This window comes from Lissotriton vulgaris, chromosome 5 (genome assembly GCF_964263255.1).
Source record: "Lissotriton vulgaris chromosome 5, aLisVul1.2, whole genome shotgun sequence".
Classification (NCBI taxonomy): Eukaryota; Metazoa; Chordata; class Amphibia; order Caudata; family Salamandridae; genus Lissotriton; species Lissotriton vulgaris.
In genome coordinates this window covers 1291408489-1291477490 of record NC_141693.1, presented here as the reverse complement: position 1 = coordinate 1291477490, position 69002 = coordinate 1291408489, and the positions used below count along the sequence as shown (strand labels likewise).

Below are 69002 nucleotides of genomic sequence, written 5' to 3'. Positions count from 1 at the left end.
CTTGATGATAGAGAGAGCTCCATGGGTAGGACATAATAGGAAAAATCTTCCAGGGGATTGTGTAGTGATTACTTTCGAGAATACTGAGGTCGTAGAATTTATTTGTAGCAGAAGGGCCCCGAGATACCAGGCGAGCACAGTAACCGCTAGACCTCTCTCCTATTTTTATCTCCCACACAATCAAGCCGACAATCGATGGAGTTGGCTTAAGGGTCCTCACGATCGTAAACCCAGACAGAGATCCAATCTTCCCTGGATGCCACAAACCCCTGGATGGGAGGAGGAATGGGGTGGGGGTTGGAACCTGGTTGGGAACAGAGGAGGCAGACCACCTCAAGGTGGCCCTTTCTTTGGTCCGCATTCTTCTCAACTACATCATTTCCCCCAACAGCGAAATGGACCTCCCAATGCTCTGTACTTCCCAATGGCGAATCGTTTTGAATGCCTCTCAAATACAGACTGGGTGGACTGACATATGCGGGGCTCTCCAAAGGGAAGGGGACCTCAGACCAATTTAATTCCTCCTCATAAGGAAGTGGCAACATCGGTCTTGATTACGGACAAACCCTCTTTTACTCCCTCTGATAGTTTGTTGGAGGCGCAGGAACGGGGCACACCATCTTTTCTCCCAGCCACACCTCCCCCACTTTGTAAATTCCTTACTTGGAATGTGGCGGGTCTAAATGCAAAGGCGCTGGACCCCATATGGCAAGAGTTTGTAAAACAATTCGACATAGTGGGTTTGCAAGAAACCTGGGACACCACAACTAATTTTGCACTAGATGGCTTTCGTAGCTTTTTTACCCCTGCAGCCTCTAGTGCAAGAGGTAGGGCAAAAGGTGGCTTACTTACACTGTGTTCCCTGGAGCTGGTAGGGGCATTCAAACAATTGGAATCTGCACCTGCAAACACGCTAGTCGTGGAGTGGACCTTACCTGGCTTCCAACCTTTTCTAGTGGTTAATTTTTATAATTCCAGGGAGTCTTTATTTGTGAATGAACATTTGACTTCCTTACTACAATTTTTGTCAGCCTATAGAAGCGACTGCACCTCTTCCCTAGAGATGATCATCTTGGGTGATTTTAATATTCATCCCTGTGAGGGTGATTGCCTTAATGATAGTTATGGGGGTTTACCGACGGAGGCCATCCCCCATTTTGTGCATACAATTGAGGGTGAGTGTCTTGAGTCTTTCCTGGCGACTTTAAATCTATTTGAATTTGCCCAAAGTAGGAACGATCCCAGAGCCCCAACCTTCGTGGGGAAAGACGCTAATACTATTATAGACTTCATTTTTGTTTCATCTGGGGTACTAGCTAAGGCACGCGAGTACATGGTGGTCACTGCTAGTTTCAGCGATCACAATCCTGTCCTCCTGATGCTGGACCTAGACTGTTTCCGGACCCATAATCCAACAGATGTGGCAGCCCCAAGGGACTTGATAACTAAAGACCAGGGAAGGCGCCTAAAATGGGAACAAATAGTACCTGAACACTTCTTCCATTCACTTGCCCAAGAGTCAGAGGCAGATATGGCAGTATGTCTGGACCCAACTGCTCGAGGCCCGGATGTAGTAGTCGCATACGAGGAGATATGCGGAAGGATTGCTAAGAATCTGGAGCTAAGGTCTACCGGGCAAAGGATTAAGAAACCCCATTCAATAAAGAATGTTCCCAGAAACATAGTGCTCTGATGAAAGCTCTAAAACAAAAACCTAGGGACAGGACGTTGGTGGCCAATTTAAGGAAGGATTACAAAACTGCAGTTCTTAAACGCAAATCTGGAATCAAGGAAGAAGCTTGGGAGAGACTTTTATCTACGGATGTATTGAGAGACAGCAAAAAGTTTTGGGCATTGTGAACCAGCCCTTCTTCTCCAATGAAGGGAAGACCGACATGGACTGTGTGATAGAAGATGATAGATGGGTAGCCCACTTCGAAAAGATCTACGAATCCACAGCACCTGGTCTAACCGATAATGTCCATAAATCCCCTAACCTGGTTATGGAATTTAGTAGTTCGGAGGTTGAAAGGGCGATTAGAGACACAAGTAAACACAAAGCCCCGGGACCGGACGGGGTTCCTGCAGACCTCTACATCCAATACCCCCAATTTTGGTCGAAGATATTAATGAACGTTTTTAACGCAATACCCTCAGCTGGTTTTCCTTCCTCTTGGTCCACCTCTATCATTGTGCCCATATTCAAGAAAGGGAACAGGGGGGACCTGGCTTGCTACAGGCCAATCTCCTTGCTGGACTCTGCCGTTAAGATCTTGGGCAGGGTCATTTTGCAGAGGCTTGAGGACTGGCTTGGAGAGAGCAGGATACTCTCGGAGTTACAGTATGGCTTCAGAGCACACAGAGGGACCATGGACCAATGTCTCAACCTCCACCTAATTATCAGCAAGTACACAGTGGCGAAGGGGGGACTCCTTTATTTGGGTTTTATGGACTTATCCGCTTTTGATTTGGTCAATCGTTCTAAACTGTGGACTATTTTGGGCAATATGGGTTTGGACACAACTCTGGTTAATTTTCTGCACGATCTTCATTTAAATTTATTTGCATCTGTTAGGGTGAACAGGGATGGAAGGTGCACAGCAAAGTTCAAGTCTGGAAGAGGTGTCAGACAAGGCTGCATTCTGGCACCTCTCCTTTTCACACTGTACATCAACTCCCTGGGTAATTCACTGAACTCAGTCACCCCAGACATTCCGCGTATGGGGGGGTACCTATTCCGGTCCTCCTATACGCGGACGACGCCGTCCTCTTAGCTCGGACTGGCACAGGCCTCCAAAAACTCTTAGATCACTTTGGCCTCTTTATGGAAGCTCTCGATCTTAAAATTAACTCGACCAAATCCCATGTTATGGTTACAGGTTCACGGAAAAAACACACGAAGATCAGATCTTTTAGCTGTAATAGTTCACCAATTTCCAGGGTCCCTTTCTTTTGCTATCTGGGCGTCACCTTCAATGAGAAAGGAACATGGGGCGCACAAATGAGATTAAAACAGAATGGAGTTACTAGATCCACTACAGCCCTTCTGCATTTCTCTAAAAAACTGGGATCAAAACCTATGGAAGCCATGACCCGTATCTATAAAGCTAAATGTTTGGCAATTGCCTCTTATGGGGCTGCCATATGGGGCTATGTCTCATGCCCAGGCATTCAGATTGCAGAAAATAATTTTTTACGAGCCTTACTATCACTACCTAAATCTTCCCCAATACACACAATTCATAATGAATTAGGCTTGGGTCACGTTACTGACCTCTTAAAAATGGCCCCAGTGATATATTGGGTTAAAACGTGGACAAACGAGGAAATCAGTTTAAATCATTGTATCCTCAAAGATTGTTTGTCTCTGGATAAAGCCAATAACATCCCGTGGCTGGCGTATGTTAGAGCGGCATGCGCGAGATGAGGGCGTCCAGAAATGTACTCTTTACCACACAAATTAAAAAAAGAGGATGTAAAGTGGGTCAAGCTGCATTTCCAAAACTTGTTGGAGTCTGAAAGGGAAACGGTTGAATTAGGTAAACCAATGGTACGATCACTTTTTCAACTCTCCTCAACTTTAGCCATGGAACCTTATTTGAAATATGTTACCAAGCCTTACCATCGCTTTCTACTCATAAGGTTCAGGTTTAATTTAATACACCTAGTGCTTGGCTCACAATCAAAGTGGGGCTTACCAGAGAACCTACCCCCCTGTACCTGCGACTGTTTTTCCATACAGGACACCCTCCACTTAGTTATGCTTTGTGAACATTATTTGGTGGCTCGCAAAAAATTTCTGGTACCTATTCTGAAAAAATTGAATTTTGTCCAGGTACGGCCAGCATTATTACATCTACAGATGCTGAACTCAGTACAGACAACATATGGGGTAGCCTGTTTTCTGGCAGCAGCTGCCAGACAAAATAAACTAAGAATGGCTGCTACTTCTAACAACCAAAATTTGACACTTGTATAACTTTTGTTGGACACCATGTAAACTTGCTCTTACAGTCACTTATTTTTAACAAAATTCGGTTCTTTGTACTTTTTATGAAGGTGTAGTAATGTCTTTTCATATATGTTTAATTGAATTTTAAACTTGTTTTGTATACCATGTCTTGCTTTTATGGTTTTAAATAACCGAATAAAGTTTCTTTGACTGACTGACTGACTGATAAAAATCTGGGTAGGGACATGTCAAACAAGGGCAGTTGTATCCAACCAAGTCAAAATGTTATTAGAATAAGTAGATATGCATGAAATATTAAAAAGTGCATTCAAGAAAAATGTAATGGAAAGCAACTTAAATTAGTGAAATGTTAGCAGTACACTGCAAGTGCAGATGTTTCTACCATAGTCAATTAGGACTGAGCAAGATAACAAGAACCAAAATATCGAAATAACAAACAAACTCAAGTCTGTGAAATTCGACAGATAAAGTATACTGATTCAAATCAATACACTTTTTTAATTTCTTGAAGACTAGTATATTTATTTACAAAATGTAAGATATGTTTGTGTGAGATTTGGGAAAAGTGAGAAAAGTAGACCAATCTATTTGAAATGTGATAAAAAAAAAGATTTAAAACAACATCTAGAATACATTTCCAATGTGCTTTTAAAGTAAGTGCACTAAACGCACAAGGGTGATACTTTTTTACTGTATGTCATACTTTTTTACTGTATGTGGCAAATACACTAACTGCAAAGGGTTTCTGGAACGCGTCATGCTAGGGTGTTAACTAGCTGGCTTACAGTAAAGGGTTGGAGTATTAAAGAAATTAACCTTCTGAATACTTGAACTCAATCTAATCATGAACCATTGTGGAAGGATGAAGGCCAAGAAAAATGCAATGACATTGGCATAACTGCTGCCTTAACCTATTGATTTGTTAGATGTAATGGCAGCACAAATCTATTTACAGTGGAGCCAATTGTCTAATAGTGGGATCATGTTGCAGATAATGGTTAGACAAGTTTGGAGTTCCACACATTGACTGAATGCTGGAAATTAGTTAACGTTTTCTGGCTGATTGCAAGACCAGCTGCACCACAATGATCTTCACTACGTCTGCACATTGGCCTTAGCTTGAACACTCAGGTTTTTCTTTGTAGGTGAATTTGGATCTGGGTTTCTTTCATAGAACCTTTATTTCTTTTTATATGGGAGGTAGACGAATACTTCTACGCTGCTGATCACCCTAAGATCTTTTAAAGCATTAAAATACTTAGAGAATGGGAAGAACGAGTTCATCTCAGAAATCCATATCAAAGTTTTCTCATTGACATTCTTTTACTGAGATTTTTCATTTATCTCGCTCTGTGCTCTCTTTCATGATTACTCGCACAAATTCAGCATACACTGTGTTTGGTTTCACCAAAATCAGCATACTGTTTTTTCAAAAAACACTTTATTGATAGTACACAAAAACAGGGCAAAGTATCTTGTACTTCAACCTAAAATGCTTATGGCATGGACGAAAGTATTTATTGTAACGTATATGTGAATGAATTTTCATATTTTTTCTTAATTTCACTAAAAATATTGTTGACATAGTGAGATCATCATCTCTGCATATAATGTGGATACACTGTGCTCCTCACTTTTATATATCTTCTAGAAATATTCTTCAGATGTATATCAATAAAGGGAATAAATGTAAAAACGTTTGTAAAAAAATTAAGTTTTGGAAAGAAGCTTTTTTTTGTATAAGGGATTATTTCTTGATTTTTGGTTTTAAAACTCATTTGACTTATTTTTAATACATTTTAAGGTTTAAGATTAGTAATGAAAATCACATGGAGAGTAATTGCTATGTAAATCTACAATGCAACATAATATTTAATGAATGGTACATTTATCTTTTCACCTAAATGCACTGCATGATGATGATGCAGCTGTACTTTCACACTACTTGGTGGAAAGTGCTCTTACATGTCAGCTTAATCTAATTCTACTTTTCTCTTTCTCCTTTTCTAATTCTGACATTTTAGACTTGTTTGAGTTTCTTTTGCTTGCCTGTTTTCTATTTCTAACCACCTACACCGAGCCGTCCATTTTTTTTAAGTGACTGCCATTTTTGTTTTATTGTTCATTGTTGAAGAAGTGTGCTCATCCTACCTTTCTAAAACACAATTCAATTTATCCAATATGGTTTTATTAGCCAATTTTCTGTAGGAAAGTTAAATACGATATTGGTCTATTTTGATTAATGTTGCCTTGTGCTATTTTGGGCCCTAGTTACTTTCACATTTGAAATATAATTATAAATACAGATCAGTAAGCCTTTATCGGGAAGTGTGGCAATTTCAAGGGCAATTACATTCAGCCATTGGGTAGGAAAGTTCTAATGATTTGGCACAGGTGGATCCTTAAAGCTATTAGACTATAGAGTTGAAAGATGAAACAAGGCACATTGAGTTCAATTATAGCACAGTTTTTAGTATTTGGACATCCAATCACAAAAATACCAAGCGTAGTAGAAGAGGCATAAGCACTTTTTGACCGGGATGACATCACAGGGCTAACCCGTTGTCAAACCCTTATACCTTGAACAGGGAAGAGCAAGGAGTGCAAACTACAGAGAGAAAACGGGTGACAAATACTTTCTGCTGCTGCATTCTTGATCCCTACAACCAGGAGTAGCAAGGGCCCTGACTTGCAAGCTAAGGATTGATAATGTTACCCCTGACTATCACAAATGGATGTTCTTGTATTTTCACAGTTATCCAGTGGTCATGTAAAGAAAGGGATGTAATATGATCTTGTTTCAGCAAAACAAACTGAAGACAAACATTGAATCAAATTAAACATTTATAATGCACACTTCACAAACTAAGGAGCAGATTTACTATTTTTTCAACAACCTGTTTTGCTGTGGTGCTTAGCACAATGGGGAAAACACAGAGCAGAGCCATATCCACCAAGATGTGTGTGCTGCTGCTATTATCCCCGGTGCTCCAAATGGGCTGCTTTGCACTACAAACTATTGCATTTGGTACTCCACAGTGCAGATGTACGTGTGTGTGGTCTGGCATTGGATTTGTAATGGAAGCATACCCTTCAAGTACAAATTCCTGTCTACACAAACATCGATGTATCCCACATATGACATGTTAGCTGTGTACTTTAGAACACATTGAATACACTGTGTTTCTTTTCGAGAAAAAAAAGCATTTCTTGTTAGCATCTGTTTCAAGGAGGCATTCGTTGTTGACGCAAAGTTCAGTCTGGCTAGCATGTCAAAACCGGATTGTTTATGTTGATCAGCCTAAGTATTATTACTGCAGTAACACCCATTTGACAAAAAAGGGATGGCAAACGCTTTTGGTGCTGAGAAAGGAGCACCCTGTTAACACTAATGTCATGTTGTCACTTTACGATGGTGCAAAGTCTAAGTGAATCGGAGTCTAAAAGGTGACGATGAAGATTGTGCATAGATGCCATGTGCCTATGCTTATCGCTCCATGAATAGCTTTAGTTTTAGGGAGTTACAGGTATATTTTCAATAGGAGGCCTTGGTGGAAAGTTCACAATATTTTCTCAGTGGCAGAGGAGTATGTGACGCATTTGCCTGCTTAGGCGGTCAACAAAACTGACAGTGAGTGTGTGCGGAGCAGTCCTGCAGTTGACGGGTGCATTTGCAGGATTTTAATTGAAAGTAGTAGGTCTGACTCATGATAAATGCTTCAAAGCAGACCAAGTCCCTGTACAAGTTATTTTCTGCCTTCTGAATGGGCTTAATCTGCAAGAAAAAAGTAGGTTGTATTTACATGCTCATCACTTCTGTCCCTAACATAAAAATCCCCACACACCCCAATAGGTCCTATGAATTCTCCGTTTCCAGCTTCAAATAGCACTGCCAGTGCCATGTTTCTTTAGGAAGCCAACCTCACAGAAGATCTCTTTATTTCTTATGATTTCTTCACCTTGGTCTTTGACTGAGATGTTCGACATGCCTGATGGATTAAATGTCAGAACTTATGCTTCATCCGCAACAGCTCTGCATGACTGTTTGGCCAGCCAGTGTGGTTTAGGCATTTTGGGGGATATACTTTCTATTCACAAGGTTACTGCCTGTAAGCCCTCCTTTCCCCTCCTATTTTCTTCAACTCTTGGAGAAAATCTTAGGGCTACATTAAGTACTTTGCAATCAAACAATACCACATGGAGCTGAAAACAATCGACCCCCAAGAAGAAATTATTTCCAGTTGTTGCACCATGGTGCCCCTTGGAGAAAAAGAGAGAATTGGTGAGCAATCAAAGTAAAAATCCTTCATCGGTGTAGATTTTTATTGTACTTTGATGTGTAAAAGAAAGTGTTTTCTTCTCTGTATGGTAGCTCAACAACAGATTTTAATGTACAGGCGGGATGTAAAGAGAAAGAAAGAAGATGCTGGTCAGTGCTATGGGGGTGTCTTCACAGCGATGTCTTTCATTGCATCAAATAGAATAAAAGCCTCCATCTTGCTTCCTGGAGTATCCGCTGTTGGTGGCCGCACTGTGGTGGCTCACTATGGGGAGAATACAAACAAAGTTTAATAGGCATGTACAAGGCACATCAACAGCTTTTAATCAACAGCTACGCTGCATTCAGCAGGAATCCTCACACAGGGAAGCAGTATCAACACTAAGGCCCAGATTTACAAGGGATTTGCGATGGGTTTGGTATTTACAAAGCAACAGTGCTGGCGTGCGTTACTTTGTGTCATGGAGGTGTTTGGTGGGTGGTGCATGGGCGCTTCCGTGCATCCACTAATACATTTTGATGCAAGCCCATACCTGCAGAAACTTGTAATGATTGATTTGCTCCAATATCCTGCACCTCCCCGAGGCTGGTGGGACTCGGGGAAAATGCTTTATGCACCCCATTCTAACTGCCTGAGGTTCCGCCAATTAGAATATCTGAAAAAGTATGAATATTTGTGATCAGTATCTTACAGATCGATCGCAAGCTGCTCGTAGCATCTGTTGCTCTCGTGTGATTTTGGCAGTAGGTGTCTCCCAGCTGCATGTTTCAACTCCTGCCCTGTGACGTAGAAGAAGGTGACTGTAGAAGCACACAGCCCACTCTGCTCTTGAATAAACAACCCTGTGCTGCTGTATGGAAAGATGCCTGATCATAAATAATTGTCACAGCACACGGTTTATAAACATTCACGCTGATAAATATTGCCTCTATGAACCTTTATTTCATTAAACTCATCAAACTTAATTTAAAATATTCTGAGGCTTGTTATGCTGTATTAAAGGTGAATTTTTCAAAGTTGCACTACACTGCCTTTGTTTCGTTTTTGTTGCTTTCTTCCTTTCATTCTTCATTTCTGCCTTTATATCTTTCTCTCTTCCTTTATTCCTTGTTGGCCCCTCCTGTTCTTCCTTTTCTCCTTTCTTCATCTCCTTCTTGCTGTTTATTTCCTTCCCTCCTTCTCTTCCATCATTTCATTTCTTCTCTTTTTTCTTTTTCCACTCTACTTACTTGCTCTTTTTGTTGCCTCTCATTTCCTTTATACCTTCTGCCCATTATTCCTTGCTTGCTTTCAAAATGTATTTTTCCTCTCTTATGTTCATTCTTTACTTCCTTTCTCTCGTGCTCCCCTTCCCTTGTGTCTCCATCTCACATTCTTTACTTTGCTTTTTCAGTCCTTCTTTCTTTTCATCCTTCTGCTTTACTTTTCATTTCCATCTTTCCCTCTCCTTCCTTAGTTCCTTTTCTCTTCTTACTTGTTCTTTCTTCCACTCTATTCTTCATTTATTTTTGCTCCTTCTCTTTGATTCCTTTGCCCCTTCTTTCTTCTCCTTCATCATTGCCATTCTTTCTCTCCTTTCTCTTCATCTTTTTCCTTTCCTACTTCCTTCCTCCATGCTCCCTTTTATTGTTCTGCCTCTCCTGTGTTCTTTGTATATTTTCTCACATTCTCATTTTCTTTCTTTCCTCCCTCCTTTCTCTAATTTTTTCCTTTCTCTTAATTTCCTTTTTCTTTCATTCTTCCTCTTGTTCTTTTTTATCTTTCTCTCATTTCTTCCTTTCTAAAGGAGGTCTTCACTTCCTAAAGTAATCTTTTCATTCATTTTTTTGTTTCATCTTTGCCTCAAATTGATCCACAATGGGCTTTGGGATGGCTGCAGAGATAGGTTTACTTGTAGATTACTGAAAAGTATGCATGAGTGGCTAGGATGCTAATGAAACTACCCAGATTTCATTTGGCCTCTCAAGCTCTGGTGAGTCTACACCTGCTCCCTGTTCAAACGAGAATAGTATTTAAAGCCCTCTGTATCATTCTCAAAGTGCTTCAAGGATAGGGCCCTGCTTTTCTTAAAAGAGAAACTCAGAAGGTATATGTTACCTTAGCGCCAGGACACCAGTTTGCGCTATATAAAAACCTAACTGAAATCAAATCTATATATTGATAGCGGTATCAGTTAAGGGTGAAATGTCGGAGTATTGTGATATTTTCCTCTACAGCGGCAAACTTTCTGGCTGGCCTTGCTTACAATTTGTGTACCATTCTATTCGCCAGCAAAGGTTATTATTAAACTTGAATGGTAAAGGCAGGGCCAGTTTCTGGTCATTAAGCAACACATTTTAGGGCAATTGGCAGGATATCGAAAGTCTTCCAGGCCCGAGCTCTCCTAATCAGCGCTGTCATTCCATGAACTTTATGACAAAGAGACAACAAACTCCAGGCAGACACTCACCTCTCACATAAACCAGAGTGAGAGAATAAAGCGGGTTCTTGGAGGGCCCTGCAGGTGATAGCGTCTGTGCCGCTAGTAGTGTCGGCTCAATGCAGCAGGGCTCTGTGCTCTAGAGGAAGTGCTTCAGTTGCATGGCCTTCATGTCCCGTGATCTAGTCCATATGAGACAGTAGATCAGGGAGGACTTCATTCATCAGACGAATGAGCTAGAGCTGGAACAGAACTCACTCTCTTGTAGCTGTACATCCTCCAGGCAGGCACTTGTGAATTTTGAGAAGAGATCTCTTGATGCATCTACCCCAAAACTTGAGTCATGGGTGCTATAAATGAACATCCTGCTGGAGTGCAGGGGCTACATCTGCACCTCTCCGACAATTCTGGCTGTCGCAGTGTAACATAGTACAGGTTGTAAACAGGATTGGTAACGAGAATACAAACGAAGAGGTTGGATATTCTGCACTTGAGAAAAAGGAGAGCGGCAGGGGCTATAAGCGATCAAGAGAGATCACTAATGTAGCCGGCAGGATTACCACTATGAACAGAACAACTGTTTCACATGAAAATCCTTATGAAATATTATTAATAAAAAATTGTGTCTCAGTTCAAGCATTGATAAATAAATATTGACAGCAAACAAGAGGCATGATGCCCTCTCTGCCTCACATATGCACCTCAATATCCATTTTTGCTCAACCTATGATTAATCAATTATATCTATCTCTGTATATAAGCATTTATTTTTACTATAGATATGTACCTATCTTTGTGTATTGCTTTGTTCAAACATGTAGAATAATTATTTTGTTAACAAATAAATAAAACACTTTTAAAAGTACAATAGCACTTAACTCGTGTATTTGTAAAGCGCACATTCACGCGTAGGTATCTTGGCGCTGAATAGCAGATGTTTATTGTTACCCGACTCAATGGTACTCATTTTATCGACCTTTGATGGATGAAAGGCTGAGTGGACCCGCCGGGATATGAACCTGTGACCATGAGGTCGAACACGGGCCCTTGCAGTGGATGCATTAATCCACTGAGTCACCAGACCCAACCTTGAAAACCAGAGTTTATCTAATGCATCTTTAATCTACATATGCCTACTTCCTTTATGCATCTATATACCTTCCATGTACTTGGATCTACATATTTATTACTTTTCTCTTAAAAAAGCATATCCAATGCACTACCCTAGTTCTCATCCTATACTTCTCTCCATATCTTTCATCTACATATACCTACCTCCTTTATGCATCCACATAGTTTCTATGTACTTATGGATCAGTATATTTATCACTTTCTTCAAATTCAGCATATCCAATGCACTACACTATTTCTCACCCTATACTTCACTCAATATATCTCCTACCCCCACTTTCTGACTCATCTCAAACTTCTTTCTACTACTCTTTACAATGCACTACCCTATTTCTCACCCAATACCTCTCTCAATACAGCCTCTACATCCATTCTCTCATTTATCCCAAACCCCATACCACTACTATGATCCCCAAAATAACCCTTTCTAGACTCTCCCATACTCTACCCCTCCTTGCATCATCTGACACCTCTTTTACTATACCAATCCCCCAAAACAAGCCTTTCTAAACTCTTCCCTCTGACTCTTCCCCTATACATCCCCAAGCCTCCTCCTACTGCTATGACCTCAAAAAAAATTCTAAATCCTTCACTCTTCTATCCTCAACTATCCTTTTCGATCCAAATAACAGATTAACATGTTCACTTCTCAAATTTCATAGTTCACTATATTAATTCATCACTAATCCTTTATGGGTTCCAGCGGAGTGTGCTACTCACTAAAAAAGTGCTTCAACACCTCATCAGAGGTAGCAAGCACTGCATAAATGCAAACCTTTTTAGGTCTCACCTGAGCCAGCGCATGCGCTGCCCAGCGAGACATTTTCTAAACTGGCTTTTAAAAGTGCTACCCCATAGGCTTTTTCTGGCCTCAAGCTTGCGTGCACACCGCCCCATCTGTGTTTCCTCCGTCACGGGTCATTAAGCATTAAGTGCATCGCGATCACTTTCACGGCTGCTTCACTTTCACGGCCATGCAGCCAATGCTTGTTTGCCATGGCATCAGCAGGGTGTTCCAAACAGTCACCGCTTACTGACAAAAGTAGACTTTTATTCCTTATGAGCACTCACAACTGTTGCCTTCTCCAGTCCTAACACATGTGACTGCTTGGACAGGAAGCAGTGCGACTCACACAACAATCCCCTGGAAAGAAAGGTTCTGGTTTCCATAAAGTAGTAACACCACAAAAAAAGTCCTTCATACACAGACACTACGTCCATGACTCGAACGTAGATGCACAGGTGGGACACTCTCAGCAAATCATTCCGAAAGCACTATTCAGAAGCCCGTGCCCTCGCGCTGTGACCGATTTAACTCTCAGGTCACAGCAGACAGTCTTGCCAAAGGGGGCCATCTTGGAACGGGCAGAGTTACCTTACTTAGAGATGGAAGTATTACAGTTCTTTAGTCTGAAGACATTTGCGGTAGCACTTCGTTCAAACAGGTTAAAAAAAAAAGGCCGCCATCTTGAATGAGGATATCAACAGCAGACGCAAATGACCGCTTGAAAAACACGCTAAAAAGCTCGATGGCATATCGCTCGACACGCATTTCCCTTTTGCAATGCTACCACGGTTCGCCTTGTTATGATTCACACCTGTTCTACAGCCTTTGCATTCCCTTCACTCTGCGAGGCTCAGAATGGGTTTATAGCCCATAGCTCTTTGCTTGGCCCAGCCGTAGCTAATCAGCCATAGCTAATTGAAAATACCCCGAGGCTAATCGAAGTGCTGCATGCTTTCACTGGCAGCGGATTATAATTGACAGAACACACTGCCTCAGCCCTTCCCACTCAGGCGTGCACCAGAGAAGCCGGAAGGTAGCTCAGCTCTTCGCTTTCAGGATGGCTAATGCGGTCCTGTACATGTAAGTGAGATTCCAGCCGCACTGTTTCTCCCTTGTAATTAGGGCTCCCGTTTTTATGGTATTTATTTTCTTAACATTTTCGTCTGTATTTATCCATATTTATTTTTTGGCCATTTTATCTGTATTATCCATGTTTATTTTGTATTTTTAGTATAAATAAATTTGCAAAACTGTACATTTCTATATTTATTTAACAAATAGGCGTGCACTCATTCTTTGATGTCTGTCGTGTTTTAGCTGTTTAAGCTGCCAAATATTACATAACAATACATCCACTAGTAAACACTAGCATTGTACCATAAATGTATATTGACACATGGCATTATTTAAAGAAAATTCACCCTGTTTTTTAATTTCCCATGCTGTCCATCTGCTCAGCTGTTGGGTGTCAATTCATGAAAGACAGCACGGAGAATCACTTAGAAGAAGCACCATTTTTTGTATTTATCCACTTTTAAAAATAAATACAGACAGAAGACACATTGTTTTTTTGTCTGTATTTATCTGTAAAAATCTGTTAAAACGGAATACCAGGAGCCTTACTTGTAATGCAGAGCGCCCACTGCCAGCCACATTTGCCTACTTAATTATTTTTTATATAGGTAAATTGACTATCGAAGATACCTACTTCGCATGGCACCATTGATATGCTGCACAAACTTGATTATTAAGTCCATATAGGATTTGTTGATGCCGGAGTGAGCGGCTCTCCCTCGCACAGCCCATAATAATTGGAACAAACACCCGCTCCTACATGCCGTCAGTGCCATACCAGTCAATTTCCATTGTTTTCCATTCCCAACTGCCTTACTAGTCCTAAACTATTGTTCCTCTTTCCTCAGTTAGCGCTATTAACTGGCAGCTGCCAGTCACAGCGGGAATTCTTATCCCTCCTTTTCCAAGTAACAGATTTCACGCCCCCTGCGGCCATCGGCCCCAATTTCATTATTTTCTTCCCGGCAATACCCGGTTCAGAGTAAGCTCCATGCTCTCCTCTTTCGCGCATCTTTCTGTCACTCGCGCCTCCACGGTCTTGTTGTATGTGTGTATGACTTCAATTCCACACAGCTCCTTCATGCTATCTTGGGTATATTCTGTGATACATTCCATTAAATTATAAATACTTGATTCTGTCAACTAATGGCAGGACTTCATCAATTGAGTTTTCTCCTATTCTTTTTGAGTCCTTCTCGCTTAGCTCCTTTCTCAGACAACTGTGTCACTCAGTTAATACTATTAAAACCAGGAATGGCAATAATCTCACAGCATGGAATAATAGGAAGCTCCACCTCTTTTTAAAACAAGCATTGGCATAGCCAATAGGTCTCGCATTTGGGACCTTATAAGTGTTTAGCCATGCAACAGTTGATGTTGTTGCACCAAGAATATTGTGCTGCATAACTAAATATTATAAGGTCCCAAAAGCGAGACCTTTCGCTATGCCAATGCTTGTTATCTCTGCTATCCCTCCCCTACCCAAATAACTGAATAACATATCCACCACTCAAATTACTTTCATATTTCACTGTACTAATTTCCAACACTAATCCTTTATGGGTTCCGGAGTAGCATGCTACTCACCAAAAAAACGCTTTAACACCCCATCATGGGTAACAAGTGCTATATGAATGCAAACCTTTTTTCTCTCTTCCATACCTCCACTATCCTTCTCACTCCAAATAACTGACTAATATCCACCATCCAAATTACTTTCAAATTTCACTATACTAATTCACCACTAATCCTTTAGGGGTTTCCGGAGTAGCGTGCTACTCGCCAAAAAAGGCGTTTCAACACCCCATCAAGCATAACAAGCGCTATATAAATACAAATCTTTTTTTTCCTCTTCTATCCTTCCGCTATCCTTCTGAATCCAAATAATTGACTAACATATCCACCCCTTAAATTACTTTCATATTTCACTACACTAATTAAACACTAATCCTTTATGGGTTCCGGTGTAGCGTTCCACATATGCTGAAAAAGCGCTTCAACGCCTCGTCAGGAGTAGTAAGCGATATATAAATGCAATTACAGTACTTTAAAATAGCAAAACCAAAGGGGATGATGGACGGAGTGCTTAACATTGAAAGCACTCACCCCAAGTCAACTGATCTAGGTTTAATCCATCATCATTCTTTAGCTCACTCCACCACCCCAGTTCAGAAATGGCCATATGCAAATCAGTCTGACCTTGTACCTCATGGGAGCTGTCCAGCCCGAACTGCCAAGCCATGTCTTCCCTGGACCGGAAACAAGCATCCTGGGACCTGTTTCTGGCTAATCAGCCATCATCAGCCAGGCTACCTTGAGTACTATAAAATACCGAAGCCTTTTGGAATTGTTACTGATTTTGCACACGACGGCCAGCGAAAGGCATTTCCATACTTGTAGTGCCTTCTTTACCTGTTTCTCCCCAAACACTCTTCTCTGGGAAATTCTAGGAAGGAAGGGCCAAGACCTGTGCAGTTGCTACAGAATGGGGGTGGTGTGGGCAGGGGGTGAGGATAACAAAATAAATAAAAGCACTTGCCTGAATACCAGGATGCCTTACAGCAGTGTTGTGATTGGTCTGAGTGCTGTGGTTCGGTGCTCAGAGAGGAACTGGTAGGCTGTGCATGTTCCGCAGACAGACTGTACAATACAGCCTGTGGAGAACATGCAAAGTGCACATGATGGTTTGGCCGGCCCTAGACGGCCGGCCAAAGCGTAATGAGCACTAAGGTGCAGCCGCCACTTCTCCTCCCTCGACGCCACAGGAGCCTTGCCCTGCCCTAACCTGGATTTAACTGCTAGCTCAGTACAAAAAATAAAATGATAATAACGGAATGTTTATCATTTTCTTTTTTGCATTGAGCTTGCAGTTTAAGCAGTGGGTTGACGCTCCTCCACCTTATCGGAGGAGCCCGCCCTGGACCTGTTATGACAATCTCTGCCACAATTTACACACTGATCTCACAGAATCTTTTATGTTTCATGTTGTATGCTTCTCTACCTATTTGGTCACACAGAGCTTGCCTGCAGAGTCTCACCGATGGCTCCGTCCACAGAGTCAATGGTCTCCTTTCGAGGGCTCACCCACTGCACCAGTGCTGACAGTTTGCGCTCCCCAGAAGGGGGTTCTTCCTTCACTCGATTCTTTAAGATTCTCCTGAAGAGGAAGAAGTAATAAAACCCTGATTATCAGTGCCAGGTTCGTGTCTAACTATTCACCAGAGCAACCATGGTGTTAGATATGTTTTTTGTAGACATGGAATCATGTTGTAAACAGAAAGGGACTTTTTTTTTTACATCTTTTTATTAACAAAATAACACAAAGAAAAGAAAAAAACATCAGGTGAGGTGTTAACTTCACAGTAAATGCACCAAATATTGCACATTACAGAACCGATAAAACAATATACGATTCAGGGGATCACAGGGATTCCAGCGCCTCCTCCGTTGCTCGCTGCGCCGGGGGTGTGCAGATCTCCCCACGGTGGCTATTCCAAGCCCCCAGACCTTTCCCCATTTCTCTGGACAACCCCTGGCCACATACACCGCCTTATCCCTAAACATGCACCAATCTAGGTCCTCCATCCATTTTGGAACCCGGGGAGGTTGGCAGGCTCCCCACAGCTGAGCAATATTCCGTTTGGCTATCATACATACCAGCGTCACCCATTAATTATGATACACATTCTAGTCTGTGTGTTCCCATACATTCAGTATACATCTCCGGGCTTCAACAGAAAGGGACTTTAAGGCACAAACCAATATACAAGAATGGACTGCGGTTTGGTCGAGTCAGCATAGCTCAGATGTCAGCATAAACTGGTACATGTCTTGCACAGCTGCAAGCCTTGGTGGGGTGCTCACTGAGGTGTCTGTGCTGGCTTTGTGCATAAGACATATCATTACCAGGCTTCCAGTGTGTCTATCTGTGCAGCTAAGCTACATGCCTAACCTAAACTTCAGATAGATATGGATAGTCTGGCCCCAGGAGGCCTGTCTCCACCTGAGTCCTAAGTGATGCCTGTTCCCCAGTCTCTTAGTTTCCCTAACCTGAGGACCATGCATAACGTGTTCACTCAAATCTTATTTACTCTACCTGTGCATAGGGTATCACGCACAAAGGACCTCAAGCAGCAGAACAGCTAAAGTGCAGAAATTTAGTCCAGATCCATGCTCAATTAACAATTCCTCATTTTATGGCCTCGGGCTAGTTTTGGGCACATTAATGCAGTCTGTCCTCTAAGCTACATTTGTGTTATTTCTTTACATATGAATGGATATGGAAATATTCACTTAGCCACACAGTTGAGTTTTGTTCCAGCAGCCCTGAACTGGAAAACCATGGCACATCAGAAAAAATAAACAACCAACACACGAACTCACGAAGCAGCCAAATTGTCAATGCAACATCATCTCATGTGACACCTTCAGGGATTATATGGTTTTGCAGTGTAAAAACAAAATACCTACTTGTTTGTCCAATTAAATTGTATCTATATACGAATCTCAGAATAGTTTAAATACCAGTTCCAACTCTCGGGCTCTCCAAGTTCATGAAGGTCTGGTGAGAAGGCCACCATGTTTAGGTTTCTCAAGAGACACAAGCTGCCAGCCTTCTATTCTTTAATCTTAGTACTAGAAGTTCATATTGTAGTGACTATGAGACTTGGTGTGGTAAATTCAGGAGCTTTGGAAAATACGTTTTACTGAATCAATGGTGAGTTTGTAAAACAAAGAATCTTCCAGCAAAGGGCCTGAGAGGAAGTAGACAAACACAGGGTCTGTCACAGGGGACGAGTAGTACTGAAAATGCCAAGATAATACCAAAGGCATTACAACAGTGTGGATGGGGGGGGTGGAGCTAGGAGCCCACGAAGAGGCGGTCTACCTATAGAGCTCTGCCGAAACCTGCATCCCCCTGGATAGCAACACACTACTGGGAGCGGAGGGAGAGCAGTAAAGCAGCTGAGAGCAGGCGGAATGGAAAAGAGCACCGGCGAGGCAGGAGCAGAGAACCGCATGATGTGAATACTATTTGCAATATTGTGGCACCTTAGCCTTCATGCTGCGATAGGAGATGACACAAACTCTAGTTACATGATGCATAACTGGTCCAGGGCATGTGCACCCAGCCCCTTTTATTTGCACGGTGACCTGACCGGTGATGCCTGTGTTGGATGGGTGAGGGGTAGGTGTTAGCACAGCGCCTAGGGAAGGGCTGCTGCATGACGTGACATGCAAGACACTACATTCTTTCCAAAACCCAAAAGAAAAGCAACAAGTCCAACCTGTGGAAACAAAACAATAATAAACTTGAGTCCATCAGTCTCTAGAGTCAATCAGCAGGACAGCAGTAGACGTATGTACTGATGAAGTGAGCTGTGACGGGACATCTCCGTTCGCATCCATAATTTAACCTGAGTGGTTCAGGACTCGAACACTGGTTCAGAGACATTAGGAACCTTCCAGCTGCATGCTGATTTGAGTTGTGTCCATTGAGTGGAGTTGGCCCACTCTACTACTGATCCTGATGATTTGTGTTTAGGGCCAACAGATCAAAACAAGGTCCATTAGGAGCGTTGTTGGAATCCACTGCGAACCATCCATCATGAAGCATACTTTGGTGATGTTGCATGGATCATTGAGCATGTCTGCAACCTGTTGAGGTACTCACTCCAAGGCCTTACCACCTCTTGATATCTGACGGTGAGGCAGTGTCCAGACCATCTCTCACACTTGTGGGGGCTCCTTAGATGGGTTGCCACAGGACTACGTGCGGTCTGTGCTGGGGCTACATCTGTGCCGGGCCTGAGCTGCTGAAAGACTGCAGAGGAGTCACTGGCTAGTCACTCGTGCAACCTCAGGGGTTGATGGGTCTGGTCAAAACTCCCTCTCGCCGTCAGGATCAGGGTGCAGGAAGGATATGCAGGTAGTCAGTCTCTGGATGACTGACTCTTTTGCCTAAATCCATCGTTTTTGTGTTGCTCACCATGCCATTCCAGTTTGGACCCAGCCATATGCCAATCAGTCTTGAACCTGCGCCCAATGGGAACAGTCCAGCGCGAACTGCCAGGCCAGGTCCGAAACCGGTCCTAGGATGCTTGTTTCCTGCCCAGGGAGGACCTGGCCGGGCAGTTTGGGCATTCTGTCCATCAATTGTTCTTTTTCCATTTTTGAATTAAGCAAGTAAGACTTCTGGTCGCTTGGGTCTCTTCTTCTGGGTGCAGCAGCATGCACTTTCTTCTGGGCTGGCAAGCAGGGCCTCTCAGTGGTGTTTGGCTGATGATCTAGTCGATGATCTGGTTCTCCTCTCTTTCTTGAATGCTGTGTGGCGTCTGGCCGTGTCCCCTCTTCAGGTACCTCCTTAGAGCTCCCACTCTGAAGGTGGATGTTTGTGGATGGTCCTCTGCCTCGAGGGCCTTCTAGCTGTTTGACACTCTTGTCCCCTGTGTCAGTGTGGCTTCATACCACATGTCGCCCATTCCTTCCTCAGGAGCTTCTGGTAGATCCTATTTAATGGTGTTTCCTTGTCTGGGACAGTCTTCCATTGGTAGCAGTGAGCTGTGATTCTGTCCCCTTTCTATGGGTGGCACAGGACTTGTGCCTTGGAGTAGCTCTGCCATCAGGCCGGGTTGGTGTGGTGTGGCACAGTGTGCTTTGAGGGTGTAGGAAGATGTGGAACTAGTGTTTGGACTACATTTGTGTTGTTGTGTGCTTCTGTCTACCTACTTTATTCAGATCTGTCTGGGGCTGTGTCCATCTGACAGGCTGGGTCAACGGTGTAGTGTCTTTGGGATTCCTATTCTCCTGAATGGGTGGCAGTGGTGAACTGCGCCTCGTGGTCCAGGTTCCTTCTCTGGGGCCGGCTGTCTGGTGGCGCCTACAGTGCAGTAGCGGCTTCCCCTTTGGGCCTGTACGACAGAACTTGGGTGTCTCTGAAGCCAATCACTGCTGTTGGCTGGGATGGCTCTATGGGCTTTGCCACTTTGATTCACTTGTGCTTCCTCTCTTTGGCTGTGTCACTACTTTTATTACTACTTTGGGCAGGTGATGAACTTGGTGCAGTAGCACTGCTCCGTAATAGGGGTAGTATTTGATACTGCAGTCATTCACTTAGAGGGATTGAGTAATACAGTCCGTTTGCGGGCCCTGGGGTGTTGGCAGTCTTCTGGGTGTCATCTGCCAAAGCTACGGACTGTGGGTACCATGCCTGCACGCTCTTCAGGCTACTGAGATGGCTTGCCATGTTTGACTAGTGCTGCCTCTTCTGTGTGGGCTCTAGTGCACCTTTGGTGACAAGGTCTCTTCTGTGTCTGTGCAGGGCCTCTTGGGAATGCCAGTAGCGGGGGTATGGTGTTGGTGGGTATCTGCCATTAGAGTTCCTCCCTCACCAATGTGGTGCAGTGCCCTGATTTTTGTTTTCTGATCACTTGTCGTTCTCCCCTGAGTTTGTGCTCTCAGGCTCTCTTTTCTTTAGCCAGGTGTGCCTGGTGAGCAGGTGAACCAGCAGTGGTGGAGCTCCTCACCTCTCCAGTCCTTCAAAGCAGCTTCCTTCTGCCACTGGCGCCCTCTTGTGGCTGGCATGTGCCTCAATCACACTGCTGGGGTTGTCTTGTGCCCAGATGCAGAAGTGCCCACAATACTGTTCGCTCACTTACGGAGGCAGCTGATGACCACTAGGGGGCATGCAGCTCTGACTGTGCCTATCCCAGCTGCAGTAGCTCAACTATGTTGGGATCACCTTCTGCCCTGCTGTTCCTCAGTATGGTGCTTTTGTGCTCTATGCATGTCTTCCCATCTCCTGCTTGAGGGCGGAGGAGGCACTGCTGCTGGGGCTGCTGCATTACTGTGGGAGGCAAAAACGGTCTTCTCTTCGGTGCTGGTGGTCGCTCTTGCACTTGGGATGGGTTGGTGAGCCCGGACCTGGTCATTGTGAGGGAGCAGAAGAGTCCTTTATTGCTAGATCTCCAGCCCTGTTCAGGGGTGGCAGGGCCGACCAGCTGCTTTCTTCTTGTATGGCCTCCTGCACTCAGGCCAATGCACGCCAAACTTTCCCAGGGAAAAAGGTTGGTCTGTTTCCCCTTTGGTTTCAGATGGCTATCTTGGCACGCAGTGCTGGTAGATGGCCACCAGGTGGCATGCAGCACTCCTCAGGCCCATACTTGCCTCCTTTCCTCACTGCAGACTTCGGTCCAATTGCTAGTTCTCTCTAGACTAGATTACTGTAATTCTCTTCTGACTGGCCTTCCCAAATCTCACCTCTTCCCCTCCCCCCTCAAATCTGTCCTCCATTCAGCAGCTCGCTTCTGGGTACAAACGAAGTGACCACATCACTCCTATCCTGTCTTCTCTCCGATGGCTTCCCATCGAGGCTAGAGCTATTTACAAAACGGCGTGGATCACCCACAAAGCTTTGCACTCTTCCTCCCCTCGCTATCTGGCGAATAAACTGAAATTGTCTGGAGGCTCAAGACCTTCTCGGAATGCGGAAAAGTTCCTACTTGAGCCCCCCTCCTTCAAAAGGGAAAATTTGATGGCTCAATCGTTCTCAGGGAATGCGGTGAGAATCTGGAACTCGCTTCCTCCTTTGCTCCGTGCCATCACCTCCATCCAGATCTTCAAAGCGGACCTCAAATCTCTTCTATTCCAAAGACACTTTCAGAACTAATTCCTTCCTTCTCAGAACCCGCCAGGAAGTTCTTTAGTCATAGTAAATTTGTCATATATATTTATATTTTTGTTTGTACATTCTGTGCTTGCTGTGTTTGATATTGTGTTCCTTTTGCCTGTGTTGTTTTGATTCTATGGCTTGCTATTTTTGCTTGTTTCCATTTTTGTAACATTTCTCTCATGTAACGTAACTGGTGCTCTGACACCTTCGGGTAAAGTCTGCACTATATAAAAATGCATTCAATAAATAAATAAATAAATAGAGCATGTCCGGCTCTATGCCGCCTGCTCATCTCATGCTGTAGGCGCTCGGGTCATGTGGGGAGAGCAGTGTAGCTGTGTCATGGTGGGCCCCTCAGCACGGGCACATCGGGTCTTTCTTTTCTTCTCGGGAAGGTATGGTGCCTTACCTCGCCAAGAGCTGCAGCTTTGCCCCTAGTATCCTACTGCAGGGCCCTTAGGGAAGGGGAGCGGAACATCTTTCACGCTCACCTTCCTCTTATGGTGCTGTCCTTGCCGCTGCAATGGGCATCCGCAGGGCGATCCTGGGCTGTAGGTGGGAAGCCAGGATGAACGGATGGTGTGAGGGCACGATAGGATCAACCACCTTCATCGCCATTGTAATATTGTGGCCCTCGTCTGCATGCTGCGATAAAGCATGACACAGACACCAGTTACATGATGCAAAACTGGTCCAGGGCACGTGCGCCTGGCCCCTTTTATTTTCAAGGTTACATGACCAGTGACGCCTGTGTTGTATGGGTGAGTGGTGGGTGTTAGCAGGGCCCCTATGGAGAAGCTACTGCATGACGTGTACTGCAGGACACTACACCATGGGTGCTGAGGGGAATAGAGCGAGGTAATTGAATACTGCCAACACACAAGAGCGACACCCGACAAACTCACCATAAATATCTACGGTCGGACTCCTAAAACATGCAAGAAACAGTAGCAACTGCTGGACCACAGCGAAGGGAAATGGCACACTGCCATGGCCATTTGACTGAACAAGATGAGTACACCAGCCATATAAAAGGAATATGGCACTAAATTGTTGGAATCAGGTACACATGAGATGCCATCGACTTTCCACAGACTACATTGAAAGACCAGACAGTAATTCTCGACAACTGAAGTACTGCAAACTGGGAGAAAACGATGTGATGATAAAACTGAAGGCTTGAGTGGGACCTATAGAAAGTTGAGCCTTATTACTCCATGGGATTGTGCTAAAACACTCAACAGGGGGCAAGGACACAAGATACAAGCGTAGAATAAGCCATCAATAGGGGCTGCTCTGAAGAAACTCAAGAGGTTTGTTGGCAAACAATAGCCCTATGATATTTACACAGGACAGAGCAGGCCAACTGGGATAAGCCCCAGGACTATATTCATCCCATATACAGGCATAAAATTTAAGACTGATTTAAACTACTGCATGAACTAATAACATTGTGGCATGCACAGATATAAGAACTATTCATGAGAACCAATAGCGGACTTTCTAATATCTTATCTATGATAATCAGTGCTTTAAATGGGCCGGTACTGAGTACCTGCACTTTTTTATATTAAGGGGGAGAGTACCAGCACTTCTCAAGAGAGACGTAATTCTTTTAATTGGAGAGTACCGACACTTCTCAGAAACAAGCAGGTACTCTGATACAGAGTATCAGCACTTTTATTTTTCCATTTCAAGCACTGATGATAATATGAAGAAAGTGCACCTGCCACACCTAGGCCCCTCACAAAGATGTTTCATCTCTATTTGGCCAGGGTACACCAAAAGACCTAAGGCTCAGAAAGGGACATCTACCTCCAGTTACAACAGCGAACACCCCACATCACTATATCCAAACAGGGAAAACACCCAAGATGACGTCTGAACAAACCACACCACTAGCGGAAGCCACCTTTAAAGAAATTACAACTTTAAGACTTTCTATGGCTATGGTCTGAGACACCAGAACAAATTTTTCAGCAGATATACTTTCCAACTGCTCCAACATTGCCTCTTTCAAGGCATATATACAGCAAACAGAGGACAGACTGCAGCAAGTGGAACAGAAGATAGAGGCCTCGAAGTGATTGGTAACAAGACCGCTGGTTCTTGGAAGTGAAAGCCACTGAATTAGAGGACAGAAGCTGCAGAGTTAACCTGAGCTTTTCTGAAATACCAGGAAAAAATGGAAGGCATGGATGTGTCCGCTTTTCTAATACAATTCATTCCATAATTCACCAAGCTCACAATTACACCTCCCCAGAAATACTAAGAGCACATAGACTATGAACAAGAAAGCATATGATCAAAGGAGGCATACTCCAGATCATTGCCTGCTTCATGTATCATCACCAAGTCTGATAAATCATCCATGAAGCAAAGAAACACAGGAATATACAGGTCACCGTCATGCAAGATTTTTCCCAGGATACCATCCAACACAGGAATAGATTCCTAGCACTCAAACCGAGACTTTAAAAGTTGGGTATTACATACAGCCTTTTGGATCCAACTACTATCCTGATCACATAAGATAACAAAACATTGGCAATTGGAAGGTCTACTAGACTCTATTGATGAAACGAACACCTATTGATGAAACGAACATGGACATAAATCAGACTAGAAACTGGGTGGACCACTAGAGACCCAGACAGAAGTAGAATGGGAGTTCTCACAGGCAGCTTAAAGAAGCAGATTGGAGGAAGAACTTGGCAGTGGTCCACGGGTCTAAAACACAAACAAGCAACAAAACAACAACTCAAGAGGGACAAATCCAAATTGTCGCTAAAAGCCCCTCTATAATAGGACTTTGAATTCCTGCCCAGATATGGTACCCTCTTTTTCTCACCTGAGTTACTCAATCTTAAGTGTTAAAAGTAGGTTTTCCTAATGTATACTTACTCACTATATGTTTTGAGTACAAAGCACATTATGTAATTAGGCTAGGTGAAAGGTTGTTGCGCCTCAGCTTAGGCGTATTTAGGAGTGTTGTATCCTTTGGACACCCTCCTACAGACATATATGACGTTGTACCAATCTGACAGCAACAAGAAATTACACCCATGCCAGCATGATTAGCCGAACATGTCAGAACTTGGGGGCAATGACTTCCCTTACAGAATGGCAACCCATGACTTGATGATTCCTACTGCTGGCAACAACGGACAAGGTTACCCCTAACATCCCTCATCCCTTCGTGTAGGTTTGTTCTGCCGGTGGCTGGGTCGTTGGTGAGGGAGAGGATCAGCTGGGTGTCGTCGGCGTAGGAGATGATGTTGAGGTTGTGTTGGCGTGCGATGGTTGCGAGTTGAAGAGGGTGGGGTTGAGTGATGATCCTTGTGGTATGTCGCAGATGACTTTGGTGGCCTCAGATCTGAACGGGGGGAGGCGGACTCTCTGGTTTCTCCCGGCGAGGAATGAGAGGATCCACTCCAGTGCCTTCTCTTTGATTCCGATGTTGCTGAGGCGTTGAACTAGGGTGCGGTGGCAGACAGTGTCGAACGCTGCGGAGAGATCCAGGAGGATGAGGGCCTCTGTTTCCCCGTTGTCGAGCAGGGCTCGGATGTCGTCAGTGGCTGCGATGAGGGCGGTCTCGGTGCTGTGGTTGGCTCGGAAGCCGGACTGCGAGTGGTCGAGGGATCCGTTCGTCTCGAGGAAGGCGGCAAGCTGACTGTTGGCGGTCTTCTCGATGACTTTGGCAGGAAACGGGAGGAGCGAGATGGGGCGGTAGTTCTTGAGGTCGGTGGGGTCTGCTGATGGTTTCTTCAGGAGGGCGCTGAGTTCGGCATGCTTCCAGCTTTCCGGGAAGGTGGCGGTGTTGAAGGAGCAGTTGATGATGTCTCGGAGTTGGGGTGCGATGGCGGAGTCGTCCTTGTTGAAGACGTGGTGGGGGCATGGGTCGGATGGTGATCCGGAGTGGATGGTGTTCATCGTGTGGATGGTGTCTTCGGTGCTGACCGGGGTCCAGGCGCGGAGGGTGGTGGGGGGGGAGTAGGTTCTGTGGTTGGGTGCATGGTTTGTGCTCCGAAGCTGTTGTGTATGTCTGCGATCTTGCTGTGGAAGAACGAGGCGAGTGCGTCGCAGAGGTCTTGTGAGGGAGTGATATCGTTGCTTCCGGCGCTGGGGTTGGAGAGCTCTTTGACGATGCTGAAGAGTTCCTTGCTGTTGTGTGCGTTCTTGTCTAGTCGATCCTTGAATGCTGTCTTCTTGGTGGTGTGGATCAGCTGGTGGTGTTTGCGAGTGGCGTGCTTGAGGGCGGTCATGTTGTCTGTAGTCGGGTTTTTTCGCTAGGTTTTCTCGAGGGTGCGGCAGTCCTTGGAGTTCTTGAGGTTGTCGTTGAACCAAGAGGCTTTCTTGCTTCCGGGCCTGCTGGGATGGTTTTTCAGGGGTGTGAGGTCGTCAGCGCAGTTGGTGATCCACTGTGTGAGGTCGTTGGCTGCTTGGTTGGGGTCCGTTGATCTGGCAGGGGGGTTCTGGTTCAGTGATGTGGTGAGCTGGTCGGTGGTGATCTTGTTCCACCCGGAGCCTGTTGCGGGTGGTGGTGAGTCGTGGTCCTTCTGAAGCTGAAGTGGACGCAGCTGTGGTCTGTCCAGTGGAGTCCGGTGGAGTGGCTGAAGGGGATGTACTTGCTGGAGGAGAAGACAGGGTCAAGAGTGTGGCCGGCGTAGTGGGTGGGGGTGTTCACCAGTTGCTTGAGTCCGAGGTTGGCGAGGTTGTTCAGCAGGGTGGTGGTGTTGTTGTCGTTGTTGTTCTCCAGGTGGAAGTTGAGGTCACCTAGAAGGATGTAGTCAGCGGAGGGGAGGGCGTGTGGGCTGATGAAGTCTGTGATGTCTTCGCTGAATTGTGTGCGGGGTCCTGGGGGTCTGTAGATGAGGGTGCCTCTGAGAGTGGTCTTGGGGTCGGTGTGTATCTGGAAGTGAAGATGTTCGGCGGCTGTGAGGGTGTCGTCGGAGTTGGTCGTGATGCGGATGGTGTTCTTGTGGACGATGGCGATGCCTCCTCCTGTCTGGTTGACGCGGTCCCTCCGGGTGATCTTGTATCCGTCTGGGATGGCGATGGCGATGTCGGGCGCTGAGGAGGCATTCATCTAAGTTTCCGTGAGGAAGGCGACGTCTGGAGATGTGGTGTCGAGTAGGTTCCAAAGTTCCACGGCGTGTCAGTGGACGGAGCGGGTGTTGAGCAGGATGCACTTCAGGTGGTTGCTGCTGGTGCTCGGCTTGGCGGGTGCGGTGCAGGTCCGGATGCAGGAGAACTTGCAGGATTGGCAGGTGAAGGGTCCGTGGGTGCGTCCTGGGGTGGCTCGGTGGCAGCCAGGGATGCGGCCGGTGTTGAGTGCGCTGGTGATGGCGGCGTCATACGTTCGGCGGGTTGGATGGCTTCTGCGGGGGCCAGGGGGTCTGGTACTGGGCGCGGTCCAGGCGCGGACGGGCGCAGACGGGCTTGCCTTTGGCGCACCATTGGCGCAACCGCTGCGCATGAACGCTGCGCATACGTGCGGACTCTGCCATAAATGGAGAGTGGGGGGGTGGAGCGAGGGAGGAGCAGCTGGGAGGCGGGAGCGGGGTGGCGAGTGGGGAGGGGAGCGATGCGATGTGTGAGGCTGAAGGAAACGGGGGTGGGGCCGCGGGGGAGCAGTGACGGGGAGCGGGGAGCGGGTGGAGCAGTGGGAGAACGGTGAGAGCAGAAAATACAATCAGGGGCACAACAGTGACAAACAGGGGCACAACAGCGGGAAACAAACGGCGCTAGCAGACAAACAGTCAGGGGCACAACAGTGACAATCAGGGAACAACAGCGGGAGAAAATACAGAATGCTGGCACAATACAAATAAGGCAGAAACAGTTACTGGCAGTGGCGGCAAACGGGAACTGGGCACACGCGGGTGGAGCGAACGGCACAGACCAGGTCAGGTCACGAGCCTTGATAACTCAATGGGCTCTCATAGCTAGGTCACTCAAGGAAGAATTTGGTAATGTGTATCCATGAACTATATGACAAACATCTTGGGGCACATAGGTCCATTAACCTGCCAGGATTCTCTTTTGCATGACAGCACAGACTACCCCACAATCACACGCCAGATGACGAGATGGTTTCAATGGCCCTAGCAATCGCCAAACTCTGTATACTCAGACAATGGAAAAACCCACATAGCGCCAACCTACAGATGTGACTACAAAAAATATTTTTACAACGGCTGCATACAAACTGGTCATCTACTATATAAATGACCAAATGGAATAATGTGATAGAAGCTGGGTGAATTCATGTTGAACACCATAAATTACGTTGAGGTGCCCTGTGCCACATCATGGCTCACTTAGACTACTACGTTAACGATAGTAGTGAATCTGAAGGTGGCAGAGCAGATTGGTACCAAATCTATCAGTAAATTAGTATTACAGCAAGGGAAAGGAGGAACACCAAAAAAGAACAGCTAGCTTGCTGGCCTTGAACAATCCAGATCAATTTTGTAGAACAAGTGATTGACTCAGGTTCCCAATACTCAAGTACCCAACACCAAGAGTAGGTCACCGCATCATAGGGGCCAACATCAACACTAACACCCTAAATAAGATTGGGAAGGAGACACGTAACAAATTACATAGGCAAATTAGCTGTTTCGTAGGGTTCTGGAATCGGACAAAAAACGTCCCCCGTTGACGGGATGTAATACATGCTCGCTAAGACCTCAACAAATAAGTGTTACATGGTCTCTCGAGACAGTAATACACGAACAGCACAGTCATCAGATGGTAGAAACAAGGGGACACATTCATGAATGAGGACCTAAAGATAGAAGTGCAGAACACCTTGAAATGGAGCGTGTAATGACACTGATAGATTAAAGACGATGCTTTGTTATGTTGTTTTATTTTATAACTAGCAGCCCGTCCCAACGTTGTCCGGGTATGAATTGCTGCTGGCCAGTAGTATATTGTTTTGTAGGATTTTGTTTTGATAGCATTTCTTATCTGTGACAGGCATGTGAACCGCTCCGATTCACAGTGCACTGCTGATGCACTTAAGAGTGCTCGTTCAGTAGTGTGTGAACTCGAGTTTCCCTACTTTATTTTTCCTTGCAATATTATATAGCGCGAACTCGACAACATGGCATGAGCACAATTTACATTACAGAACACATTAATTTGCGGTAGGCACGGGAAGACGAAGCGATTTGCCTGGAATCACAGGATGTTGAGCTGATGCAGAGATTCGAACGTAGCTCCCCAGCTCTAAAGTTCGCTTTTCTAGAACTTGTGGCGGGAGGTGTGTCTAAAAGTGTATGTCGGTGCTGGCCATCAATGAGAGAGACCTGTGCATTTTTCAAATGGGTGATGAAAAAATATGAGTATGTTGGTGGAGATGTGGGCCGCCCTGCCAACAATGTACTTACCGGGGGAGGGTAAACACCCATTATTCCGCAACTTTCTTTACCGCATACCATCACTCTGCATACTTTCATTAGAAAAGTACCATGACTCCGTAATGCCATTATAACGCATGGCATTACATTTTATATGCTTTTACCACGCATACATTTACAACTAAATTCGTTGTAAATGCATGAATGGTAAAAGCATGTTTTTTTTAATGTTTGGATAAGGTAAGTATGGGTATATGGGTATATGTTTTGGGGTACTGAGGTATATGTTTTGGGGTGTTTGTGTATTTTAAGGGTTCAAATATAGTTTTGGGTTATGGGGTACAGGGGTATTTTTAGGGTTCAGGGCTAGGTTTGGGTTTTGGAGTACAGGGGTATTTTAGGGTTCAGAGGTAGGTTTGGGTTTTGGGGTACAGGGTTATTTTTAGGGTTCAGGGCTAGGCTTGGGTCTTGGGGTACAGGGGTATTTTTAGGGTTCAGGGGTAGGTTTGGCTTTTGGGGTACAGGGGTATTTTAAGGGTTCAGGGCTAGGTTTGGGTTTTGGGATACAGGGGTATTTTACGGTTCAGGGGTAGGTTTGGGTTTTGGGGTACAGTGGTATTTTTATGGTTCAGGGCTAGGTTTGGGTTTTGGGGTACAGGGGTATTTTAGGGTTCAGGGGTAGATTTGGGTTTTGGGGTACAGTGGTATTTTTAGGGTTCAGAGCTAGGTTTGGGTTTTGGGGTACAGGGGTATTTTTAGGGTTGAGGGGTAGGTTTGGGTTTTGAGGTACAGGGGTATTTATAGGGTTCAGGGCTAGGTTTGGGTTTTGGGGTACAGGGGTATTTTTAGGGTTTAGGGATAGGTTTGGGTTTTGGGGTACAGGGTATTTTATAGGGTTAAGATGGGTTAGTGTTTAATGGTGTTGGGGTATTTTAAGGAGTAAGGGTGGGTTATGGTTATGGTTATGGGGTGCAGGGGTATTTAAAGGGAGCAGGATGGGATTAGCACACAATATGAGACATGGCATGAAGGGCGGAACGTACCACATGCCCCCAGCATTTGTCACGGCCCCAGTACACGCCCACAGCACAACGCAGACACGCCCACAAGGGACTACTTTGCTGGTGCGGTTCTTTTACCTTTTAAATGTGTATGGTGGGTTGCTGCATAGCCTATGTCCTTCTGCTGCAACTACCCTTTCCAACGCTGTATTGGGTGTTGTGATTGGTGCTGTGGTTCTTGAGATTACCCGCCTCAAAGGTTTGGGCTCTCTCTTTATTATACTAGTATGGATGGATTATTTTTGGTACTGCAGAGCTCACATTGCTGACTATAATTAAGCTTGAATATGTTCAAAATCTCAATAAAAAATTGTTAAGTATGAAAAAGAAACAGTATGGGCAGAGTTTGACGTATGCTAGTTGATGGCTGGGTTCTAATTGTAAATGCTATAGAGTGCTGCAGCTTCGCTAAGGTGTTTGGGCCAGCCTCAGGCACGTGGACCCCATTGCTGTTAAAGTTAAAAGCGCAATGAAGGTGAGGAATCACTTTATTAGCCTGGCCATGCTGCAGTCGATGCCTGAATGGCAGGAGGTGCTACAGGGCGCTGCAAGTCAAGAGTATGAGTGAAAGCCAAGTCTCAACACAGGAAGAGGATGGCTGCTGTGTGTGAGGGCTTTAATACTGTGGCACACAGAGGTAACGTGGAACAGAGATGAGTGGGTGCACTAGACAAGGTGTCAGGACACTAGAATACCAACGAGCTGTACCAGGCTGGATTGAGGCGAACATGCAGAACTGTGTGCAACAGGTGGAGTAGCCGGGGGCACCATACATCAAAACTATAATGAATTGACAACGTTGTGTTCATGGTGGTGGTATGGAAGTTGACATCATGTACTAAAAACACAAGAGGTGTTTCATTCCAGCAGTGATCTGCTTTGGCAGAAGATGATGAACATTTACTCAAGTCACAATGTGAAACCTTAAAGAACGCGTGTGGACCTTTAGCAACTGCAAAGGATGCTGCAGAGCCTGGTAGAGGTGCAGTGGCAGAGATATGTGTCTGAAGGGAGGGTAGCGCAGCAGCATATCTTACCCGTGATCCTCTGTGAAGGTCTCTCTTTGGAAGACAGTCTCATTCTTAGGAAGAAGCAAATCTTTCTGGTGATTGTACATTGACTTTAAATTGAGATCCAAGCTGTCACGTGGTGCCTATTATAGTAGAAAGTAAGAAAAAGAGGCTGTAAACAACATCAGTCATTAACTGCTCATGCAATTCTGGATTCAGAAAGACACAAGCCACGTGCTCTTGTTGCTGGCAAGACGTGGTGTGCGTTTCTGTGTGCAGTGCGGCTAAACAGGTGCTTCTGCAACAACTGGGAATACAGCTCATTGTAGGCAATGTTCATTTCGCCATCTGTGCCCTCTCTTCGAGTTTGCATGATGCTTCTTTTAATTAAGTGTTGTGAATTCATACATATTTCCACTAGTTGCAATACTCTTTAGGTCGACAAGCTCAAGAAGGCTCATTAGCCTCATGTTGTACTTGCTTTAAGGTGAGTTAAATAACACATCCTAGCTACTCGGAGCACAAATTAGCTGGTCAGTTGTAAAGGGGCAGCATGAATGTGTGAAAATTATCATTATTCAACCAATCCATGGTCTGATGGTAGGTTCTATGGGCCACTGGTAACCATACTAGTCATTTATGTTTGCAATTAATAGGGTCATTCTTCTTGAAGGCTCAACAGCATAAGAACAGCAAGAATCTGCACAGGCTGGCGTTGTTATTGAAATGTTCAAGCTCAACAGACAGTGATGAGGAATGTTTGACCTTACAACGCATACTTTTACAATGAATACCTTTACAAATCATTTTTTACAACGCAACATCCTTTAAAAGGCATTCCATTACAACGCATACTACCTTTACAACGCATAACATTACAACGCATACCATTACATTGCATGTATGGTAAGTATTGGATAGTGCAGGGGTAAAAATTACTATTCTAACTCCAGGGGGTGCAACAGTAGGCTAAGTGTTGGATAGTGTAGGGGTAAAAATTACTATTCTAACTCCAGGGAGTGCAACAGTAGGGTAAGTGTTGGATAGTGTAAGGGTACTATGTGTTGTGATGGTATGCGATGTAATGATATGCGTTGTAATGACTGCGTTGTAATGACATGCGTTGTAGTGGTATGCGTTGTAGTGGTATGCGTTGTAGTGTCATGCGTTGTAATGGATGTTGTGTTGTAAAAGTTTTGTTGTAATGGTAGTGCGTTGTAAAAGTTTCGTTGTAAAGGTTGTTTCCCGTGGTGAGTCGTGTTGACTCTTCAGCTATCTCACCTTTAACAAAGGATTTGGGGTTCTTGCATGTTGTATGTGATGTGGAGACACACTGGAAATACGGGCCAAATACTCGCTTCTGACTTTGCCACATTCAGATACAGAAGGATCTGTCCCATTCTGTTCTGAAAAGGTGGAAGACAGCTCTTGGCAGGACCTGGTCTCCAGGTAGAGCCGGGGTACAATGCTGTAAGAACTTTGTTTACTTTATGTCCTTTCCACTCCTCATCCATCACTAATCCACTCCTTAGCAATCACTGATCCCCTCAGCAGCATGTAGGAGTTTGCTGAGGGGCTTAAGGTGGGGCGGAGGTCAACCCCTCAATATTGTCGATGGTGAAAGAAGGCATGTTCTCACTGGCTATCCACAGCAGTCTGCTGAGCTTACATGTACAGCAGGAAGTCATGTCCCGCCACGTGAAAGCCGCCACAATTAATATTACAGCTGAGCCTCAATAGCTCTGAGATGCACTCATGTTTCAAAACCGGAAGAAAATGCATTTCCTGTAACCTAGTATGTCTGTCCTATAGTTTCTCGCCATACCACTCAGTATTCTTATTCTACAGTTGCTCTTTTCCTTCATTGTATTTCTTAGACATTGGTCTTGCTAGTAAAATATTTCTCTGTAAAGCACACCTATCCATCCTCCTACTACCTCCCCAAAGTCGAGGTAGTGTATATAAGCAACCATAAATAAATGTTTGGATCAAGATGACTGGAACTCTACCAATAATTTGGACGGAGTAGGACGTTGTTGCTAATTTACCATTCAGTACTACTTAAATGGGACTCACCCTTGAGGATTTTATCAAAAGTGCACCACATTTCTGGTATGTCTAATTCTAAGACGGCTGGCAAATTGTTACCGCATCTAATGACATCCTAGTCATGGTCATAGAATGTAAATGTTAAGAAAATGTGCGAAAAGTACAGTCTGTCAATCTAGTTAATATTAAGATTGTGCTAGCAAGACCCCAATATTTAAGAAATATTTGTTCTATAAATAGGTGCAGATTTGGGTTGGCCTGCTCAAGAATACCAACATTTGAGCACGCAGAGTAGTTCGTCGCTGGTACAAAATGTATTTTGCTTAGAATTCTCTTCAGCTACAACTTCAAGTCACTGAAGTTCCCATGTAGTTTAGCCCAGGAAATATGCCTATGGTTTTGTAGCAAGCTCACGGTGGTGTGAGATGTACACCCACAATGTAATTCCTACAAGTAGTAATACCAAATTGTGGTAAAATAGGCATGCTTGCCCTCTAATGAGTTTTCAAATACTTTGGTTAGCCATTTCCAGGGACATGAAGGATGTAGAGGTGTTGTAACTGTTGAGGCCTTAACCAAGCAAGGCTAAGATCATTACGGGATCAGGAGATAGATAAAGCAACGAAAAGATGCCAGGAATAAACCTGGCCCAGCTTTAGAAGTGTGAAAAAATACAGTAGGGGGGTCAAAAAGGGCATCTTTAGCGACCAGGACAACTTAGGCCCCTATAACAGCTAACAGAACAAAAAGAAAGTAGCCTGGTCCCAAATTAGTGTTTGTGTGCCATGTTGAGCCTAGAACCTAGAATCCATTAATAACACTAAAGTGATTGCACTGGGCTAGAAAAAATTCCCATCAGCCCACCCATTTGGTGGAGTATCGTCACGTGGGAGATGTATCATGAATCCAGATCTTAATCAAGGCACCCGATATTGATGCAAAGATGGATTCTGTAGATATAATCTTAGACCACAGTGCTTCACTGGTGATGCTAATGGAGTGCAGTGCAAATGAAAAGTGAAAGTGAATGTAAAATTGACTCGAAGGACCAAAAATAAGTTTATTAGGTATGGTGCTAGGGTCATGATTAAAACAACAAAGCCCAATAGTTTTAAATAATAACTATGTCAGGGCGTGGTGTGGTGGGGTCGACATGTTTCAGCTAGATGGACAATTGGTCCTAGCTTTCTTCAGGACCTAGTGAATACTGCGACTGCAAATGGTAAACAAATTACAAAAGTGATGAACTTGTACACTTTTAATGGATAAATCCTACCAGTTACTCTGAGCCCAGATGTATACTAGTGGCAATCCGATCATGCGGTCTTTCCCAGCGTTCTGTGGGAGTAAGCCTCACCTCACCCGGCACCCACTCGGGAAGAAGGAGGCCCCGCTCTCTCCGTCGGTACCTCAACACCTACATCCGAGTGGGAGTAGAGGTGTAGGTGTTGAGGTACCGACGGAGAGAGCGGGCCTCCTTCTTCCCGAGTGGGTGCCGGGTGAGGTAGGTCCTGAAGAAAGCTAGGACCAATTGTCCATCTAGCTGAAACATGTCGACCCCACCACACCACGCCCTGACATAGTTATTATTTAAAACTATTGGGCTTTGTTGTTTTAATCTTGACTCTAGCACCATACCTAATAAACTTATTTTTGGTCCTTCGAGTCAATTTTACATTCACTTTCACTTTTCATTTGCACTGCACCCCATTAGCATCACCAGTGAAGCACTGTGGTCTAAGATTATATCTACAGAATCCATCTTTGCATCAATATTGGGTGCCTTGATTAAGATCTGGATTCATGATACATCTCCCACGTGACGATACTCCACCAAATGGGTGGGCTGATGGGAATTTTTTCTAGCCCAGTGCTATCACTTTAGTGTTATTAATGGATTCTAGGTTCTAGGCTCAACATGGCACACAAACACTAATTTGGGACCAGGCTACTTTCTTTTTGTACTGCCAGCTTTAGAAGTGCCACAGCAAAATCATAGCGTTTTAATAACATAACTGTCCAAAGAAAAGAGAAAAGACTTGCCTACCAAGAGTTGGCACTGGTAACTATTCGCTAGAATATTTGTTGGCAGAAGATTAGGGCTTTTGGGCACCCAGCAGTGCAGGCGGCCCCATGAAGCACAGGTTGCATGCATCCTACAACGAAATCCTTACTTTATTAAGCTCTTATATTACTCAGTAGACATACCTTTCAGGAGGGGTCAGCTGAAGGTAGCATGTAAAAGAGTTGCAGATTGAAAAGGGAATACAAAGAAAATATGTATTTGCATGTTATAAATAAGTAGCAAATGCTTCAGACAACTTACCTTGGGGTCGAAATAACAAACATCTTTTCTTGCACTGGAGAGAGTGGCAGTGGCGTTGAGCCGGTTCCAGGGATCCTCATTCTGAGCTAGGTGTGTTGGTGTGGAATAATACCTCTACAAAATGTACAGAATTATCATGTGCATGGGTTTATGTACAAATCAAAAAAGTTTCACCTTCTGAATAGAAACATCTACTGCAAAACTCTCAATGCAAACTCAGTAGGGCAAGGGTGTGTTTGCAAGTAGCAGCGGATGAAACGGCAGTCGGAGAAGGGGAGAAAGGGGACAGGCAATAAATGTAGACTATAGGCAAAGCCACTGGAATCCAACCTTTGCAAAGGGCACTCCATGGGGCGGCAATAAAAAACGGAGGACAGACAGAGAAAGGTGGTCTGGAGCGGAAGCAGGCTGAGAAATTGACGATGGCGCATCTCAAACAAATCTTACAGCCAAATAGAGGATGTCGAGGGACGACCGAGTGGTAAGAGCAGAGGTGATATTCTATGATTTGAGATGAACGATGTTACTTGCGTTTCTTTGTGGAGCTGTTCGTTCCCATACCGTTATACACGTCTGCACACGGTGAATGCCATTCTAGGGAGCATAGGAGATTACAGAGACGCAGCAACGAAGTGGGAAGAGTTTAGGGTAAACAGAATTCAAAAGGGGTACAGCGAAAACTCGGCAAGGATCCTCATTAAAAGACCGCACTTTGGGTAATGACTGAAGTGAGTAAAACAATGCAGAGAGAGTTCGCACAGAAAGGCAAAGAAGACGGAATGGTTCAGAAACTTATTTCCTAGAGAAATAGAATTGCACAAGGTGAGATGAGAAGGGGGGGGGGGGAGGCGGGCACTTCGCAAAGGTGGCTTTTAATGCACAATACCTGTTCTACTGGGCCGAAGCCGCAGTAAGTGCCGTCGTTCTCGTACTTGGGGTACGGAAGTGGGTCTCGGATGGTCGGCATGGCTAGATCCGAACAGTACTCCCAGTCCCAGTCCCTATTCGGGTAACCAGCGCTCAGACCAACCTCTCTTGCACTCGGAGGCGACTCGAAGCCCGCGGGTGGTTGCTAGGAAACGGTACACTGTGACGTATGAAAGCTAGTTCTAGAGAGGACCGTAAATGAGAAAAAGAGAAAGGACAAGCATAATTGTCTGACTCAACGTGGCGCCATCTCGGATCTGGAAGCGCTTTCCTCAGGAGTATACAACAAAATAGAACTACCTATAGCCAGAAAGGAAGTCAACTTCGAGTTCTGAATTACCGTTGCGTGTTTGAGGAAAGTTGTAGGCGTGCAGAATTTCACCATAGTAATTGTGGCCATGGATTTAAGTGGAACGAAAAAACTACCAGGAGGTCTCTCAAAGGGGCGTGGCCGATGTAATTAGGGCGTGGCTTAAAAATAGGCAAGGTAAAATCTGTATGGCAAATTCATATAGAGGTCGTGTTGTATATATGTTAATATATGACTAGAACACGTTAAGAGTTTTAAGGGTTTATTTTCCAGAGTGCCGGGAAACGCGACCTGCCGCTTGCGCTGATCGCGGCATAACCTCAAAATGGCCGCCGCACGTTCAATGACGCACTGGCGCACGCTCTGGGAAACTACAGCGCATCGCCACATATCTCCCCCCTTTAATATTACACACACAACATTAACGGAACAATGGAAAGCGCTTCCTCCGCCCCAGACATCACCATTGCCATCCCTGAAGACTATAAAATCACACGCAAGGACCGTCCAGGCCACACAGGAGGAGGAATCGCCATCGTCCATAAGAAATCAATCCGCATCTCAACCAGTTCTGACGCCAACCTCGCCAACTCCGAACACCTCCACTTCCAAATCCACATCGACCCCAAGACCACACTCAGAGGCACCCTCCTCTACAGACCACCAGGTCCCCGCGCAAAATTCAGTGAGGACATCACGGACTTCATCACTCCACACGCGCTCCCCTCCAAAGACTACATCCTTCTGGGAGACCTCAACTTTCACCTTGAAAAGATCAACGACCGCAACACCACCACCCTCTTGGACAACCTCGCCAACCTCGGACTTAAACAACTAGTCACTTCCCCCACCCACATCGCAGGTCACACACTCGACCCCATCTTCACCTCCAGCAATCATGTCTCCTTCAGCCACACTACGAATCTCCTCTGGACTGACCACAGCTGCGTTCACTTCACCTACAACAAGCCGAAACCCACCAACCACCTCCAACCAACTCTGCAAAGATACTGGAACAAAATCACCATCGACCAGATCTACTCATCGCTCCTTCTCAACACCCCAGCTCAGTCTTCTAACCCAAACCAAGCCGCCGCCAACCTCACCCGATGGTTATCCAACACCGCCGACACCTTAGCACCACTGAAAATACGTCAAAGCAAACCGGGCAGCAAGAAGGCCTCATGGTTCAACGAGGATCTTAAGAAGTCCAAGAAACTCTGCCGCTCCCTTGAAAAGGCCTGGAAAAAAGACCCAACCACTAGCACCAAGGACGCCTTAAAAAGCGCCACCCGCATACACCACCAACTAATCCGAAAGGCCAAGAAAGCAGCATTCAAGGATCGACTTGACAACAACGCCCACAACAGCAAGGAACTTTTCAACATCGTCAAGGAATTTTCCAACCCCTCGGCCAACTCCAACGACATCACCCCCTCTCAAGCCCTCTGCGACTCCCTAGCCTCTTTCTTCCACAACAAGATTGCAGACATCCACAACAGCTTCGACAACCAACCCGGAGACCAACCCACCCAACCATTTGCTGAACATTCTCCCCCCGTGAACACCCTCAACGACTGGAACCCAATCTCCACTGAGGACACAATCCGCCTGATGAATTCCATCCACTCAGGATCCCCCACAGACCCATGTCCTCACCACATCTTCAACAAAGCAGACTCCGTCATAGCACCGCACCTCCGAGACGTCATCAACTGCTCCTTCAACTCCGCCACCTTCCCGGAAGACTGGAAACACGCCGAACTCACCGCCCTTCTAAAAAAAACCACAGCGGACCCCACCGAACTCAAAAATTACCGCCCCATTTCACTCCTTCCATTCCCGGCCAAAGTCATCGAGAAAGCTGTCAACAACCAACTCGCCGCTTTCCTCGAAGCCAACAAATCACTCGACTCCTCACAATCTGACTTCCGAGCAAAACACAGCACTGAGACCGCCCTCATCGCAGCAACAGACGACATTCGAACTCTACTGGACAATGGAGACACAGTCGCCCTCATCCTCCTCGACCTCTCTGCAGCTTTCGACACAGTCTGCCACAGCACCCTTTTACAACGCCTCAATAACATCGGAATACAAGGAAAAGCACTTGAATGGATCACCTCGTTCCTTACCGGAAGAACCCAGAGAGTCCGCCTTCCACCATTCAAGTCCGAGGCCACTGAAGTCATTTGTGGAGTTCCACAAGGATCCTCACTCAGCCCCACCCTCTTCAACGTATACATGAGCCCCCTCGCGGCCATTGCCCGCCAACACAACCTCAACATCATATCTTACGCGGATGACACTCAACTAATCCCTTCCCTCACCAATGACCCCAGCACCGCCAAAACTAACCTACACGAAGGAATGAAAGAAGTTGCCGAATGGATGAAACAAAGCCGTCTGAAACTGAACTCAGACAAAACAGAAGTCCTCATCTTAGGTACATCCCCTCTGCATGGGACGACTCTTGGTGGCCGGAAGCCCTTGGAAAAGCACCCATCCCGACAGACCACGCACGGAACCTAGGCGTCATCCTGGACTCTTCACTCTCAATGAACAGACAAGTCAACGCCGTCTCCTCATCCTGCTTCAACGTTCTTCGCATGCTCAAAAAAACATTTAGCTGGATCCCCACCGAAACCAGAAAAACAGTCACCCACGCCCTGGTCACGAGCCGACTGGACTATAAAAACACCCTCTACGCAGGTACTACCGCTAAACTCCAGAAAAAACTCCAACGGATCCAAAACGCCTCAGCCAGGATCATATTAGACATCCCGCGCAACGAACATATCTCTGGTCACCTGAAAGACCTCCACTGGCTACCCGTCAATAAGAGAATCACTTTCCGACTGCTTACCCACGCACACAAATCACTCTACGACATCGGACCAGAATGCCTCAACTCACGACTGTCCTTCTACACCCCCCCCGCCAACTACGCTCTTCCAGCCAAGCCCTCGCCACTGTACCTCGCATCAATAAGACCACCATGGGAGGCAGATCCATCTCATACCTGGCTGCCAAAACATGGAACTCACTCCCCGCTGACCTTCGCCTTACCCAGAACCACCTAGCATTCAGAAAGCAACTCAAAACATGGATATTCGACAAGTAATCCTCCTCCCCTTCCTAAGCGCCTTGAAACCCTCCGGGTATGTAGTGCGCTATATACATTTTCTGACTTGACTTGTCTTGACTTGAATAGTCTGTGTAATACCGTGGTAGCCTGTGTAAAGGTACATCATAGTCTTACTTGGTCTCCATGTCATAGTCTTCAAACCTCTTGGGCGCCTTGATTAGCCTGCCCAGCCTGGTGCGTGTTTTTATCGGGCTCCTCCAGTTCGCTGGTCGCTGACAGGCGAGCTGGCACCCCCCTCACTTTTATACTCTGCTCTCCATCGTTCTTCTCCGCCCTTGGGCCTCGAGGCGTGACTGGGGAGGCTGATCCTTCCCTCTCACTCTCCGCCGGATCGTACAGTTCTTCGTTACTCTGCCCCGCAATGATGGTATCTTGCATACTTCCTTCCGATTCTTGTGTTCTTCCAGGTTCTTGTCTTCCCTCCAGGTCGGGTGGACTCCCAGGTACTGAGCCTTCCCATTTCATGACTTTGTTGCATCGTGCCATTCTATCTTGCGACCACACTATGCCATCGCTTAGCAAAGCCGACCTCGCATACGGCTCTACTACTTGTAACGGAGGACTAAACTTACTGTCGCCTTTCTTCTTCAGCACCGCCTGCTTCACTCTCACCCTCTCCCCCTTCTCTAAGGTCACTTCCTTTACGTTGTGACGTTTGTTATAGTATTCTGTGTACAAGTCTTGTGCTCTGTCCATGTTGCGACGTACCGCAGCTGGGGACCATTTGCTTTGGACCACCAGTTGTTTCCAAGCTAGACTGTCCTCTGTGAAGGGGTCTCGTCCTCTGATTAATTTGAATGGGCTGTATCCAGTGTTGGCTGGGGTGATGCGGTATGCCCAGAGCATCCTTTGTAGTTCTTCCAGTCTTTTCCTGCACTTATTGCTGCTTGAACGGAGCCCATTATCACCCTGTTAAACCTCTCCGCTAGACCATTTCCCGCAGGATGATACACAGGGGTGTGTGTGACTTCTATTCCGTTGCGGTCCACAAACGCGTTCCACTTGGCTGAAATGAATTGTGGCCCATTGTTACACGTGATTACCTTGGGAATTCCTTCCCTCAAGAATGTGACGGTGAAGAAGGAAAGTACAGCTTCTGTATCGGCTTCCTCACAAATGTCCACTTCCTGCCACTTGGTGTATCTATCTATCAGGACACTCGTATATTTAGGTACACCATTGGTGTCCAGTATGGGGCCCAAGATGTCCACATAGAGCATTTCCCACGGGCTTGTGGGGCAAGCAAACTTCCCTAGGGGTTGACGTAGTAGAACTTGCGCCCTGTCCGCCCTGCTGCAACTCTCGCACATCCTTACATGTTTCTCTATTTGATTGTCCATTGCCGGCCACCAATACACCTGCTTTGCCCTGGCTTTTGTCTTCATTATTCTGAGATGTCCCTCGTGTAGGATAGCTAGGAGATGATCTATTAGCGGTTGTGGAGGTACTACCTTGTCCGCTCGGAGCAGGAACACTGGATTGTCTCCAATGGACAATTCCTCACGGACTTCCCAGTATTTCCTCAACTGGCTGTCCAGGTGCTTTTTGTCCGGACATCCTTGCGTCACGTAGCTCTTCACTACCATCAAGGTTTCATCGTTGTAGTACGCTTCCTCCCATTCCTGACTGCTAATCACTCCTTCATGGTCTTGCGTGAGTGCCACTACGTAATCCTCCCACTCTGAGGGTTTTTGTCCCGCAGCAGGTTCCATAGCAGCTGCTTGGCTCAAGAAATCAGCTACCTTGTTCCTAATCCTGGGGATATATTCCACTTCGTAGACATAATCGAGTAGTCTTAAGGTCATCTTCGTTATCCGTGGCGTCGCATGTGCATGTCCACTCCAGGTCAGGACCAGCGACTTGTGATCGGTGCGGAGTAAGAACTTTGAACCCCACAAGAATTGCCTAAACCGTTCCGTGGCCCACACATTTCCTTTTCTATAACACTGAATTTCTCCTCATTGGGCGCTAAGGACCTGGAGGCAAAGCTGACGGTGTTACTCTCTCCTTTTTGGGATGTCTACATTAGAACCGCCCCTAGTCCCTTGTCGCTGGCATCAGTGGTCAATATAGATAGAGCTTCTTGATCAAATCCCTTGAGGGGAATGGCCGCACAGATGTCCTGCTTTAGTAGTTCAAATTCTGCCTGTTCTTTGTTTGTCCATTTGAAGGTGTTCTTCTCCTTCAGGAGTTGTCTTAAGTGATGCGTTTTGGATGCAAAGTGGGGAACGAACTTGCTATAAAATTCAGCCATGCCCAGGAAAGAGCGGACGTCTTCTTTCTTTTTTGGGGTAGGTGCTTCTTTAATAGCGGTCACATTGGCTTGTTTCGGTTCGATTTCTCTTTCGCTGATCTCGTGGTTTAAGTATGTCACTGACCCCGCTCCGAACTTGCATTTTCCCCATTCTGCAATGAGACCGTTTTGTGCTAGGATGGTCAGGACCGCGTGCAGTTTGGCATTGTGATCACTCTTTGATTTGCCCATGATGAGGATGTCGCCTTGGAAGTACTGCACGCCTTCCACTTTTTGAAATAATCTGTGCATCAGTTTTTAGAATACCGCAGCGGCGGATGCCAACCCAAACGGCATTCTTAGGAATTTAAAGCATCCAAAGGGTGTGATGAACGATGTTAGGTGATTGCATGAAGGATGTAGGGCGATTTGGGGGTACGCGGGTGTGAGATCCACCGTGGAGAACCATTTTACTCCATTTATCCGGGGCAGCGGGAACTTATCCACTATGATGGTCTTATTGAGTTCCCTCAAATCCACGCACAAACACACCTTCCCATTGGGTTTCTGTGCGATTACCAACGGCACAAGCCATTCAGCGCTTTCAATTGCTTCGATGACTCCGTTTTTTTCCAATCGTTGGAGCTCGTCCTGCAGCGCCTCCCTGCTACTGTAGGGAATGTTGCGGACCTTGTGGCTCACTGGTCGTGCTCCCGCCTTTAAGCGTATTTTATGTGTGAATTTCGTCATCCGACCAATCGTTCCTTTGAAGACTTCCGGGTACTCCTTCTTCCACGCCTCTTCTTCACATGCCTGTACTGTGTCTGTCATCATCACTTGTATCTGCCCTCCTGGGTTGAGTTGGAGCCCTAGAGCGCCTTGGTCTATCCATTCTAGGACCGACGGTCCTTTCTCAGCCACATAGAACTTCTCTTCCGCTGCTCTTCCTTTGAACTCAAACTTGAGGATGCAATAACCCACCATGGGTATGGGTTCGCCGGTGTACGTGACTGGGTGTATGTCCATTGGGAGTAAGTCCCTGTTCACCCGTGGTTCAAAGTCCCTCTCCCATACTGTTCGTTGGACAACGGTATATGGGAAGCCAGAGTCTGCCACTATGTTGATCGGCACTCCTCCTATTTCCATTTGTAGCACGGGTTTACTGGACCTCGCGCAGTTTACTCCTAGCACCTGGTCGTCAACACATAAGACTTCGTCTTCTTCTTCTCCTTCAGATGCCTCTTCCTCTCTGTCCGTCTCTTGGGCTACGTACTTCACTTCTGATCTCCTGAGTTTCCGCCTGCATACTTTTTCGTAGTGCCCCATTATACCACAGAAGGAGCATTTAGCTCTGAACGCTGGGCATCCTTTGTCGTGGCTGGCATGTGTTTGGCTACCGCATCTGTAGCAGTTGTTTCTGCTCTCTCCTTGCGGCCTTTGTGTTCTTGTGGGTCTCTGAGGGTATTTCTTCTGAAACTTGGTATTCGACTGTGTAGGCTGCTGGGTTCCTACTTGTTTGTTCCTGTCCGTCACTTTGCATACCGGAATTTTGTTGAGGCTCTCCCTTTTCGCTGCTTCTGCACACCTCTTCGATAGTTCCGCCTTCTTCACGAGTGCCACGACTTCCTTGAGAGTGGCGTCTCCATTTATCCATAGTTTTTCTTGTATCGCTGTATTTGCAGTGTGCATAATGATCTGATCTCTGATAAGTTTGACGTGCAGTGTGCCAAATTTGCACGTCACCGCCAGTTTCTGGAGAGTAGCTACGTACTCATCAGTTGATTCGCTGCCGCTTTGTTTTCTTTGGAAAAAGTTGCACCTGTCTATCGCTATGCACACCACCGGGCAGTAATGTGAGTCTAAATCCTCTAGCGCGTGTTGGAACTCATCTGTGTCGTTCGGGAGCCGGGTTTTCTTTACTAAGTTGTCGTATACCCTGATGCCTTCGGGTCTGAGGATATGCAGCAGTATCCTTTTTCTCCTCGCACTGGAGAACTCGCCTTCTCCCTCGTCTTCTAAGGCCGACAGGTAGTTCAGAAAATATTGCTTCCAGTCCTCCCATGGCATCGCTGGCTCTCCCCTTTTTGGCAAGAACGGGACCAGGTTGGTGAGGGATGACGTTTGCGCGCACATCCTCCCCCTTTCGCACTTGGTTGGAACTTATTGTGCGGCGACTCCTGGTGGGCTCCCCGGGGCTTGCCTCTCTTCTGTTCTGCTTGCCTGCGCGTGTACCCGCCCCGGGATGAGCCTTGGAGCTCCAGCGCTGTGCCCTGTCAGAGTGGGGCTTGGGTGCCAAGATTCCCGCTGCCTGGTCCGCGTGGGTGCTCGTTGGCCAATTCGCACCTTCAGTGGCCTCGTACTCACTGTGGGAGGTAGTATCTGCCGCTGGCGTGGGATGACGCTTTGTGTGTCTCTTTGAGGGCCCAGTTCCTATGCAGCTGGGCAGTGCCCGGTTGGTGGCTGGTGGTGTGCCAGTCAATCTTGTTCCTGGGTCTGTGATTGTTCTCTTGGTGTCTGTAGTCCACTCACTTTGCTGTAGTGGTCCCTACCAGCACCTGCAGCTAGTTTGCACTCTCCTGGGGAAGTCACCACTGCTGTGCCGTGTCCGGGTACGTCTGGAGCTGTCCCTTCCTCCTCGTGGCAGTGCACGTTCCTCTGCCGTGCTCTGAGTCACATTGTGGAGCTGGGTACGGGTGCGAGCACAGGATCTGCAGCCTCGTTGCCAAATGTATAGAGGTTGCGTTGTATATATGTAAATATATGACTCGAACACGTTAGGAGTTTTAAGGGTTTATTTTCCCGAGCGCCGCGAAACGCGACTTGCCGCTTGCGCTGATCGCGGCATAACCGCAAAATGGCTGGCGCACGTTCAATGACGCACTGGCGCACGCTCTGGGAAACTAGAGCGCATCGCCACAATTCAGAGACAAGCAGTACTGGAAGAAGTTAGACAACATGTCCCACAACCCCCCAACCTCACCTGCCTGGATGCGCTACTCACACCTGACAAGCACCGGACAACCTGTCCAGTAAAACAGCGATTCCGCTGGACATCTATCCCAAAGGTCTACAAACATATGTAAAATAGAATGGTATATCATTTAATATAGATGTGCCAGGACTTCATATCCCAGAATGTACCATACCTCCCTCACAGACCGTAAATATATCTAAAAGACTGGTTTATTATCCTACACAATGATTTGAAAGAACAATGAATGTATGCAGAACTGCATGTTTGATGGTTTTGTAACTTGCACTATGACAAAATACGTTCCCCTTCGTGCAGTGCACAAAAACTCCTTTTTGTCCCAGATCCCACCTTCGGACCTCTCCATATATCACTATCTACTGGGTAATGTAATTGTTGTAGAATGAAATGAACACACACGTAGAGACTGTGAGCATAGATGGAACTGTATTCTAAAGTTACATATAAATGAAATGTCCCATAATTTAGCTACAGACACAGGCTTGCGCTCTCCGTGGTCCGCCTTGTATTTCTTATTACAAAGGCATCATCAATCAGAGGCCTTCCTAAAAAGACATATTAGCTGTGGAAAGCCCACTGGGGGGTTCTTCCAGTCCAGGCACAGACATGCTAAACTTATGTCATGGCTGGAAGAAGGAACAAGGAACCCGCAGAATCAGCTTAAACAAACACAGACAAAGCAATCATTTGTTGTGCTGGAGTTTTGCATAGCTGTGTACACTGTTTTTTTTTTTTTGTTTGTTTTTTGACCTCATAACCACCATATAGACAAAGTGCCAAAAGGAATCAACGGAGAAAAACTGACTCAGTTTAACTAAAAAAACTGGAGGGGACACATATCTTATGGAGGCCAACTATCCCACAGTCTTCCACCGTGATCCAAAGAAGCACCAAGTCTTTAATGTGCCAACCCGCAGCAAATCTTGGGGTAGTTTTAGCAGCCAAATGGGAGCCGGGCATGACCGTATAACGGCTGTTCCAATGTTGCAGAATAACAGAGCACCTAAGGAGATCAATCATTGGACTCAGGGAGGGGGGGGAAAAAAAACCAAATACGTCACTGGGGCCACGTCAGTAGGTGCCAAAATGCCCTTTTTCTGCGATTACCGGCTCGGGCCATATCTGTGACAGAGGTCTGCAGTACAGAATTTTGCCAATCTCTAAAGGTAGGTGGTGAGGAGTCTTTCCATTTCATGCAGATCTCTCTTCTTGCGAGCAAGATGGAATAAAAAACTAAACATCTGGGTAGGTGTTGTACTCCTTCCAAGACTCCAAAAATAATCAGGGGCAGATCCATTGTGACAGGTCTTCCTAAAGACTCAGGAAGGCACTTGCTGATATCCTGCCAAAATACTGTTAGTTCCTGGCAATCCAAAAACATATGAGTATCCGAAGCTGCAATCAAGCCACATTGTGCGCAGGACACTGGCTGTCCTCCTACAAATTTAGAAAGTCTTGAGGGGGAGTAATACGCCCTATAAAGGGTGAAGATGTGATTTCTTCGAAGCCATGATGGCTTGACACTGCTCCACAGAAGCTCGAAAGAAGACTTCCAAAGAATTTGTAAATTCAGATCCACCAGAACAGAACCCCATACTGACTCTGGCAAGACAAAGTCCCCATCTGCCTCCTCCATGATAAAGTTATACCATCTAGATATTTCTTTTTTTTCTGGACCTCTGTTTAGTAAGTCAGAGATAAATGGACTATGTCCACCAAGTTTAAACTTATTTTTATTGGCAATGGATGCTTTGTAGGCTGCAGCCCAACTATAAATCTGGATATATTTGAAGCGTGAAAAATTATGGCCAACCTTGGCTTGTAAATGTTCCCATGATAATAGATCACCCTCATAGAAAAGGTCACCCCAAACCTCCATGCCTGCCTCTCTCAGAGGAATTGCCAAGATGTCATCAAGCCAAGCAGGACTTTCAGGCAAGTCCCACAACAGAGTTTTTTCACAAAGGTAATTTATTTTTATTGATTTCATGATTTCAGCCCATGTTCGAGCAAGACCCTGTAGAGTCTTCAGTTTAATTTTTTTTAAAAACTTAGGATTTCCAAACTTAAAAAGAAAACTAGAATGATTAATATTTTCCCCCTCCAACATAGCTGCATACATCATGCCCACCCCCGAGGCGTCGAGATTCTTCAACAACATCCTTGAGTGGGACAATTGAAAGGCCCAAGCATAGAATTTTAAATCTGGAGCCGCCAACCCACCCTTTTCACGTCGCCGTCTTAGTTTTTTCCAAGCGATACGTGGCAGATGGTTGTGCCAAATAAAAGATGAAACATTTGATTGAAATCTGGCTAAAATATTTTGATCAAAGTATAAGGGAATGGTATTAAATAAAAAAGATATTTTTGGCAGAATAGACATTTTGATAAGATTGACCCTACCAATTAATGAGAGAGGGAGATGTGACCAAGATTGGAGAAGCTTACGGCAGTGTTTAAGTACTGTGGACAAATTAACTTGGACTATTTTGTTTATATCTTTTACAATTGTTAAACCTAAGCAACGCATTGAGGTGCCAGGATGGAGTTCCATGGGAGGATTTTCATCTATCCAGATAAGCATTTCAGTTTTGGCTGCGTTTATCTCATACCCCAACACCTGTCCAAAAGCGTGAGCCAATTTCACTATAGCCAGGAATGCCGTAACGGCCTCTGATGTTAATATAAGTACGTCGTCGGCATATAGTGCCACCTTCCTCGACCAGCCTTGATAGTTAAATGGTTTGATGGAGATCTCCTCCCTTAGGTACTGCGCAAAAGGCTCGATGTAAAAATCAAAAAGTAAGGGGGAGAGCGGGCACCCCTGTCAGGTTCCCCTAGTGATAGAAAAGGGGCTTGATAAATCTCCATTGACGAGAAGAGATGCAGAAGGATTGCTATACAACAGGCTAATCGCCCTCCGAAAACTTTCTCCCACACCAAACTTGGCCAAGGCCTCCGACAGGTACACCCAATTTACCCTGTCGAAAGCCTTGGTTGCGTCCAGTGTTATCGCCGCCAATGGGAGCCTATTGGATGTTGCTATATCTATGGCACCAATTAAATCAAAGGTCAGTTCATACAATTGTCTACCCTTTAAGAACCCCTTTTGATCTAGATGAAGGATAGATGAAGTGGTGTCGGCCAATCTTGATGATAAAACTGTGGTAAAGATTTTATAATCCTCATTCAGAATGGATATTGGCCTGTACGACCCACATTCTTCCTTAGGTTTGCCTGGTTTTAAAATGAGGGTAATAGAGGCATTATTCCAAGATGCTGGGGGAGACATTCCTTCTAAAAGTATGCGATTGAACAACTTTGTAAGGAAAGGAGCTATCTCTGAGTCTAAGATCTTGTATAACTCAGCTGGAAGGCCCGGTGTGTACACTGTTTTGTCTGCATACCGGCAGAATGGAGTGGAAGAGCAGTAATAATTAAATCTTAGTTTTGCCCGCTACAGTAATTGTTGAACATACTTAATGCAGTAAGATATGGAACAGTTTTTATTGCATTTAAATATTTCAAGGCTATACGTTCACAATTCCTTTATGAACCACTCGCTTTCTCAAATTTCTTCTGCCCATTTTTTCAACATTTTCTTGGGGGAGAACATTCCCAAAACTCTGTAGCCCATTGGGCTTTGCTCACTCGCGACATAATTCTCATCCACAACTTTTATGCCCCACCATTTCCAAACTGTATCATAGATAGCAAATCACATGACTCAACAGACATGGCACAAATATTCACTGGCATGGTTTTCCAAAAATGAGTGGATGCATTGAATATATAGATAATAAAGCAAGGCAAAAAAGAACGCACTTGAATTCATGAAAGGTCATTCAAAAAATATTTACAGTGAACAACTGTAATGTAACCATGTATATAAAACCCCAATAGGCTTGATCCTCTCACACTGTGTGATTCTTTTTTTTGCTGTGTAATTCTTTATTAAAGTTTTGCGTAGAATTTCATCATAAACACACTGTGTGATTGTAAAGCGCCATTAAAGACTATTATGTAAAGAATAACAATCATAAGAAATGTTAAAAGATTCCCTACATAGCATCCATAAATCATCCTAATTGCATTACAGAGAAGCTCTAGTGAGAACATAGATGCGGGGGATCTAGATATCAGAAAAATATACACGAGTTCTAAAGTAATACAAAATAATCAATTCCTTCTGAGTATAAACTTTAATTCCGATTATCCATATTGGAGCTACTGAGTATATTATGCATCACCGATTGATGAAAGGTCCCTCTAAAGACATGATTGAATATATCCAGCTTATTCAGGAGAATAACATGATGAAACTGACAGCCACTTCCTCATTCTGTGGCTCCGAATCATAGGACAGGTAATCCTGAGTGACCACGAGCACAGCCACTTTATTAGGTCTCGCCTAGCAGTGCTTGCGCTGTCTCTTCGAGACATGCTGTATTCAGGATATGGGCATTCAACACGCCCAACGCTTCTGGTTAGTTAGTTGGCCTGCCTTTCTAAATTCCTTTACTCTGGTTGGTCAATACTGTCCATCTGTGTGCTTGGTTTCCTCCCAGCGGACATCACCAATTGTTTTGTTTTGGTTGGCCATATCAGGCCATCTGTTGCCTTCTTGCTCGCTCCCCCTCCCCCTCCTGTCATTGCTGCAGCCCTTCCTGCGCTGCTGCTGATGTAATACATTGTATTTTGGTAAATTATGACTGTAACGCATTGTATTTATTGTTCACCCTTGCACGCCTCACCTCACCTGCAGGACACTGCAATGACTTTTGTGGCAATGTCATTGTATTTTGGTAACTTTACCAACCATAACATGTATTTATTGTTTGCTCAGTTATGCCCCACCTCCTTGTATGGCACTGCATTGACTTTTGTGGCAATGTCATTGTATTTTGGTAACTTTACCAACCGTAACACGTATTTATTGTTTGCTCACGTATGCCCCACCCCCACCTGCACGACCCTGTATTGACTTTTGTGGCAATGGCGGCACTCCACACTTAAGCTTTACACATCTAACGCTAAAGCGCAGAGTGCCACCAATGGTACAAAAGTTAATGAATAAAAAACAAGGCAGTCGGATGTCACATTTCTTTTCCATTTGCAAAGCCAATTGCTCGACATTTAACTAATGCAAGACCTATTGCATTGCAAATGCTTGTTTTCCTTGCATTTGAGGGCGCCTGGCTCAAGACCCCCCACTTATGCATTTAGCCTTGTTGTTAAGACACGAGTACCGCTTATAATCTTTTTATGGTTTTTGTTTCTCATTTTTATTTTACCGTCTTTCCAGTAGCTTACGATGCTTGGGGAGCTGCAGCAGGAGCAGCAGTGGGCTCCAGTTCCGATTTTTCCTTATCACCCATCTCCCACCCCCTGATTTAGCGCTCTACAATGTCCGGTTCACAACCCCTGATCTCATGCGAATATTGATGAACAGGGCAGCACTTTTACCGCCTTTCCAGCTACTACAGCCACTCGAGGAGTGGGGTTGCTGCAGCAGGAGCAGCTGGGCTCCAGTTCTGATTTTTCTTTACCACTCCCTTCAGGTTTTAGTGTGCCTTCACGGTCCAGTCATACCTGCTGGTCTCCAGGGAACATTGATAAACACCGCAGCTGACCCTACGTTTGGAATCTGACAGCTACTTCCTCACACCCACCCCAGGTGGGTAAGCGACCACTCAGGGACCCTAGCCATCCACTTTTTACCCCTCCCATTCCTTTAAGTAATGGGGACACAAAGCTAGCTGGTGAATAAATGGCAGCAGTTTATTAAACACTATAGATAAACGATCATTAATATGAGCCATACCTCTTGCATCACTTTAAACATTCAACTTGATAACAGCGTCTCCATCAGAAGTCATAAATCACTTGCAGTCCGTCCCCTGATCGTGTTGTTCCAATGCCACAAGTCCTTTAGATCATAGCACTGACAGCCCTTCCAGCTCAGCCCTTTGCTCGGAGGCCCCTTGTTGTAAAGCGCTACGGAGTCAAGGTTTCCTTTGCTATTGATGGCCTGCGTAAGCGGCCCTCTGGTCTTACCTAGGTTGCAAATGCCATGTCTGCCTGACGCTGTCCCTTTGTTGGCCATTCGCTTGCCCTCCAGTGTCCCTGCTGTGAGGCATCCCAAGGACCCTGTTGGAGCAGCTCTTTGCCTTGCCCTACTGTGCTATGATTTACAGTTTTGGGTGCTATCTGCACCTCGCCTTGTCACCCAGTCGGCCTTCCATAGATTTGATGACTGCGATTCCAGTGCGGGTGGGTGGGACAACGTTTCCTGCAACAATGATTTCAGGGCTGCTGCCGGCTGCCATTTTGGGCCCATGCTTCCCCAATGGAGATTCAAACCACGTCGGCCAATGTCGTGCCTACTTTTTGTTTGTTGCAGGGTTTGTGGCCACCCACCCCTGACTGTTCCCACACCTGGAAGTGCGTTAGTCACGGCCCCCCACTGGTCCGACTGCGTTTCCCCAGCCTGCAATGCCTCTGTGGCTCTGTATCCTGGGACATGTAGTCCTATGCAACCTAGAGTTCAGCCACTTTATTTTCTTTGTATTTGAAGGTGCCAGGCTCCAAACACCCCCACCTAGGCCTCCTGCCTTGTTGTTGATGCACAAATATCACTTTTAATATTTTTATGGTTTCTGTTTCTCACTTTCATTAGGGCTCGCCTGCTGTGCGCATGCGCATAGCTGGCAAGCTCTATAGGGCCTTAAACAGAGTTTAACTACTGGCGATTCCTTGCAGTGCATGTGCTTTTTAACTCATTGCGCAAGCGCAATGATTTAAAATGCGCGTGCACAGCATCAAATCGTCAGCTTGGTGCCGCCAGCAGCTCTTCCCGCTCCGCCCCCTGCTGCATCAAAGGCTTTTTCACGGCCGGCTGGCCGTGACTCTTGTTTCTGCCGTGCTTGGGCGTTTTGTGATCCCACAGCCTTTAAACCTCGCACAACTCTGTTTCACACATATCTGTTACCTGGCTTTTTCACGGCCGGCTGTCCGTGACTCTTGTTTCTGCCGTGCTTGGGCGTTTTGTGATCCCACAGCCTTTAAACCTCGCACAACTCTGTTTCACAGTTATCTGTTACCTGTGTGGGCAAAACACCTATTGCAATAATTGTAGCTGCAGTGTGAGGCGCTATATCACAACCCGCTGCTGTGTATGAGCTTCATCATCTCTTGCCGCACCCTGCTCTTCTCCTTGCCAATCGCCGTATGGGGGTTTGTTCAGATTCCTTTAAGAAACAAACACAATTTGAGCTTGTGGTCTCAGCTCTGGAGTTCCTCTATTAGCTGCTTTGTCTTTTAAATGATGTACACATCAAAGAGAGTCATCTATCGGTGGTGTAACAGACTGAGCTGAAAGTGCCTTTGGTGATGAACAGGAGGAAAGGGACAAGTGGCTTTAATAGTGTGGCGTAAACAACAGCACCAGGACGTTACTTGTAAACAAAAGAGCCTAATTCAAACACGGAGGAAAAGAGTAGCCGGAAAGTAAAGGTTAAGTTGGAGTCAGTGTTGGGTCTGTGTGTTTAGAGTTGATAAAATAGCTGGGCCGGAACTGATAGTTTGCTATCAAAGTCTGTTTCTCTGCAATGCAGTTATATCAGACATCAACTATGCAAGCACTCTGACCTAAATACAGTTTCAACTATGTACATGCTTCTCTGCATGCCTTATTCCTCACTGTACGCACACATGCACCTCCGGAATATTCTGTGATTTGTGTTTTTTAGGGCAAAGAACTTTCGGTATTCTGCAGGGGAGAACGAGGTTCAGGTAAAATTTGTAATCTTCCACCAACTTATCTTACTTCAGAGGTAGGACATTCAAGCAATATTCCTATGGGTTCTACTGAGGCAGATCAGAAGAGAACGAGCAACTAAGGCTCCTCCGTTGAAAATGTGTCGTGGTGGAAGCACATGGTCAAATGCAGAATTTTTCTTGTAGAATGTTACTATTGTTCTTGTGATGTGCAAAATGAATATGCAGTCAGTTAATGCTTAATTTCGGTGTATGGTGCCCACTGCAGCAGAACAGATGTTAGTTTCCTAAAGCATGGGGCGTGATCATGCAGGTATTCGATGGAGAGGCAAAGTCTTCCATTTTAATACACTGTAAATTACAGCAAATCATTGTCAGCTGTAGGTAAATGTTGTATGAAAGAGATTGCAATTTCTCACCCCTCTAAGAAGTGGCGGGGATGCCTTCTACTCCATACCAAAGGTTTCCCTTTCGGACGTTCTACTTGCAGCTGTCATTTCAAAGCATTTGGGGAGCATAGCTCAGGTTTTATCTGTATGTACTCATCCCCTTAATGTTCTGTCTAAACGAGCAATAATAACATAATTTGAGACCAGCTTTGCAACCGACATGTTATTATCCTTCCTTGGAAGAGACTAGCGCTGTTCTTTAGGGTGTTGACACTCTTTTCCACACCCTCCCCCAGGCGTCACCGTTAAATTAAAGTTGTGTGGTAGTCAGCTGTGGCATTTTGTGAACCCGCTCGTGCCCCCAGTGGACAAATACACTTTTGATGTGAAAATATGCACTTTTATAAATGCATATACATTTACTATATGGAACTACTACACTGCCATGGACACCTGACACTCTACCATCAAAACATAGTTGAGATGACCCATCCAAGGTAGCCAATTATTTCTCACGCCTGATGGCTCTACCTTATTTGTTCGGCAGCATCAAGAAAAAAAATGGACCTGGGGATCAACCAATTCATTAAAAAAAGGTTTTTTCAAGGGCCCCAACCCAGTTGAAATTGAAGGGGTTAACTTGTTGAAATGGCATCCACCAGGAATAGAAATAACTAAAGCAGGTGTGTGCCACTACTGTGGATGCGTTGATAAGCAGTTGCACGCCTGAGCCCTCCACACACAGGCCCACATGCACGCTCTCTTGCACTCACACACACACACACACACGCATACTCACACATGCAGGCTCTGCTCTCTGTCTCTCCCCCTCTCACACACATGCACACTCTCTCTCTCTCTCTCACACACAGGCATGCACACATGCACATTCTCTCTCTCTCTCACACACACACACACACACGCACAAACACATGCACTCTCTCTCTTTCACACACACCCACGCATGGACACATGCGCGCTCTCGCTTTCTCACATGCATGCACGCACACATGCACGCTCTCTCTCCCTCTCTCACACACAGGCATACACACACCCACCCACACTGCCAGGCCTCCAGAACTGGTGGCGTGGTGGGGGTAGTGCGTGGTGTGCAGTGCTGAAGCACCATTGACTCCTGCTGTTTACACTAAGACCTTCACTGGTTCTTTTAGCTTGACTGTGGCATGATACAAGGACCCCTTTTCTCCCTTTCAGGCCTCCAGCACTGGTGGTGTGGTGGTGGCAGTGTGCAATGCCAAAGCACTATTGACTTCTGCTATTCATGGTAAGGCATTCGCGAGCGTGGCAGTGCCTAATCTGAACTCCTTCACTGCTCTCTCTTGGAGCACCGAAACACTGCTGTGAATTGTCAAAATATGTTCGTGAGTACAACCACACACACAACCAAACACACAACACCACACACAACACCACACACATAACCACACACATAACCACACACATAACCACACACATAACCACACACATAACCACACACACACAACCACACACATAACCACACACACACAACCACACACACACAACCACACATTTACACACACACCCACAACTGCACCCACAACTGCACCCACACACACAACCACACACACAACCACACACACAACCACACACACAACCACACACACACACACAACCACACACACAACCACACACAACCACACATCCACACACACAACCACACCCGAACCCACAACCGCACCCACAACCACACATACAACCACACACAACCACACACACAACCACAACTCCACACACAACCACACACATGCAACCACAACCACACACATGCAACCACAACCACACACAAAACCACACACACAACCACACAGTCGTCAGTGCACGCTTTCACCGGGCACAAACACCAGCCGCCATCAGTGCACGCTTTCACCGGGCACAAAAAACAACAGCTGTCAGTGCATGCTTCCACCAGGCACACACCACCAGACGTTAGTGCACGCTTTCACCAGCTACACACACCACCAGCAGTCAGTGCACACACCCTGTCACCCTCACACCCTCACCCTCACACCCCCTCACCCTCACCACCCTCACCCCCTCACCCTCACACCCCTCACTCACCCTCACACCCCCTCACTCACCCTCACACCCCTCACCCCCCTCACCCACCTTCACACCCAGAGCTGCCATCTAAGTCACATAAATACAAAACATGTTGCATTCCAAATGCTATAGGTGTCACATTCGCAAAAGTTATAACTATTGGCATTGTAAATGACAAAGCTATCAATTTAGCAATTTTAAAAACCAACAAATAAATAAAATATTTATCATTTACAAGACCAATAGCTCCAACTTTTCTAATGCGAGACCTATTGCATTTCCAATGCTTGTTTTCATTTTTACCTCCTTTCCAGTAGCTACTGCCACTCAGGGAGATAGGCTGGTTACAGCAGGAGCAGCTGGGGGCTGCAGTTTAAACTTTTCCTTACTCCCTCACAACCGGCTTTAGTGCCTTGCAAACTCTGGGTTATGCCCCCTGCTCTCATGGGAACATTAATTAACAGTGCTGTAGTGCGTGGCTCAGTGTGTGTGCAGGGACCTGCCATTGGCACATCCATTTGCACCAAAGACGAGCCCGTCTGCACCTGGACCATGCTGTGCACTGCAAACTCTGGCTCTTTTACCTCTCATATATGCTATTCTGGAACTCAACTTGTGGACCTTAATCCCACAGATAAGTCTTCTACGTTTAATTTTCCCCTTCTATTTAGGAAGGTACTGCATCATGCCGAAACTGCTATTACAATTCTTTGCCCACTCACTCTAAGTACAGGATAATCCTAACCTGCCCAATGACCCTTTTTCCAATTGCTTTTTAATCAATTATAGATCTCTTCCCAGACATCAGCTTGACCTCCTCGCCTTCCTACCTTCACACACACCTCAGGTGCTCTTCTTTAATGAAACATGGCTCTGCGGCTCCGCTACCCTGGATATTGCAGCTACTGGGAAACTCCACCACAAATGTAGATGGCCTTGGTGGCCTGTCCATAATTCATGATTGCTACCTCTCTCGCATTACGCATAGCTTCCTTTTTTTCACTCTAGCTGAGAGCATGGTTTTTTTCATAGAGTCTAACTTCTTGCTTCACTGTCTCTGGAGCATTAGTAAACGACCCTCCGGGCCTGACCTCCAATTTTGCAGCCCATGTTTGCTGTTAAAGTTTCATTACAAGAACGGAGGCTACATTATGCATAATCTTTTAATGCAGTCTCCAAGCAGCCGCATACATCACAATACCAAAGGTTCCAGAATAGAATATAACAACTACATAAATACCATGAGCTGACAACAATCTGCCTCTTTTAAATGCGGCTCCGAGCAGATAAGTAAGTCCTTTCTTATCATTTCATTACTCTTATTAGCCTTGTTTAATCCTTATTTATCTATTGGCTTTACAGCAGTGGACTAACCCCCACCCCCTCACCTACCCCTCCACACCAATCTCCAATTTACGGAGATCCCCCTCCCCTTTTTTTTCTTCCTTTTCTGGTAAGGTAAGATCATTAAAATTACACTGTTTCGCACCTTTTTCATGTTTTACTAACTTTTCCTTGCAACTTTCACCTGAGTATTATTTTACTTTCTTTCCCGTTTGTAGCGCCTTCTCCCACTCACGCCTTCCCATAATCTCGCTCTCCGTGCTCCCGCATTTAACCCTGAGCCCTCAGAGATGCCCTCCGATTTCAGAACACCCTCACTATGCTTCCCGATGCAAGCCGCGACTCCAAACGTCACATCCCTCCATCGCGGTAGGAATTAAAGAAGATACCTTGGCAGCCGGGACATTGCGTCCTACGGTTGCCTAGGTCCTTTCCTCTCCCTGCCTTTAACTCGGGCTCCAGGCGATTGCATGCGCTTGCGATCATCCCCATGACAACAAGCCCTTGCGATCGTCAGTTGACGATCAGCTGTTCACCGAAACCAGGCTAAATATACTTTCTTAACGCTCTCTCTCAGAAGTAAGTATTTATTATTCTAAATGCTCTGCTTACATTTTTTTCAAAAAAAGGGGGAATTTCACTTGACTAAATACATACTTGGGGCATTTAAGCAGTTTGATCCTACCTTGCTCTTTCTCCCTCTGGCCAAATTATAACCCTCATGGGCCATACTCCTATATTTGGCCTAATGTCCCGCGACAGGACAGTCTTGACTAACGGAGCGCGTTATAAATCAATATATAACATAACATAAATGGCAACCCTCCACTTTTATAAACATTAAAGAGCGCAATGTCTGATTTTGATTCAGACAATGCTCTTGCCCCTACCCCCAACATCAATAAAGAATCCTTTGGAAAAATGCTCCAAAGAGAAAGGAGGTCATGCATGTTTGAAACCTTAAAACAGGTCCTTCCACCCAAGAGACCACTCCCTTCTCAGGACAACGAGTCTACCGAAATCCTCATTGACGAGAGCTGTGAGGCAAGGGGTAGAAGAATTTTAAAAAGTAAGAATATTGAGCAAACTACCCCTAGGAGCACTCTAGGAGGTCCTAGCACCTCATCCAAACTGGGAGGTCTTAGCACCTCAAAACTGAATGGAGGTCCTCGCACCTCGAACTCCCTGGGTGTCCCTGGCTGCACAACCTATTTGGGTGTCCACCGGGGCCCAAATTATCTGGGTGTCCCTAGCTGCACAAATCATCATAGTGCTCAGAATTACACGGGAGATAACCTTTTTAACAACATTGAATCATCTGATATCCCCAAAGAGTATATTTTAGATTTAGATGAAGAGGATGACGTCTTCTACAATATTGAGGAAGAGCCTCCTACATCCTCTAAGGACAACATCCTTGACCCCCTGGGGGAAGAAATGTTCTCCCCTCTAGACCTCAAGCATCCTAGATCCTCAGAGTGATGGCCCCAAGACAATGTTGCCAAATTCATAAAGAAATGGCTACGCAACCTACCAGAGAGGGATACCAGGAACATTCTCAGAGCAGAATGCTCGAGACCTTCCATCGAAGATAAAACTTGCCAAACTCCCAACCTTGACCCTAGATCATAAAATTTCTTTTTAAGCTAGGTCGGGACCCCAGAAAGGGGATGGAGAGATCCTTGAAAGGTTGCCAGGACCATCTTCTCGACGGACTGGGACCCCTTGCAAGAATAATTGATTCCGCCAAGGAAAGCCACATCCGTGGTACACCTCTCAATACTGAACTAATCAGAGGCTGGAGCCAGAGAGTCCTAATACTTTTAGGGGTAAGGCAAAAGCTAGCCTTAATGTCAAAAGGCGCAGAGTTGTCCTTACTAAAATTAATCAGAAGCTTAGCGATATGGCGGATAAAGAACCCTCTATTGATGGCCTGAGTAAGCGGCCCTCTGGTCTTACCCAGGTTGCAAATGCCATGTTTGCCTGACGCTGACCCTTTGTTGGCCATTTGCTTGCCCTCCAGTGTCCCTGCTGTGAGGCATTCCAAGGACCCTGTTGGAGTAGCTCTTCGCCTTGCCCTTCTGTGCTATGATTTACAGTTTTGGGTGCTATCTCCACCTCGCCTTGTCACCCAGTCAGCATTCCGTCGATTTGATGACTGCGATTCCAGTGCGGGTGGGTGGGATGACGATTCATGCAACAATGATTTCAGGGCTGCTGCCTCCTGCCCTTTTGGGTGCATGCTTCCCCCAATGGAGATTCAAACGACGTCAGCAAATGTCGTGCCTACTTTTTTTTTTTTTGCAGGGGTTATGGCCACTCAACCCTGACTGCTCCCTCACCTGGGTGTGCGTTAGTCATGGGCCCGCCACTGGTTCGGCTGCTTTTCCCCAGCCTGCAATGCATCTGTGGCTCTGTATCCTGGGACATGTAGTCCTATGCAACCTAGAGTTCAGCCACTTTGTTTTCTTTGTATTTGAAGGTGCCAGGCTCTAGACACCCCACCTAGGCCTCCTGCCGTGTTGTTGGTGGACAAATACGGGACACCAGAAAGGGGATGGAGAGATCCCTGAAAGGTTGCCAGGACCGTCTTCTCGACGTCCTGGGACTCCTTGCAAGAATAATTGATTCCACTGAGGAAAGCCACATCCGTGGTACACCTCTCGATACTGAACTAATCAGAGGCTGGAGCCAGAGAGCCCTAATACTTTCAGTTAACGCAAACGTTAGCCTTAATGCCGAAAGGCGCAGAGTTGTCCTTACTAAAATAATCCGAAGCATAGCGATACGGCGGATAAAGAACCCTCTAACAACTCAAAAGGGCTACTCTTTTGGGAAGACCTTATCAAATCCCTTGGTAATTACGTATCAACTTTCACTGCCTTAGATAAGGCTCAACAAAATATGAGAAAGGCCTGTAACAACAACCTTTTTGTGCGGGCCAGAAGAAGGGGCCCCTCTTCCAGCCGGTTCAATCAAAGGCCCTATCCAAGATTCTGTGGCTTCGGTCATGGATACCAACAATACTACGCTCCTGCTTTCTACCCCCAGAGAAGTAGAGCCCCCGTTCAAGAGGATTCAGATCTCGTGGCTCCTCCATCGGCACAAACCCACCAAGTGAGTACTCTTCCTCTGCCACCCTCCCCTTCTTCTCCCCTAAAGGTGGGAGGCAGACTCAAACATTTTTACCAAAATTGGAAGTTAATAACACAAGATCCCTGGGTCCTACTCACAGTAAAGGGCTTTGTGATAGATGTGGGAAGTTGGCCTGGCATATGCTGTCTACTATACAAGTGGGCACCTTGCACCAGCCCAAATGACCCCTTATTGATGGTAGGTTAAAGACAACCTTATAGAAATCTATCCTAGTGGTAGCTGTGGAGAGCAGCCTTCAGGCTAAGTCTTGAAGGAATGTAAGGCAGCTTGTTTTACCAGTCTATAATCTTGTGAATGACCAAATGAAAGGAGGACCACACCAGGTATATATATATATAAAAATATGTATTTATTCTAAACACACTCCTCTGGTCTCTTTATGAGGCTAGAGGCCAAAGTACATCAGTTAAACGTATTTAGCACACAGTAAATTAGCACAGTATACGTTTTGCCCTAGGGGCCTCACAAACCATATACTAAGAAAGTGGTATAAGAACCACAACTGACATAGATACCAGGCCTAGAGCCTGTAGAACCGCTGGGGCCACCAGGAACCACCCAAGGTAGTGACATAGGGGATCCACGGGGGACGCGTGCAGTGTCTAAACACAGCTGCGAATCACCATTTACTTCTAGGGGGAAAGTCGTGGTTAGAAAATTGCAAAGGAAGGACACTTAGAAGAGGACTTGGAGCAAATCCCTTTAGAACTAGGCAGTTCTAGAGTCAACACCCACAAGAGGACATGAGTACTCGTGGTACCTCACCCAGGGAAGCCGGGTGCATAGGTGTCTTTTCGTGTCGGGTTTCTTTGTCGTTTTCTATGGCGAGCTGCTGAAAAGTGCTGCAGGCGACCAAGTGGAAAGTGTCCGGATGGATCCAAACCTGGATCAGAGTTGATAAGAACCTGAAAGCAGAGGGGACAGAGTCTGGGTCACTAGCCAGTGTCCAGAAAGGAGAAGAGAAGATGCCAACCAATGTCGGGTGCTTGCAGGTGAAGAAGGTGAAGCTTGACTCTTCAGCCATGAGGACCAGGAGGCGTCGACGACAACCAGGTGCTGGATTCAAGCTGTCTCACGAAAGATGTCCAGTACTTCAGTGTCGAATTCCGGATGGGACCCAACAAGCCTTGGCAACAGCAACCCACGCAGGAAGCAGAGATTGGCTTCGGTGCAGACCAGCAAGGTCTGAGGGAAGCACACTTTGGAGTGGAGTCAGGGCACATCTGGAGCAACCAGGGAAGTCCAAGAAATAGAAGAGTTACCTTCGTGGGGACCCACCAGTCAAAGGACCAGGGATCGCGAAGGAGCCTCGAGCAGAAATGCTAGAAGGGGGTCCAGGGAACACTCGTGGAGTGTAGTCCCACAATCTTCGCTGCAGATGGTGCTCAGGGCTTGGACTACCAGTAGCCCAATGCACAACTTCGGAAAAGCTTGATAAGTGGATGCACTAGCAAATGTGCATGGTGTCCAGGAGTTCCGGTCCCATGTCTCTCGTGATGGCTGCGGTTCTCAGCTTTGCTGGGATCTCGTGTCGGCCTCGGAGATGTGTGGAAGTCCATGTCCTGTGTCGCAAATCCGTCGGGATCCGACGAGAGCCTTGAAAATGCAGACTGGCAAGATGCTTCTTGGTGCCTGCTTGAACAGGGGAGTCACTCCTTGACCCCAAGGGAGATTCTTCCGTCTTCTAGTCAAAATAGAATGTCAACGTTCCAGGATATATGTTGCAGAGTTTCGTCCAGGTGTAATCTAAAGTCCTAAGGAATGGGTTCCTTTACTTATACTAAGTTTAGGGGTTGGAGTAACTCTAGGGTCCCACCTATGGGAGGACCTAGGGAGGGGGTGGTTACACCCCTTCCCCTTTGTCCGGTTTCGCGCCAGAGCAGGGGCTGAGCACCCCTGCAACTGGTTTGAACTGGAATATCCACAGGGACACCAAGTGGGCCCCCAGCACTGTCTGAAAAGCATTCACTGAATGCACCAACCCAGCCCCAATACACTAAAGCCTGCCTGGGGAGGTGGTTACACCTCCCTGTGACAGGAAGCCTATTGTCCAGGCCTCCCCTGCCGGAGTTTCGTCCAGCAGCAGGAGGTCAGACTCGTGTCTATGGCTGCAGCATCCATTTTGTGAGGGAGATGCACTTTTAAACTATTACCCGTCAGGTAAGTGTGTACATGTCTTGTCCCTCTAGAAGGGTGGAAATCTACCCCCGCCGCCAGGACAGGCAGGGGGGGGAGTGAGGAGGGGGGGGGGGGGGGTTAGGATTCCAAAGTGTTTGACACCAAACACTACATGTTTCCATGCAGCCATTCCAAAGTTAGCATTAACCGCGAAGTTATAATGCACTTAAGAGTATATGGTCTGCCTGCATCACAGAACAGCTACAGAGAATAGATTCTGAAAGCTGCAGAGGGGTCCTGCTCATGCATGGGCACCCTCTCACACAAAACCAAGCACTCTGCCTTCAGCATTGATAAGGCCTGCCATAGGAGTGACTTATAGGTTTATATGTGTCAGTGATCAAAGGTAGATATAGGTAGCCTATATCTCAGTAAGGGGTGCATGCACCACCTTACCCAGGCTGCAGTAGCAGACCTGTGGTGCCATTTTGGAAGGCTTCCCAGGGGTGGCATAATACATGCTTCAGCCCCTGGTAGGCCTCTGGGGTACCTATACCCTTAGTACCTAAGGTACCATATGCTAGGGACTCACAAGCGTAACCCAGTAACCAATCTGGAGTGTACCTAATATACATGCAATCAATTTAGAGAGGGAGCAGCTAGGCTTGGGTCCTGGTTAGCAGGGCCCCAACCAGACTAAAGTCGAAAAACAGTGAAACACCAGCAAAAAGTGGGGGTAACCATAGTAAGCAGATCCTACTCTCCTACAGGAAGCTTTTCCAACAAGATGAAATGATAGTATAACTGTTGCTAAATTGCTACTGACAGAGATAATACCACGATTCGGATTGCCAGTCTATTTAGAAACTGATAGAGGTACACATTTTAATAATTAAATAATTCGGATGATTTGTGCAGTATTGCAAATTGAGCAAAAATTACATTGTGCCTATCGACCAGAAGCTTCAGGTGTGGTCGAACAGATTGATGGTACAATTAAGTCAAGTCTTACAAAGGTGTGTGCATCCACAGCACTAAAATGGCCAGATGCTTTACTTTTAGTTCTGATCAGTCTGAGAAGTATTCCTGATAAGAAAGACTGGAGTATCTCCCCATGAAGTGATTATGGGCAGAGCAGTGAGACAGCTAATAGTGGCAGCAAATCAACTGATGAATATAACTGATGATCTAGTGCTCGATTATTGCAAAGGATTGGCTGATGTGGGTGCATTCTATGTTTCATCAGGTTGGAGAAGTTATAACTACAACACAACAAGAACAAGTGCATTACCTAAGTCCAGGAGAGTGGATCCTGATGAAGAAACATGTAAGGAAGTCTTGTTTGGAAATGCATTGGCATGGGCCATACCAAGTGAAATCGGTGACAACGACAGCAGTGAAGCGTGGTGGCTTACCAAATTGGATAGATGCAAGCCACACAAGAAAAGTCCCAAGTCCACTTGAAACAACAGAAACAAATGAAAGAGATCAAGATCAGGCTGAAAATCAAAGAGGATCCGAACAGAGTAGAATAAAATGTGTACCGGCTACTGGGTCTCGTGAGACTGTTGTCAATGGTAATGCAGAAGAGAGTTTGATTCAAGAGCAAGTTCAAACAAGAAAGGAAGCAAACAAAATATGTTTTGAATCAAGTCTTGAATCTGGTGACTCTGTGCAAGTGAAAGAGGCAAGAGAAGGAGATATATGGCCAAAGGGAATGAGTGAAAAGACTGAATTGCACTCTAAATAAAAAAGTTCCAAATACAATAATAGAATTATTGAGCCAAATAGAACAAAGTGATTCAGAAGAAGATACATTTCAGAGAGCAAAAAGAGCAAGAGTTCTGAATAAGACGCACACAGCACCTCAATGGACATATGTGGTGACTAAAGAAGTTAAACCTACAGATCATTGCGAGGAAAAGACAGATACAGAATCAAGCCACAAAAACAATTATGAGCCACCCTAAATGAACTGTGTTGAAATTAAGGGTGCAGAAGATTAAAAAGGCAGTTCTGTAAAGTGCAGAAAATAAAGCTGGAACTCAGTTAAATGCTGAACAAAGAAAAAAAATACATGGGGGAAGGCAAGATGGCCTAAAGAAGTGCTTGGATACACTACACATTTTTACATATTTTTATTTTTACTTTTAGCCTAGTTTTTTATTTTTCTACAAAATGGCAATGGCAAAATTTCAAGAGGCTGGATATCAAAATCGAAGTTTTAAATGTATATGTATTAATGCTTGCTTTATGTGTGTCTTACTAATAATGTTTGTTTGGTTAATATTAGTTGTTGTGCCTTATTTCATGTATTCTACTAAGAATAATCTATACTACTATAATAAAGGAAGAACTTTCAGCCTTTGAGGCGGGTAAACTAGGGAACCACAGTGCCAATCCACACACCCGATACACCTTTGGAATCGTCAGGGTGTGTAGATGGTTATAGGCTATATACATTTTTTTTAAAAAACGTTATTTCAAAAATTTACAGTAAAAAAAAAATAGTCCCTCCAAAGTAGCGCCGGCCACGATGTGCATGCTCACGTCAGGAGCGCGGGGAGGAGAGGCGTCCAGGAGCCGAGGAGCGCCGGACATGGCGCGGGGGAGGAGCGGTGACGTGAGGAGCAGCGGACAGGCCAGCGGCGGTCAGGTGAAGCGGCAAGGAGCAGTAAACTGAGGAGCGGCAACTGAGGTAAGGGGACCCATGTCGGAGCAGGCGGGGGTCGGGGCAGGCGGGGGATGGCCCAGGCAGGGGCCAGGCGGGGGCTGGGCTGCTGCAGGGGCAGGCGGGGGTCGGGGCAGGCGGAGGACGGGCCGGGCGGGGGCAGGGCTAATAGCTGTGGGCCAGGACTCTCCAGGGCGTGGGAGACAGGTCTTAAAAGAACAACTATCTGGTTTAAATCTCCTCCACCACCATATGTTTATGCCTCCCAGATGTAAAAGGGAAGCTTACAAATACTGGTGCCTACGCGTTTTTCTATACCCCGACTGCTGCTCTCATGGAAGGTGTGGAGACGCACAAAATCCTGTTTCTGCTAATATGTTTAAATGCATGTTTGTACTTCTCCGAACTTTGTGGTAGTGGAATTTTGCACATGAACATTCTGTTGGAAACTATATTTTCAACGGGGCGGGCGGGCGGAGGGCGGGGAAGCCTCATTGCTCCCGGACAAGGTCTGGATGGGCTGCTAGTATTACTAATAATTTGGTGAGTGAAAAAGTAGATGTGGAGAATCTTAAAGAAGAGCCACAGACTAATTTTAAGAAATTAACAAGTGATACTATATTACACCAGGATAACAGTATTAATGATTTTTCGTTAAATGTTTTTACTGAATTATTGTACGAGTATGTAAATACTATGGATGTGAAAGATTATTATGTGTGCATGCCATTACCTTCATCTGTGTCTGAGGGGGTGACCTATTATCACCTACCTTCAACATATAGAGTTTCAGGCAGTGTACTAACAAGTTTGTTTTATTAAAAAGGAAGCTTGCAGTATTTTTATTCAAATTATGATTAAGTATTTTCTGAGGTGTCTATTGTAAAGAATATTAATATGGTGAGTAGTGCAAAAAATGCAGAGTAATTTGGAGAATTATTCCATACTACTAAAAACATAGATACTGTGTATGCACATCGTAATAATTTGACTTGTAGTTTGCATCAGGAGGAGATTGAATTTATAAATCTGGTGGAAGATTGGAGACAGAGTTTTAAGGAAAAAGCTGCTGAGCAAAAGTCACGTATACCTCCTTGGGCTTTTAGAGAAGGAGATTACAAAAGGGTGATACATATGCTCCAATGAGACTGGATTGGCATCATAGGGGAAAGCTTTGCTTACTAGACAGAAAACGGAATATATTAATTATTAGATTGGTTCTAGTGAATGTGACCATACTTTTTCTAATTACAGGGGGATGGAGAATAAGAGGTAGTGCGGATCCTGTTTTCCCTGGGATATATCATGTGTGTGGTAAGAATGCCTGTTATAGGTTGCCTGCACATTGGTATGGGTGTTGGTATTTGGGAATTGTCTTTCTGAAGTATATCATTTGGATAAAAGTCATGGAACCAATGAAAAGAAGAGTGGACTGACTCGAAATAAAAGGGGAATTAGTGCTGCAGAGATTGTGGGTGATATTTTTGGAGCATTGATACCTTCAGTCAGAGTGATCTTGAATTCAAATAAAATTAGAAAATTGTCCACAGTGGTTGATCGTTTATCAACAGACACTGCTGATCGGTTCTTAATGATAGATACAGAGATGGTGGCTATAAGTTCAATGGTTTTACAAAATCGACTTGCTCTTGATGTACTATTGGCAAAAGAGGGCGGAGTTTGTAGTATGTTGAATGTTCAACAGTGTTACACATATATTCCTGACAAAAGTAAGAACCTAGAGGAATAATAATAATAATAATAATAATAAGACCATTTCTTAAGCGCCTGGTTACACCTATGACGGTGTGTCCCTGCGCTGAAAAACTACTGCTCCCAGATGAAGCTAAAACCAAGTTACACTAAAATCCTAGATTGTATCAGAAAGCTATTTACTTGGGAAAGAGAAGAGTTTTTAGATTTTGTCTGAATCTTGTTTCGGAGGGCTCCATCCGAAGATTCAAGGGGAGGCTATTCCAGTGTTTGCTAGCCAAGAAACGGAAGGAGTTACCTCCCATTCTGGATCTGTGAACTCGGGGGAGTTTGAATAACATCACTCCAGCAGATCTAAGATTTCGGATAGGGCGATGGGTGATAAGGAGTTTTTGCAAGTAGTATGGACCTTTTCCCTGGGCAATACGATGAGCCATGCATAGTGCCTTAAATTTGATACGCTCCACAATGGGGAGCCAGTGAAGTTTACGCAATGCCGTGGAACCGGATGCCCTACGTGGAAGGTTCAGTACCAAGCGGGCGGCGGCATTTTGGACACACTGAAGTTGTTGAATGCCTTTTTTGCTCAGGCCAAGGAGAAGGGCGTTGCCGTAGTCCAGGTGCGGCGTGACTAGGGCGTGGATAAGTTTCTTCCTGGCACCAAAGGGGAGTAGGTCGAGAACTTTGCGGAGGGTTTTTAATATTCCAAAGCATTTTCCAGTGATTTTGCTAATTTGTTGCTTGAAGGAAAGCTCCGCATCAATCATTATTCCCAGGTTTCTGACAACCTCTGCTGAGCGGGGGATTGGCCCTAATTCCGTCGGCCACCAGTCCTGCGACCAGGTAGAGAGAGACTTACCGACCACTAGCAGTTCTGTTTTTTCGCCATTTAGGCGAAGGCAGTTGTTGTTCATCCACCCAGCCACTGCTCTCATACAATTGGAAAAATTAATGGCTTCCTCAGGCTGGTTATTAGCAAGCTGAATTATCAATTGGGTATCGTCAGCGTATGTGACGATATCCACACCATAGGATTCCACAATATGTGCTAAAGGCTCCATATAAATATTAAACAGCGTGGGGCTCAGACTTGAGCCTTGTGGAACCCCATGCCTCAGCTTGCGGGGGGATGACTTATAGGGAGGGCAATGAACCTGAAAACTCATATTTTCCAAGAAGGATCTTATCCATTCTAGAGCTGGTCCCTCTATTCCCATGTCTGAGAGGCGTGACAGCAGCGTTGAGTGCAGCACGGTATCGAATGCTGCACTGAGGTCTAGTAACACCAACGCTGCTGTCTGCCCTCCGTCAACAAGTTGTCTCAGGCGTTCAGTGGAAAAGAGGACTGCAGATTCAGTAGAATAACCTGCTCTAAAACCTGACTGGGTTGGGTGGAGGCAAGAGTTCTCTTCGATGAATTGCATAAGTTGCTTATTCACCACCTTCTCCACAACTTTCCCACAGAAGGGGAGGAGGGATATGGGGCGGAGGTTTTGCAGTTGAGAAATATGAATGTTTGCTTTCTTTTTCAGGGGTATTACCTGTGCGGTTTTCCAAGCCTCCAGCACATGGCACTCCTGGAAAGAGAGAGCGATAAGCTGTTCAATCTGCTCAATCATGCCATCAAGGACTCCCGTGCATCGACTAGGGGAGATTACATCCAGAGGGGATCCAGAGTGTATTTCTCTCATAGTCCGAAGCAGGTCAGATCTCTTAGGGACTGAGAAGCTTGTCAACAGGGGCTTGGTATCGGGAACCTTTCTCACTATTGAGTGATGGTCATGTGGGCTGTCTGTGAAAGTAGCGTGTATTAAGTCTACTTTTTTCACAAAAAAATCAGCAATCTCATCACATAGCTCATTGGAGTATGTGTCTAGAGCCTCAAGTCTGGTAGGCACCGTGAGTTCTTTGTATATTGAAAAAAGTTCCTTAGTGGGATTTTTTGCATTTTCAATTCGTTCTTTAAAATGCACACCTTTAGCTGCTCTA

General features: G+C 45.6%; 1 protein-coding gene across 2 annotated transcripts; it reads right to left on the bottom strand.

Annotated features, from left to right (window-relative positions):
- Positions 1–8282: 8282 nt before the first annotated feature.
- Positions 8283–37243, bottom strand: CFAP276 (cilia and flagella associated protein 276). 2 transcript variants are annotated; one of them, XM_086923181.1, is made up of 5 exons: positions 37038–37243; positions 36152–36265; positions 31804–31919; positions 16666–16821; positions 8283–8517 (listed from the first exon to the last, which is right to left on the bottom strand). In XM_086923181.1, the coding sequence occupies exons 1-4, from the start codon at positions 37116–37118 to the stop codon at positions 16674–16676; spliced, it is 459 nt and encodes a 152-aa protein (XP_086779307.1). In that variant the 5' UTR covers positions 37119–37243; the 3' UTR covers positions 8283–8517; positions 16666–16673. The 2 variants fall into 2 exon arrangements, with proteins under 2 accessions (XP_086779307.1, XP_086779306.1); XM_086923180.1 differs by having other exon boundaries at positions 16703–16821; positions 37038–37241.
- Between the last annotated feature and the right edge of the window lie 31759 nt (positions 37244–69002).

Bases quoted from the DNA above. Each gene is read 5' to 3' on its own strand.
- CFAP276 (XM_086923180.1), bottom strand. From the start codon at position 37,118: ATGCCGACCATCCGAGACCCACTTCCGTACCCCAAGTACGAGAACGAC. The intron at 36,266-37,037 runs GTATTGTGCATT...TACATTTTGTAG, and splicing joins GCTTCGGCCCAGTAGAACAG to AGGTATTATTCCACACCAAC. The intron at 8,518-16,702 runs GTGAGACTCTGC...TTCTCCCCATAG, and splicing joins CTCTGTGGACGGAGCCATCG to TGAGCCACCACAGTGCGGCC.